Source organism: Mytilus trossulus, chromosome 1 (assembly GCF_036588685.1).
Source record: "Mytilus trossulus isolate FHL-02 chromosome 1, PNRI_Mtr1.1.1.hap1, whole genome shotgun sequence".
In the NCBI taxonomy this organism is placed as follows: Eukaryota; Metazoa; Mollusca; class Bivalvia; order Mytilida; family Mytilidae; genus Mytilus; species Mytilus trossulus.
The window spans coordinates 52810445-52882533 of NC_086373.1; the positions used below are offsets into that span (position 1 = coordinate 52810445).

At 31.6% G+C, this 72089-nt stretch overlaps 3 protein-coding genes and 2 long non-coding RNA genes across 5 annotated transcripts in view; 4 read left to right on the forward strand and 1 right to left on the reverse strand.

Moving 5' to 3' along the window:
• LOC134708552 (uncharacterized) overlaps positions 1-1967 on the forward strand; it is a 2893-nt gene extending 926 nt beyond the window's left edge. Inside the window, exon 3 of the long non-coding RNA XR_010105855.1 lies at positions 1862-1967. This is a non-coding gene — a long non-coding RNA (uncharacterized LOC134708552). The remainder of the gene's footprint in view (positions 1-1861) is intronic.
• Positions 1968-12283: 10316 nt separating this feature from the next.
• LOC134708558 (uncharacterized) lies at positions 12284-18667 on the forward strand. Its single transcript, XR_010105856.1, has 4 exons — positions 12284-12373; positions 12843-13006; positions 14554-14696; positions 18566-18667. It is a non-coding gene; the product is annotated as an uncharacterized LOC134708558 (long non-coding RNA).
• A 1003-nt stretch (positions 18668-19670) lies between these two features.
• On the forward strand, positions 19671-28872 carry LOC134708563 (plexin-B3-like). The gene is made up of 8 exons (XM_063569211.1): positions 19671-19793; positions 20455-20643; positions 20994-21063; positions 21699-21923; positions 22471-22635; positions 26358-26595; positions 27680-27707; positions 28435-28872. Exons 2-8 carry the CDS (start codon positions 20495-20497, stop codon positions 28712-28714), a joined length of 1155 nt encoding a protein of 384 aa, XP_063425281.1. The 5' UTR covers positions 19671-19793; positions 20455-20494; the 3' UTR covers positions 28715-28872.
• Positions 28873-29997: 1125 nt separating this feature from the next.
• Positions 29998-35422, forward strand: LOC134726373 (uncharacterized). Its single transcript, XM_063590803.1, has 4 exons — positions 29998-31056; positions 31777-31959; positions 33983-34102; positions 35300-35422. Exons 1-4 carry the CDS (start codon positions 30079-30081, stop codon positions 35420-35422), a joined length of 1404 nt encoding a protein of 467 aa, XP_063446873.1. The 5' UTR covers positions 29998-30078.
• Positions 35423-37553: 2131 nt separating this feature from the next.
• LOC134727136 (putative inhibitor of apoptosis) lies at positions 37554-49943 on the reverse strand. Its single transcript, XM_063591521.1, has 6 exons — positions 49898-49943; positions 43188-44402; positions 42503-42678; positions 41906-42071; positions 38205-38396; positions 37554-37827 (listed from the first exon to the last, which is right to left on the reverse strand). Exons 2-6 carry the CDS (start codon positions 44395-44397, stop codon positions 37628-37630), a joined length of 1944 nt encoding a protein of 647 aa, XP_063447591.1. The 5' UTR covers positions 44398-44402; positions 49898-49943; the 3' UTR covers positions 37554-37627.
• Positions 49944-72089: the final 22146 nt, after the last annotated feature.

The window sequence follows — 72089 nt, forward strand, 5'->3', positions numbered from 1 at the left end:
AAACGTATGAACTTCAACTGGCAAACATGTAATTCGTCGACAATGTATGCGTTTTCTAAAGAAAAAAAATAAAGAACAACAACAACAATTTAGATTGCTGTTGGTTACCAGCTGTTGTTCAATTGAACTGCATGTAAGATTACTGGCATACACATGTACTCTACGACAAATTAGACCATTCGTCCTAGAGTGAAATTTGTACCTGGGTTTTTTAAAAAGGTAGATTTTTATGATTAATATAACCAAGTGAACGAACTTGACGTAGATGAACATAGTTAACTGAAACAAATGAGATAAAATCATCTTATATAAAATTGAGAATGGAATTTAATATTTAACACAATGTTCCCAAACAGCTAAACGTATCATGTTTTGTATTTTTGGACAGGTTAACGATGATAGGTGTGTAACGTTACCTAATAAACATGGCGTAAACTAAACGTAATGCTATAAATATTGTTTCGTGTCAATTTCAATTTCACCGATAGTTTCAAATGTTGATTGATATATAGGACTTAAAATTAAATTAAAAATGCAATCGATAAAGTATACATGTGTAGTAAAGGGTTATGTGTTATGATTGCCAATAAAGCAACAACCCATAAAAAACACGTTACAAAAGTATAAATAAACTCAAAATAGATACTAGGACTACATTTTCTATTTACGCCAGACGCGCGTTTAGTCTACAAAAGACTCATCAGTGACGCTCGATCCCAAAAAGTTATAAAAAAGTCAAAAAAGATACGAAGTTGAAGAGCATTGATGAACAATTTAAACTATTCCTTGTAGCTAAATTTTTCGAAGCGCGGTATGTTTTAAAAAAAACAATCGCGTAAATATTCATAAAAAAGCGTCTCAAAAAAAGTCAATACAAGTTATACATGTGTACGATTTTTTCAGACAATTGAATTTTAGAATAGATTTGTCGATCAAAATAAAAACGGAAACGGAAAAACATCAAGATCAGATTGATTTTTGGAGACACTTTTCTTCTTCCGACGAACGAAAGGGGAAGAATTTTTGGGCATTCAAACAGGCTTTTTCTTTTTAAATACGAGTAAAAAGTGTTCACAAAGCACGATTGAACCTTTTGTTGATGGATTGTCGATAAATAGATGTCCACTGACACACATGTATTTAGGACAGGAATATATATACCGTGAAAAACAATACTCAGTCGCCCAAGAGGGCTGAATATCTAAACTACAAATGGAATATTGGCGTAAAAAAGGCAGAAAGAGGAAAATGTTTGCCAACTTAAGCCCACTTTCAAATACATGTACTTGTTATTGTTCTTTAAAATGTAGAAAACTTGACATAAATCCTAAAACACCGAATTACACTATCCCATGATGAAAGTGTTTTTGCATATTAAAATATGTATATCCGAGGCCAGCGAATCAACAACAAATACTTGTCAATTTAAAGTTATTGGTTTACCAGCTATCTGAAGGCCTGGGATATTGACCACCGCTGTAAAAATTAGGTAGTTTGAATAATAGGTTGAATAATAGCTATAACACCCACAGACCCCTTCTTGTGATATTTTAGGACTGTTTAACGTTGAAATCTAGCACTATTTAGTCAAAGTCGTTATCCAGTCTTCTGTCGAATTGTAAATTGACGACCAAAGTTCAATTCACTTTGCAACCTTTTGTCTAACAAGGCAAAGGACCTTGTATGTTTCAATTCTTAAAAACAAAATTCAGTAATATACATTCAATACAGCAAAATGAAATCACTCTTTAATTGAGTTTACCCTATGTGTATTTGTTGTCTATGTCAAATGTACAAATGCATCTTTTTCACAACACTAATGTTTTGTATTTTGAATAATATAGAATGTTCTGCATTATAGTTGTACTGTTAATCCTGATAACTCTACTTGGTGGCTGCCATCTGTTGGAGGGCAATGTCTTAAAGTCAATGCAAAAGAATTGGTGATTGATGAAACAACAGATAATGTCAGTATCATTATTTTATTTTATTTTTTTGTATATAACTGGCTGAGGTTAAATATCGAAATCATACTTAATTTTTCAACATTTGACACATATTCTTATATTACGTGCGTCTTTCGCTTTGTGAATAAAACCATGCTCTAAATCCAAAATAATTTGATTCCGCATGCGTATATTGACTACTGTAGTATAATGAGTTTTATCAAATTGGCATGCATTTAATATATTTCATTAACATTCAAACTCTCAAATGGTGCACATGTTACTTATTCATTTTTTACGACTTTAATGTGTTGCAATTCACAATTAACATATTTGACCTAGAAACGACGCCATTCATGCTGACTGTTCTAAAATCCTCCCTCAGTAAAATCACATTGCCAGTCGTTTGCTTGTTTACAAACAAAAAAGAAGGTTCATGGAAGAGCATACTCAACAATATACACTTATACAAATCGTACATATATATTCCCTTAATTGTCATTATCAGAATCGAAATAATTGATGCAAGCTATAATTTATTGTAGTTCTAACCTGGGTAGCTATTATATTATATATATCACTCGCACAAACAATTGTTATTTCCCTGCTGGAAACGGTTTAATCATTTCTATTATTTTACCTTTTCTGAATATTGATGTTTGAACCGTAAACAAAATATTTTGGTGATCAAAGTGTTGGTCCTAGACATGTTATATAATTATCACGAATGAACAACAGAGAAAACTAAACAAAAAGTATCGGCAAAATACTAGGTGTCACTTATGAGTGTTGTTGACCATATGGTAACATATTTAAGACATTTTGGCTTATATTTTGAAGACTAAAAGACGTTGCGAGACAATTTATGATAGGCAAAAAATAACGATATGAATACATAAGTATAATGATATTATCATGGACAGGAGTTGGTCGATATTTAAATGCTTGCGTGAGGGATAATCTGCCTTGTACTCAATAAAAACAACTTTAAAATCAAAATGTGGTCAACGTGAAAGCTTCCTATAATAAATACGTCATACTCAGGCAAAAGTTATCAAATATCAACCTTTACATCACACTTATATGAAAACGGAGCTGTGACTTGATTTTCAATGACACAGTTGTTCACTAGAGACCAAATTGCCTGTAACTTAAAAATATCTAATAGGAAAAAACTCTTCCAACAAACATAATCATCAAACATTGTTTTTACACCACACAGTATCCACTTATTATGTTCTAGTCCAAATACCATTTTTGCATGGAACGAAATGCATGCAAAACTGCCAAATGACCTGTACAATTTTCAAATGGACTTCAGCTGTAAAGAAAAAAAACCGGTTACATGAGATAAAGTACTCTTTTTTTTAAATTGGGTAAGACGAATAGATGTCTTCAGTGTGGGCAATTTAAAAATGTAATTGTACTACACACAATGTAATAAAATCAAAAGATACCACGGGACATTTAGATGTCTATCTGAAGATACCAAGACCTTTTTGATAAATACTTTGCACCAACTTCGCAAAAAATACACGATAATATTGAAGTTTAAATTCGAGGTACTGACGTTATTTATCATCCTAATTACATGTTTAAGTGTCTTTTATTTTGTCTGTGTACAATTATAACCTTAAATATTTATTCTATTTCGGTAATGTTCATTTGAAGTGGCCTGCAGGTACTTATATATCAAATAGTTACCTTTAACTTATTAATTTTATTAATGTGATCATTGCGGAGACCAACTTTCCGGTAATTATAAATCGCCTTTGTCTTTGATGTTTCCACCAATACAAAGCATGAATTCTACAAGCAAATCATGCATGCAAAATTCTATGTTTGTACTTAAATGTGTACTTGTTGCAATCGGCATAATCGTGTAGTATGACAATCTGTTTGAAAATAAACTGAAACCAAAGTCAGCGGAAAACTCCATGTTTGTGACATTTTAATTATTTGCAGAAACACCCAGAAGTTTTGTCAGTTCAGCTATTGTTTGATCCAGATGTTAACTTTTATGGAGGAATTTGTCTGAATGAATTAAGTAATGGTCAGATGATGGAGTTAAATGGATATTATAAATGCTCATTGTCTGTTGGCGATGGTAACTAAAGATTAAGTAATAAAAACCCTATTCACCAAATATTATTAGTTACATAGTGTGTTAGAGACCTAGTATGATATATACAGGGTAAGTAAATTCCATATGGGGTTCGAGCGACCTAATATAATATAAACAGTATCAGCAAATTCCATATGGGGTCACTACCACACTATGTTACGAATTTATCTTCCGACTATCTTTATTTGTTGAATTTAGACTAAAGTTGTCTTATTTGCTTTCATGACATATCTTCTTTTTTCTGAATTAAAGTGTTCAAGTGTTCAATTTTACGAACTTTCTTCAATTGGTCTGCACTAAACGACTAATGTAAACGATACATATGTATTATCAACATTCTTCATTGTTCTTGATATCAACAATATTAAACAGAACTTTAATAGTTTTAAATAATCAAACAGTACCCAAGTCGTAAATCCACAACTAACCGAGTATTGAAATCAGCCCCGCATCCCTACTATCCTAATATTGAATATACACGGTCTCCACGAGGTCGCTTTTAACCAATCATATTCCTAGAAATGTAAAGGAGGTAAGATAAATATGCATCTGTGCATTCAGATGAGCACAACACGATTTGCAAAGACTAACACATAAACAATAAAACAAAAGCTATCGTAAAACAAAAGATCTTAGTTTATCTTGTTATTCTTTTTTATATAATACTTTCCTGATACAATACTACGTAAATAAAGCATACATGTTCTTTGGCATTTACTTTATAATATTTTCAGAAGAAAAAAAAACCACAATTACCACACCAAAATCAATACTGATATTTGGTGAAACATGTACTAATAAAAAAAAAAGTAAGCAGATATGATCGAGAATATTTGCCCTGTAGGTAAACTTTCTCTCTTAGTTATTTAAGATTAAGTATCTTTGATTTTTTTAATCTTTGTTAAACAAAAACACATAAAGAGACGGTTTGACAGAATCAAGTATTGCAGAACAAACAATGATAAAATAACTTTAAAAAAACATTTTACAAAACATATCACAGAAAAACAGATATTTAGCAAGTCACTAATCGAAGTAAATGTCCTCCGTGAGAGACAATTGGTATATTATTTTTTTTAAACCAAATGATAAATTATATAATGGGTATTATCACTGAACTAGTTTACATATTTTTAAGGAGCCAGCTGAAGGACGCCTCCGGGTGCGGGAATTTCTCGCTACATTGAAGACTCATTGGTGGCCTTCGGCTGTTGTCTGATCTATGGTCAGGTTGTTGTTGCTTTGACACATTCCCCATTTCCTTTCCTAATTTTTTTAGATATTTACATGTTGTATACTGTCTCTTCAAACTGCGATAGTTTTACTTCCTTTCAGAACCATTCCAGTTGTATGTGATATCAAACTCTACGCTAATAGACATGGAGGAAGTCATTATAGCGTCAACAACTGTCAATGTATTTAAATGCTCTGCGTTCAACAGGTATATATCATGCCTCTTTTTCACAAATTATCAAAATCATAGAACTAAAAAAGATAACATGTGTTAAAGTTGCTACATTAGATACTTTTGAAGATAGAAAAATGGCTAGTGCACAACAAAATTAATATATTACGTCAATTCTACCTCAGGAATAGATTACCTTAGCTGTATTTAGCAAAACCTTTAGGAAATAGGATGATTTTATCGCAAACGTTTATTCGGAAAATGGATTCTTTCACAATACCCTGTTATTTACGATACTTACCCACTCAATATAAATTATACATGTTCGGACTTTTAAATGCTAGGATTAACAAAAATTTAAAAATATCGAAAATCGATTAAATAAGTTAAGAGATTTAACTGTGTACAGTAGAAATATATATCACTATTTATAAATTAATTATCTAATTGATATGATTATTACGATGTCCCGATATGATATTGCTGGAAAGTAAGACGAGACAAATTCAATACACTTGTGGTTTTTGAAAATTATAAAACTGGACAGACCAGATGTCTGTTTTCTCTATTCATATATTTTTGCGATCTTAGGTCTTTAAATACATATAAAGGTTTCCGATCTGAAAGTTAATATACTTTTTTTCTATTCCCGATGTAGCTGTTATGTCTGAGTATATGTTCGCATGGTATGCGATGTAGCATTACAGAAGACGCTAAAAGAGGGCGAAAGATTAATTAACATGCAAACTCATAGATCAAAAATAAACTGACAATGCTATGGCTACAAACAAAATATAAAAAGATAAACAAAAGTACAAAAAACACAGTTATGTCAACTGATATTTATCAGATCATTACTGAAGAGAGAAGTTTATGGTCAAAACGCGAATCTTGCGAAGAACATTTAATGCAGTTAATGGTAATTCTTTAACCGGTGTCTTCCTTATCAAACAAAACAGATTACAACATCGATATACTAATGTTGCATTTCTTTAGAGATTCATATTCTCTGACTGTGTTTTATATTTCTTGCGGCGATAGGCGAAAGAGATACAGGGGACTAACAGGAAGTATAGTTAATGTACCGTGTAAAGCCTTCATACTAATTATATTTTGCGGGATTGTCCTGATTTCATCATTTATAACACTTTGATTCTGATATTTGATTTCTTCACATGATACAGGAGGTTTTTGGCTCTTTTCATATCGTCTACTACAATATATAATATAAATTTCCTTTACATGGTTTTTAATAAATGTCTTATTATAAATGAATTTTTAGCTGCGGTGCATGTGCAAATACAACTGGTTGCTTTTGGTGCCTGGAAACCGTATCATGCGTTAGACCAACCTCAGCCTGTGCTACCTCAGTAACCATTTCGGTAGGTTATTCAGCATAATGATGTACGGGATTGATGAGCAAGTTATATTGCAATATCAGTATATCTGCAATGTTCCATTTTTATATTTTTCGACAAGCAACAGTCACATTACAGGTTTATTCCTTAACACTCTATTTTTTTTTGTTATACATTAAATACATGTATACAAATTAATTCAGAACAAATAACTATACATATACCATTTCTAATTGATATATTAGTGTGCTGTTGACGGGGATATTCTCATTTTAGACATGAATACTCTTTTTACTAGACGTACCATATTAAAACCCTAAATTTATAAATTCACTATTGTCAAGGTACCTGAAAATGTTCTATAAAAAAGAAAAATATTCAAAGAATGGCACAATATTATATAAGAATAACCTGTTGAAAGACTGATACTTTGTTTAAATTTGCTTCTCTGATAAACGTGTTTTTTATACCCTCGGCAGGGTTTCAACAAAAAATAATTTAAACATTAGTACCCTTATCAGGAACTTACTTAATCAAAATCAAAAAGCAAAAAATACTGTATTGTGACAAAACATTACAGCAATTGTATGTTATTGCCTGTGAAAGTGTGAACCGTAGTTTCTGAAGGAAAGAACTTATGTCAAGTTATCAACAGATAATTTAAAGAGATGGTTTTAGGTCCATTTATTTCATGTTTTTCAACATGAATGTTTGAGGTGAGTTAAAATCTTGAATACGCGCTTAGAACGACTAATGGGCTGATATCGTCGGATAATATTTAACAGTAACTCAGTAGTGGTGTCATCTTCTCGCTATTCAATAAAACAAAATGTGCCTGTAGCCCTATTGCTAGTAGATTTCATTTTTTTCCAACAATTGAGACATCTTCATTTTGTTCATTACCAGCACAGATAGAACCTCTAATAGAAGAGCACATAACTACACTTCTAGAGGACCTGAGTTCACATATATACAACAAAGTGTTTGTTTTGAATATTTGGACTCTTGTTTGGTTTACACGAATATTTAATTTGTGTACGCCCCGTCGCATACAGTCATAGCTAAGTCATTAACTGTTATGTCTTATTTTGAATTGTAAAATATCTATGAACGTGAAAAATAACCGATAATCATGAACGTGTCCACCAAATCACACGTCAAGTATTTGACGATTTGAAATAAAAACATATTTTCTCAAAACATATGCAGCTCGGCGAAAATCAGTTACCCCTTAAAAATTCCAACCTGTTGTTAGCTGTTTCGCTTTGGTCGCTCTCTGTCAAACTGATATAAATTGTTTTAAAGTAAATAAAAAATTGTTTCGACATCACACTGCTAGCCTTCTTTTACATGCGCGTCAAGAATGCGAAAAGGTGTAGGTACAATCCAAGGTAAACTCAAAAGTTGGTACTTGATACTATTCCGCAAAAAATACGGCGTTTATGAGTTAGAGAAAATTTCGATCTGCTCAGAATGATATGTCAAGGAAAGATTACATCTTCTTGAAACCATCACTTATTACTTTATGAACTAGCACGTAAAACATTAAACTCAGCGTGTCGGTTAAGCACACATCAGGAATTATATTCATATATCATTATGATATTCTCGTTCTGAATATGCCCTAATTACACCACTGTCCAAGGTGAGGGGGAGGAATAGGATCCCGCTAACATTTTTAACCCCGCCGCATTTTGTATGTGTGTGCCTTTCCCAAGTCAGGAGCCTGTAATTCACTGCTTGTCGGTTGTTTATTTGTTACATATTTGTTTTTTTTGTTTTATTGATTTTTAACATAAATTAGGCCGTTAGTTTTTCTCGTTTGTATTGACTTACATTGTCATTTCGGGGCCTTTTATAGCTGACTATGCGATATGGGTTTTGATCATTGTTTTAGACAATACGGTGACATATAGTTGTTAATTTATGTGTCATATGGTCTCTTGTAGAAAGTTGTCTCAATAGCAATCCTACCAAATCTTCTTTTTCATAATCTTGACATTGAACGTTAAACAGCCTATCATTCAATCACCGTAACAGGTCAGAATATAGCTTGAGCATTCTTCTTGTTGAAAAATTCAACATTCGGTATCTGCCTGTACCAAGTGTAGAGCCTATCATGCAGTTGCTTTGATGAGTTATTTTATATCATATAATTGTTTAAGATTACCTATTTTAGCGTATAAGGTCAATGAGGTTTCATGTTTGGCATTGTTTCACTTTTGCCATGTCAGGACGTTCAGATCTTTTGGTGTGTGCTTGTATTTTGATCATACATGAAGACCGTTAAGTTACTTATCCACCTCCTATTGTCACTTGAATGATACATGAAGTAGTATCACTGGGTAGACTTATACGTGTTGACCTTATAAAAAACCAGTTGTGTTTCGGAGCATTAGATGTTGTACATATTCTTTTTTGCACAACTGTATAGGAATACGGTATAAAAACCAAATTGGTTGATTTTTTATAATGTTTAATTCGTTTAGTGTTTGTTTAGTCTGTTATGTTTTTATTTTGGTTAAAGATGACCAGAGACCAATGTCCCAGATTAACAAGTACTACAGTATTCATACAGGGTAGCGACACAACAGTTCTAACTGAAAATTTGATGATACATGTCATTAATTTATATAAATATGTAAGTAAATAATTTATATTTATTATATCAATCAATTTTACAAATGCTAATATTTGAAGAAAAACTTCCAGGATACCTATTCAACACTGCAATAAGATCATTGAATATCGTTTTTATTGGTATGAATATTGATTTTGTTATCAATAAATTAGAAGCTAACTAAATATTACTAGTATGTTATATACATATACATATTCATGGATCTACAATCTGTCGATACCTGTAACTTGGCATTGCACAAGGCCATGTTTTTTTCTCTGGCTGTTTATGACGTCTTTACACTTAATCCATTGGATGTTGGATGTGTACAGATTGATAGTTTAGTCTTAGATGCATGTTTTTTTTTTATTAGTTGTTAGTGGCTTTGAACTCGCTATCAGATAACTGCGAGTACTCTCAGATCTGTTCATTGTGTCTTTTTGTGTCGGGATGTATAAGTACCTTGCCACGTCCACTAGTATTTTTGTCCATCTGATGAATTAAGCCTTTTTCAACTGGTTTTTATTGTTCATTCTTATGGTGTACTGTTGTACCACTGTCCCAGGTAAGGGGGATGGGGTTGGGATCCCGCTAACATGTTAAACCCCGCCACATTTTTTATGTATGTGCCTCTCCCAAGTCAGGAGCCTGTAAATTAGTGGTTGTCGTTTGTTTATGTGTTACATATTTGTTTTTCGTTAATTATTTACGTAAATAAGGCCGTTAGTTTTCTCGTTTGAATTGTTTTACATTGTCTTATCGTGGCCTTTTATAGCTCATTTTGCGGTATGGGATTTGCTCATTGTTGAAGGCCGTACGGTGACCAATAGTTGTTAATATCTGTGTCATTTTGGTCTTTTGTGGATAGTTGTCTACATCTTCTTTTTTATATTCCATGTGTATCATTTGGAAGCCTCTTACAGCAATTTCATTTAGCTTCCTCCTCAATGCAATATTACACTATACATGACGTCGTATAATATCATTGCAATTGAAATTAAGTATAAATTATGCCGTGAAACAAGAGGCATGCATTGATATTTGTTTCAATAATAGCAATCCTAGACAAGCATTAGATATCAATGGCAATCACATCGGTATATACCTGAAAACAAGTATTGCAACACTTCCATTGAAAGCAATGTAAAATGACACGATCTTCGGTCTATTCACATAATGAAGCAAGTGTTAACAAAAATATAAAAAAAAAGTTAAGTCCTAATTATTTTTCTTTTTATAGAAACAAAGCACGGGTAAACTGTTTTGCGTTGTTGGTAATGAAGGGTACGCAGCTGTTTTAGATGACTCATATACTTATGTTGTATGTCAGGATGTAAAGGTATATAAACGTGCTAAACATTGTGCACGACATATGATTTTAAGGCAGCAGTAGTTGACCGATAATCCTATTTCATATTTTTGTTTATTACATTCCAAAAAACTATTCATGATTCCATAATGAGGAGTACCCAAATTGCATCTATGCGTAAATTCACATCATTAAAAACCAAATAACAGATGTTTTGGTGTTTTTTTTCAAATATTTCGAAGAAATTGACTCTACTGCATGCTCACTATTTTTTTATTTTTAAATTGATGCTTGAAACAATTTTTTTGCCTGGTTATTTTTTTACAAAATGTCTTTTTGTGAACGTCGCATGGCGGCGTTTCGTACATTTTGTTTGTATATTCGAATACATTCACCTATTTCATTAGACGTGTATAATATCAAATAATCAAACTAAAAATTGTTTAGTCTCAAAAGAAAACGTTTGAAAATTGCTAAGCTGTTTATGTTGAATAGGTGTAATTTGGGCACTCAGTGCAATTCAGGTACCCTGACGTTATATATATAGTGTTACATTGTATCAGATCTAACCTGGAGTGTAATAACTTGTAAAATGTTTCACATGGCTTACTGCAGTAGGAATTATTCTTGCTTCTTGGGTAAACTATTAACTAAATATCCGGGTACAAATCATGAAAGCCTTGACGTCTGCAAACATTGAACTTGGTCATAGATGCATACTTCTTTCATGTAATTTGCTTGTTCTAACAGCAATAATGATAAAGTTCAAACAAAATTACGGAAAACTTTCTAACTTTGTATTTATCACATATCACTTCTGTAGAATGCTTTCCATCAAATTGCATGCAGTTTAGACACAAGCACACTCTTGTTTGGGTAAATTTAACGAAAACGAATTTAGAGGTCGTCAAAGGGTCTTATTTTGACATGTCTCTTATAGTCTATCTGACATTGTTATTATTATTATTGGTATTTGTACATGTTTACTTGTAATGGGATAATTTATGTCGTCAATCAATGTCCAGGACCACACTGTTTTGAATATGATTATATTTTCCATTAAATGACTGTGAGCATATTCTTTATGACAAGAGAGCTTACAAGTTCGACACATAGGATCACTGCCCATTTGTATAAACAGCTAATCCGATTGGTATCTTTTCTTAATTATTTTTAAATTGCTTAATTACTGAATCTTCACTTTTATGTGTGTTTAAAATTATTATAACAACCTTAAAAAACAAAAGTATTTTTTTTGTAATTCAGCAGTGTTTTTTTGTTTTCATTAGTTTGAGATCATTAACAAAACTAACGTCTCTGATTAAGTTAATGTCAAATGAACGTCGGTTTTGAATAGACAAAGCAAAATTGACATTATCAAATAGTTTTTCATTGGTATCAATTCTTCATCAATTAAACAACAAAAAATATTCTATAAGAGAGGAATCGATTCGCAATTATCGAATACGAAATATGAGTGTTCGTGTTTTATAGCAAGTGAAATGCATACTCATACTTGTAGGCTCCAAGATTAGACAATACGAAACTGTATCTAGAATGGTGGAACAGTGGTGTTAGTTCAAGATTAGATAACACTGCCGATGTAGAAGGTAAGGTTATTTCGCGGTAAGAAACGTCCTACCTTACAATGGGACGGTGTTAAAGAATATTTACTAGATATAAAGGTACACTCCCTAGTTGTCTATTTAAATATATTAAATTCAAAAATAGTGTTTCAGGCAGTTATACCTACCTTTTTATATATAATTTATATAAAATTGTCATGAAAGTTGTATAAAAAAAGAAATATTTCCATTATTGACTGCAGGCAATACCCAACAATTCGTTTTTTTTTTAAATATGTTAAGTTCTTTGTTGATAATGAAGATTATATGTGTATGCACATTTATGCAAATTGATATTTTTAGTAAATAAACTCATCAAAGAAACCAAGATTGTAACTGTGTATATACTCCACACCTTCATGTTGTCTATATAATACTCATCATTGACGCTCGAACTGAAAACGGGTTATAAAGAAACAAAAAGTAAATTGCTGTATGGCTATTCTTATTTTAGTATATCTGTGTAACGACTATAGTAGCAGTTGTGGAGTTTGTAAATACCACAAAAACAAGGGATACAAATGTGATTGGTGTGGCTCATGCAAAACTACTATTGATGGTGCACCAGAGACATGTGAACAAGAAATACTTGATCAATGTCAGCCGTCTGTATCAGGGGTAATTATCTAAAGAAATTATGTTGATTAACTATCTTTGCGCGTTTTGGGTATGAAAAGTTTAAGAATATTATTTATTAGAAAAAAGTTAAATCACAAATAACTGAAAATCAAATCGGAAAATCCATAATCACATGGCAATAACAAAAATAACAAAACGCATCAAAAACGAATGGACAAGAACTGTCATATTTCTGACTTGGTACAGGCATTTTCAAATGTAGAAAATGGTGGATTAAACTTGGTTCTATAGCGCTAACCCTCTCACTTTAATGAAAGTCTCATCAAATTCCGTTATATTTACATTGATGCGTAAAATAAACAACCACAGAAAAAAAAATAGTCAAAATATGGGTACATCAGTCATCATCGTATAACAATTTTAAAAGGAACAATTAAACAGAACACAAAAACATCTACTATCTACGAACACCTTGATTGATTAAAGTGTCTGCCGTCAGAAAAATTATATACGTCACATAAATTTGTCGTGCAATGTGAATACAAACAATTTTTAAATTTACATAGGTAATGTTAGAATACAGGGTAAAAAATCAAAAGTATGTAAGAATAAATATCAGAAATAGACCCGAGATTTCAACTAGTCCAAAAGATTTTATAAGAATCCAAAAAAACTACGCGATTGAATGATTTTGACGTTTGTGGTTCAACGTATATATTAATTCATAATAGAAATATATCATAATGACATATAATGTAATAATATCATACTGAAAGGATATATTAAAGAACAGAGTCACGTAATATAAACAAAAGAAATACAAAAAGTCGCATATACAAAACAAACCACCAACAAATGAAAGCCAATACATACACATTGACGAGATGTAATTAGCCACGTCAAACGGATATTACATAAAACCATATAACAGTAAAAGTAATAATTAATAATAGAACAAAGACAAATGAAAGAACAATACACGTTGTTAAGATGATAAACAACATCAGTATGCAGAACCTATACATCAAGACCATCTTGTATTATTTGAGAAGTTGATACGGAATATTTATCAACAATGTCTTGGTACCTTCCGATGAACTTTTTTTAGAAAAAGGACGCGACGTTCTTTGGTATACCCCTGGTTCATCAACTTTCGACTCAGACACAAATGACATTTTACAAAGTCTAAGTAGGAGCTGCAAGCTCTTGAATATCGAATAAGTTGTGAAATATATATCCCATATGCAGGTGAAGTTGGTTTATTGCTACTAAGGTGAAATGTACAATGTCGAGCAAATATCAGCTGTTTATTCATGGTAAGTTTGATACCTTGATTTCCCCATGGTAAATACACTATTAGATTACATTTAATGTGGAAACTCGTTTTTGATTCGCAAGCCCGATCTTGCGGTCGAAATAATTAGGAGTACGATTATCACATTCCGACTCTAAATTCAACAAAAAAAATGTTTCATTTTGTTATTCGGGCACAATGTATGTTCTATAGTGCACTTCTTAAATTTGTATTAACGTAGTCCTTGTTGTTTCTTTTTCGTGCAACTCAAAAAATTTAATGGAAATTACAGGTGTATCCATCTGCAGGGCCTGAATTTGGCGGAACGTTTGTTAACATTACTGGAACTAATATTGGTAACAGAGGAGATAATATTTCAGTTACCATAAATGGTGTAAAGTGCGAAAATGTGACAGTCATACAACCATCTTCTGTGTAAGTGAATTTATGATGTGTAAACTCAGGCATCTGTAATTATTTATATGATTCTTCATTTCAAGCAACCCAATAATATATCTATTCTACACCCTATCGACTTATTAGAAAAATATCCGATAAAAATAGCAATCATCAATAATGCCTTTCTGTACACAAACATATACTACAAGGGCAACGTCAACACCTCGTGGTTGTTATGGTTGTAAAGTTGGATTATCGAGCCTTTACTGATAACGTTGTAATTTAAAAAAACAGATATGGAATGTTTATCCACTTTTTAGCTCAACTGGCCCTTAAGGAGTTATTGTCCTTTAAACAATTGTCATTACTTTTGATAAATTTTTGCCAAGAAAATTATAGATAGAGAAAATTGTAAGTAGCAAGAATGCTTAGTAAAGTAAGATCTACAAACACATCACCATCATCAAAACACAATTTTGTCATGATTCCATCTGTGTCCTTTCTTTAATACGCACATAGACCAAGGTAAGCGACACAGGCTCTTAAAAGCATCTATTTTGATATTGCGAGTCATTTGTTTCCTATTTGTAAATTTTGCAGGGGACAGTAAGTTTCCAAGAACCTTTCAACATAGTTTTTTTTTATTGAAATTTGATAAGAAACAATGTGTACAATTTTCTCCAATGTCAGCAGATGTTTTGAACTTAAAACCTTAATCAAGCAATCGGTGACAACATCATATGTATACCACACTGTCAAAACTTTGTGCTGGCGATTCATATATCCCTGTGAAATTGAATTAAGGATACTACCGAAATTGTAAGGCCTTCCTTGATTTTTACATCGATGAAATAATAATATATTAAAAGATGGGCTATAACAACGAACTGTCAAAGCGATATAAGAATTCTCAATATACAGCCATCACGATTTCGTGTTTAAGATTAAAAAAAAATGGTCGTTTGATTTGTAAACTTTGCTCATTTTTAAGGTAGATTTCCGTTTTGCCATATAGACTGCAAGCATAAAGAGACACGTTCTCTGCAGCCATAACTTATCTCGATTCTTTTGGACCTAGTACCATTGATGCAGTCTTTAGTTTTAGTATTTTCTCCTCACCTGTTTCAGTTCTTATTCTAGCAATTCTACCTAAAATTACTGGGAAATGGGTACTTAAAAAAATCTTAACCTGAAGTTTAGATATTATAGGACCGGCACGGATAAAAATAATAGTCAATGTCAAAATGTTCAGGCTTTGGTTTAATCTTTACTTCGATCGTTGTTGTTTATTTACGATTGGTTTATGTGTCTTAGAAAACTTAGGAGCTAATTAGGGTCAGTCAAACTCATAGATAGAAAATAAACTGACAACGTCATGGCTAAAAAAGACAAACAGACAAATAACGAGCCCCGCAAAAATGATGTTGATCTCAGATGCTCCGGGAGGGTAAACAGATTCTAATCCATATGTGGCACCCAGGTAGATAGTCTAATTTGGTAGGTCGTATTCATGAAAAGCAAAGGAAATTGTAGTTTCGACCTAAGGAACATTGTCGATATCATCTGTGAATGATCATTCCATAACTGTCAACCAACTAGTAATGGCGTCCGTAAAATTTACGGAGCGGTGATTTAAACTTCACAATTTGGAACCCTTGGTTTAATAGCTTCTAGGTGAGCAGCAACCCTCTATCAAGGAAATCATGATAGGACATACAAGCCCAAGACTATCGTGCCAATTGGGAAATATATACTCCTTATGCAGGCGCTGCTGGAATGTTGCAACATATAAATTCAAAGTTCACAATTGGACAGATGACAATATCTCTCTTTTCGTAAAGTTGTGTTTTAAGGGGGTAGACCTGGTATATTGTAGACAACTCTTACACGTGTATTGAAAATCATTATTGCGTTTTAACATACCAGTAAATTAAACACTGATCAAGCATTTATGCTGTTAAAATTTGGCTGTGAGAATGTTGCAGACAGACGATTCCAGTGATCTGTTCATGTTTGACACCACCAAGCATTCAACTAAAGAACATTTTCCTTTAATGATATGAATGAAAAGGTAGAAAATTACCATTCATACATGAACTGTTTCAAAAACACCAATGAACTGAGTCTGAGAAGTTCTGGAGCAACTCTGCTGACAAAAGGACCTTGTAGCATCATTTAGAAAAAAAATGTCTTGGAAGTTTTTGAATATTTTGTTTGAACATATGAATTAAAAGATGAAGTAATATGACTTTATTGCAAAGTCATTGATACTTACTGTTTGTGTTATTTTCCAATATAAAAGGTAAAATTCTAGAAGATATGATCTAAACATCAATCCTAGTACAAGCATATGCTAATAGATAATCTAAATTAACACAACTATAGTACTTAGATAGTGACAGACTGTCAAAAACGATGAATTCTGATAGCGTCTGCAATTGATGACAGGGGGATTTTGAAGTCTGGGGAGATAAACCAATAAATAGTTGTAATAAAATTTATGTCAACTCGTTCCAAGGATACTTGTCCCATACTGAATATTACTGTTTTTACTTATAAAATCAATTAGAATTATTATTTGAACAGTACACATTTGACTATTACACATTTAAAGAATGCAAAGACAGTCTGTAGTAGTTTTGTAAGGAAAAAATGAATTTTCTCCCAACAATTAACTTTTTTCGTGTGCCTTGTTAGCCAACTTCTTGAAAAATTTTGAAAATTTCAAACGGTTATATTTGATAAAATTTTGTGATTTAAAGATTAATTACAAAAAAATGTTGAAACAATTTTTGCAGGAATTAAACGATAAAATTTGTTTCTGGTTAATTTGAAAAAAGGTGTAATCTGACCTGGCCAGACTTTTTCGCCTTATCAATTATCAAAAGCCGGTTTTGTTTTACATTCAGGCTATTTTTATTATCATTTTGTTTCAGGTTTACTTTAAAAAAATGTTTTTCTATGCAATTTATTAGTAATAGGTATTTCTAATGACAACATTAACACGTGCAGAAACACTCAATGATTTTTACCTATTAGTGTTTTCGACCGTTTTTTAGGGTACCCAAAAACTGGTCATATCCAATATACCTTACACATAAAATGAAATGGAAAATCTCTTAAATACTTCGCCAGATGATGCATGGACCCCTACCTTTACAATGATGTAAATATAAGAAAAAATAAACTAGCGTAAAATTTTGGTGATACCAAGGCCAACCCCTTAAATCGACCCTCACGTTCAATTTCTAGATGTAAGTCAAGATATGAGGCCCACTTAACTTTAATAACCTTCTGTGAAGCAAAGATTTGTGCAAGATATGACCACCGAGTAGTTCGTGTATTTTTGTGTGTAGATTTTAACACATTTCAAATAAATTATCTTTTCTGTGGACTGCATTCGTTAGCAGTCATATGTCTGTACATAAAAGACTGTTGGTTATATTTATAATTTAGGAAGTGCATAAAACCACGAGCTTGAATTCAGTTTTAAATAGTTCTGTATTCAAATTCTGTATCTATTTTGTAAAAGATTTAGATTCGAATTTTTCCGTTCACACATTTGATTTAGTCACGTTATATAACATGCATTTTCATACTTGATTAGATTGTCTGCAGATAAATAAGACCCTTCTTGGGGTAGCCTTCACAGTTCTTTCCTGTGATCTGATATTCAAAAATACTAGTACACTGACAGGGGAGATGGCATAAGAATCCCTTGATAAGTAATCAAAAAGTGGACTGACATCCAAAAAAATAATTATCAACATTCCCAGCGTATTTCTTTGTGCTAGTGGATAAAGGAAATGTATTTTCAAGCATTCTTTTTTAATCTAGGTTGTAAATGTTGATGAATTGTAAAATCCTATCTTTTTCAAAGCTCAATGAATTTTTTTTTTTTTCAGTATCAGTTGTATAACTTGCAATGGATCTACAAGCACACAAGATCTAGATGGAATAGAAGTTTCGGTGAATCGAGTCATAAGCCTTTTAGCAAGACACATGTACACATTTCGGGTAAGCTACATACATTATATCTTACTGAAAAAGTGAAATAGAAAGTATTGTATCATACAACATTTATTTATTAGTCAATATGTCTACTTATCTATTATACTAACAAGATTACAAAATATTATATTATTAACTTAAATGTTTTACTACCTCCGGGTGCGGGAATTTCTGGCTGCATTGAAGACCTGTTGGTGACCTTCTGCTGTTGTTTTTTCTATGGTCGGGTTGCTGTCTCTTTGAGACATTTCCCATTTTCATTCTCAATTTTTTAAAACAAATATTTATTCTTTTTAATTTAAATAAAACAAATAGTTGATTTCTTCAACCATTATCGTGCCTTACGTATCATAAATATAAATAAAATAAGTGTCGGTGAAAACCTCAAAGCTCAAACACTTGAAACGGAAAACGAGTGTCATATTGCTAATAAATATGAACATCCGTCTCGTTTTCAATGAGTGTCCCCCAAAAAACGTAAAATCACATAAATACTGAGCTCCAAGAACATTCAAACTGGAAAGTCTCTAAATCAAATGACAAAATAAAACCTCAAATACATCAAACAAATGGACAATAACTGTCTTATTCCTGACATAATATAGGCATTTCTTATGTAGAAAAATGGTGTCTTGGACCAAGTGTTATAGTTAGCTAAACCTCTCAATTGTTTGACAGTCGCATCACAATTCCAATATATTGACAACGATGCGCTAACAAAACAATCAGACATGATAGGTATAACCTTCGTTAAATATATTATAATCAAAAGATTTAAATATACTATTGTATAGTCATTAAGTAATGGAAAAAAAATACACGCTGTGACAATATGAAAAAAATAACAGCACTTGAAATTACATATTAGGTGGTATTAATAAATTCGATGTCCAAAACCACACATAGTTTCTATTTGACGTGTTGCTTTTATTAAACATTAAGATGCCACGATTAGTATTAGATTATTTTTTTAAAGATTCAGCTTGAATTGTAAACCTTTTCGCCGAGCAGCAGCATTGTGTCTGGAGGAAGAAAGATATCAATACAAGGAACAAATATTGGTTTTACTGGAAGTCGTTACAGCGTGTTATTTTGTAATAACATCAAATGTCTACATTGCAGGTAATTTTAAATATGTCTGAATACTTTTGTTTCTAATCATCTTTTCGATCCTTTTTAATTGTTTTATGTGCCTACTTCTAAACTAGCTTATCATACAACTTCAGATGATAAATGGTAATCTATTTTCTTTTTATATACATAATGGCAGATGGTTTTTAATTTGATGCGGAACTGTTCAATCTGAATTCGAGGAAATTATATCTAACACTTAAAAAAAATTACATTCTATATATATATGTAAAAAGTAGTATAACAAAAATACCGACTCCAAGGAAAATTCACAGCTCCTTTATCAAAAGGCAAAATTAAAAGCTAAAAACAACGGCTTAACTATTTGTCAATATACCCAAGTTGATACTGTTGTATTTCATGCAAACGCTGATACCAACAGCTTAGTAGACAAGTAAACCAAGGAAAAAGATAAAAATGTTCTAACAAATCGTTTTACGTTTCGTGTCAACATAAACAGAAAATCATTAATTTTTTTTAGCTAGTAACATTAAAACATTATGATTATTCATACAGATCATCGTCTCTTCTTCATTAACAATTCATTGGATTTGAAGAATACTAGCAAGATAAAATGCCATTTGTGTACTACTCTACCGCTACATATTTCCAAACAAAATGAAACATCTTTCAATATTTTATTTGTATCTAGATTTATTCAAATTGAAGACGACCATACTTTGACATGCAATATGGAAGGATCAGAGAGTGTCATAACTTTAACATATCTGATTGTAACTATAGATGGAAATACACATCTACGTCTCAACAGCGAATTTATTATTGTTGCTGATCCATTAGTTGTCCCCCTGTCTGTAGACAGTTCTACTGTATTTAGAAGGTAATTGTAATATCAGTTTTCGATTTTAGCAGAAATAATGTACCTCATGGTGTAGTTTTTGCTTATAAGAAATTCCCATGCAATGACTTTCAATTTTATGTCTATATCTTTTGTCTCGTTTTTGGCAGAAATGTTTGAATTTGCTACCTACAAACAATTCCACATTGTCATAAATTATTTAAATAAAGCAAAAAGAATGGTTATTTGGTACTTCGCTACAAATAAGTTTAAACCAAATGCAATGGAATTGAAACGATGATTTGTTCATTAACATAGTTACTATATGATATTATAGGTTACTTATATGTCAACTCGGTATAGTGATATTTTAAAACGCAATTTGTTTTCAGTGGAGGACAAAAACTCACTATAACAGGAACTGGCTTTTTAAATGTAGGGATTGTTATTGTAGACACTCCAGTAAGTATGATATTAGTAGAATTAGTTCAGTTATGAAAATACCCAGATTAAGGTAGTTCGGGGGTTTAAATTTTCGCGCCGTCTGCGCATAAAGTTGCGCATTGATATCGTAAGTGATGTACATCGTCGTAATTTTCCGTAACAGTAAAATATGATCATTTAAATAATCTTTTTTATTCAAATGCATTGAGAAAGAAGTTAGCCTTATGATGCAGTACATGGTTGTATATTATGTGAGCTAAAAGATAACAATGATCAACAATAAGAAACCCCACGGCTTTATTAAACTACAAGAGAGTCAGACATGAAACATGTGAAACAATTCTCAAACGTTACAATTGATGACTTTATTTATAACCAACACAATTTACGAAAAAACTAAAAGGACAGACATGAACCAACGACAATACCTCAATTGCATGCACCTTACTTAGGACAGGAGTAAGTCTTAAAACTGATATAAACAATGACAACATAACAGGTCAGCCTCCTCAAACCAAATCTCGTACAATCACCAGGGATTTATCATGCATTGCTACAGTGGTAATTGGAAAGGTTGTTTATTTATCTGAATTTATTTTTAGACAAATTTAAACATTGATAGATTGTTTCTATTATGCTGTAATCAATTATAGGATGCTGTCCCATGTACAATAATATCTGATAGCAGTGTGATTTGTAAATCTCCTCCGTATGTGAAATCAGATTTCGAAAGAAGGAAAAGAGCAGCTGTACAAAATATCTATGTGAAATTTGATGATTACAGAGTATCCTTGGGAGTATTTTATGTGAATGATCCTCTATTCGAGAAACTATCGAAAGATTTTGTATATATTAGTAATGCAGTCATAGAAATCAAGGTAACATAAACTCAGGATTAAAATTTAGCAATTGCGCCATATGCGCGTTTCGTCTATAAACATGATAAAAGACTCATTAGTGACGCTTGAATAAAAAAAAACAAAGTTGAAAAGTAAAAAGTTAAAGAGCATTGAGGACCATAAAATCCTAAATGTTTTGCAAAAGACAGATACAAAGATCTTTTTCTTAGGTAGAAAAGCCTTAGTATTTCAAATATTCAACAGATAATTTATAATTAAAATCATGTCAACACAGAAGTTCTGACTACTGGGTTTGGGATACATTATTGTTGTCAATATTTAGTTATTTGGGGTTTATTTGCCAGTTTTTTGTCTATACAATCGGTCACAAAACACAGTTTCCTGGTATATTTGTAATTCTTTCTATTAACAAGCTTTTGTACATTAACATAAAGTATAATTATATCATCATTACCTAAAAACTAAATAGAGTTTCGTTAAATCACATTAATTTTTTTTTTAAAATAAGTCAAATAAATGATGTGCATTTGTACATGTATGACTTAATAATGCCTCTTAATTTCAGGGCAGTGGGTTACTACAAGGTGCTAGAGCTGATGACTATTTAATCCGTGTAGGCCTAGATGGTTTATGTCTTATTACAGATATAAACAATGACAACATCACATGTCTACCACCCCAAACCAAACCTCGTAGTACTACAAACACTGGAGATTTAGTGTTTATTGTGGTAAGAAAACCTTTCGTTTTTGGTTTACTAATAAATGTTTTAGTGTTGTACTGAATGGTTCATTAATTCTTCAAAATTCAACCTAGACCCAGCTACCAAAAAGTGTAAGTACTCTTCTTTCAATAGTTTTGTCTATTTTTGACCACTTTAATTGTGTTTTGACCTTTTTGTTTCGGATTACAGCTGATATGATTTTCATAGTCCGTTATGTTGTAATGTTTCACTACCGTTTCATGTTAAGGGGGAGATTAAGATACTCATAAATATGCGTAAACCCGTATCATTGTATATGTTCCAATCCAAACAATAAACTATGTCATTTATTTATAGCTGCCTGTCATAATGGCTATTCGTAATTAATGTGTTGCGTAAGGATAGATCGGTCTATTTGTCTTCTCTTTTAAACGCTTCACATAACGATAGTTAGAACCTCCTTGTTCACATACAATATAACGTGTATAAATAAATCTGTGATTTTAAAATAAACTGTAAAAAAATTATAAAAAAAAATCTGAAACCAAAAGAATTTCCTTACTGCGATGTACAGTTGTCATAAGACAAAATTAACTTTTAACTGATTCGGCCCCGAACCGGTTGATAACTCTTATGTAGTTGACATGCATTTCTGGCGTATTAATGATTAACCTGAAATCTTTTATTGGTTTCACTCTTGGGGCGGGGGGCAACTTCAAACTTTTTTTGGTAGGGGTGGGCAAGTACCCCACCCTTTTCATATATGTGTTAATCAAAAATCTATACCTTGTCATATATTAATTAACAAAAACAGACCTATAGATATATTTCAATAATTTTCTCGCTCATCATCACGTTCTTGTTAAGAAGCAAAATAGTCGCAGTAATATCATTTTCTTTTGCAATAAATTTGTCACATCTTAAACACTTTTTCTTATTGCCCATTTTACATCTTTCATTATAAAGATATTTCAATTCCAATATACAATACATATAAAAGACGTTTGGTCAGATCATAGAGGTTATTACATCTATGGTCAAATAAATGTAATATCACCCCAGAGTGTAACACCTTCACTGATTTTAACATGTTTAAATATTAATTAAAAACTGATAAAATGTTTCATTTTCGTTCCCTCCTAAAGGATGATGTCACAATAGAATTTCTTTAAATACTTGTTATCATATTTTAAGTATACAAACCCTTGAATGATAATTAGGGGCAATTGTCAAAATAGTTGGATTTATTGCATCTATCACTGGCATCAGTGGAAATACCACGTCAGAATAAATAGATTTTAATTGGTTTGACAAATAACTGATGCATTTACGACTGTGGTTTAACCGCATCAAGAATAAATACGGACAATTGATTAGTTTCAGATACTTATGATATAATCAAGCAAGTGATAATATCAACCTATTGATATATTTAATCTGAATTTCTCACCCTTTTCATATATCATAGAGCATGAAAACGTGACCTATTCCAGCGGCTTATCCCTACCACTGATTTTATAGCAAGTGCCCCCCCCCCCCCCCCCGAGTTAACTCTTTTTTCATATCGTGAGTTGTTATCTAAATCCTGTGTAGCATGGACACACTAAAAGTAAGTTTTACAGCATTAATAAGCCAGGAAAACACAATTAATGTTTTTTTAAGTATTCAATACAGTCCAATTATAATGATATTTTACGTTGAAAGAAAAGTTATTTTGTAATTAAAAATGTGTTTAAAACAGAGAAGTGGCTTTTATATACTATAAAAATAAAGAAAAAGTTGTGACATGGTATTATAAAATTAAGAAGCATATTCATTTTGCACTATATAATTTCAAGATATGTAGAAAGTCCATTGAATTATTTTTGCTTTACACTTACATGGTGAATAATATTTTCTGCAAAAGATTGCAATTGTAAGTTTCTATTATGGAAGTACTAATTATAACTACATATAAGATAGTTGGAACAAAATTTGCAATAACCCATTGATCATGTTGATATAATTCAAATGTATTATTATAATGAAAAATGTTTAAGTGAATGAGTAATTTCAATGTTTTGACTTCTATGTGGAGAGTATTAAATAGAAGTTGTTGAATGACTTTTCAAGATGCAAGTACCCCACAGTGTCAAAATGACGCCGATTATGGCAACTATGTAACCACACGGCCTCCAACAGTATACAAAATCTTTACATTAAAGTCAGCATTTAACTGTGTAAACATGACAAATATGAAACAATTTAAACCAAAAAAAATGTCATGAATTTTGAAAAGAATAAGCGAAAATCAAATGATTTAAAGATCGTAAAGCAGGATCAGACAATGTCAGAGCCATTCATAACTTGTTAGAAATAAATAGTTCATATGAGACTAAAGTATCGATTAGTGTACGTCCAAATTATATAGTGTAAAGACAACATTAATAGTCTGTATAGCTAGGAAAACATGATTATGTTCAAAACCAAATTATAAGGAAATAATATAGATAGAATATTGGACCATAAGTTTCATCAGTTATAATTCAATTTATAATATGAACAATATTATAAGTTCATTGTAAAACAATATTCAAAGATATCATTAGTGCTAGATAAGTTTATTGAAAAAATCAATGTGTTAACATAATGTTTAGCAGGCAAGAAAATGTGTAAATTACGATAATTTGACTTATCTATGAACGTTCTGAACATTATAAAGTTATGTGCTATATTTGCAGTACAATAGGCAGATAAATACTAACGCAAGAATAATCCTAACCAACTTAACATTGTAGTGGCAAACATACAGTAGATTTCAAAACAGATTTGCACAACAGTCTTTTGTATTATATATATATATATAATTGAGAATGGAAAAGAGGAATGTATCAAAGAGACAACAACCCGGCCATAGAAAAAACAACAGCAGAAGGTCGCCAACAGGTCTTCAATGTAACGAGAAATTCCCGCACCCGGAGGCGTCCTTCTGGTGGCCCCTAAACAAATATATACTAGTTCAGTGATAATGAACGTTATACTAATTTCCAAATTGTACACAAGAAACTAAAATTAAGATAATACAAGACTAACAAATACCGGAGGCTCCTGACTTTGAACAGGCGCAAAATGCGGCGGGGTTAAACATGCTTATGAGATCTCAACCTTCCCCTATACCTCCAGCCAATGTAGAAAAGTAAACGCATAACAATACTTACATTTAAAATTCAATTCAAGAGAAGTCCGAGTCTGATGTCAGAAGATGTAACCAAAGAAAATTAACAAAATGACAATTATACATAAATAACAACAGACTACTAGCAGTTAACTGACATGCCAGCTCCATACTTCAATGAAACTGATTGAAATATTATGAATATCATGCACAATCCTTCCCGTTAGAGGTTTAGTATCATACCATCAAAACATATACGAGAAGAACATAACCCGTGTCATGCCAACAGTCTATATATATATTTTTGTTATATTTTATGAGAATGGGAAACAGAACCATCATTTATCGAGGTTAATATTTACTATTTCAATTTGTTATATACATTGAAAATCGTGGTATTGAGTTATCAACGGTTGAAGTTTCAAATACCTATTTCAGATTGCAAGGCTTTATAATTAATTATTTCGGTCATTTGATAGTAACAACTGACATGTTTAAAATACTAAACTATATCAAGGGAACTCAGTTTCTAATGAGATCTGGTATAAAGCAAATCATTGAATAAAGTTTTTAAACATTTTTTTATCATATACAGGTTATCGTTGGGAACATCAATGAACCTGTTGGATATTTGCGATATGAACCTTCTGTCATTGGAAATAGTAATATAGTTCTATATGGAGTAGCTGGAGGTGTTACTATAGGAGTTTTGGTTATCATAGCATTTGTCGTTATAATGATGCGGCGTTCAATGAAAAGGAAAATAGATAAGACAAAGACTGAAATGAAGGAAATGAAAGAAGAAATTAGCAAGATTGTAGTTAAAGCCGATGGTATGTTTAATAACCACGTGGTATCCTATTGAGATGGCTGCCATAAAAAAAATACTTACTCTGTCGACCATTGAGAACTTCCATCACAACTCTCTTATCAAATCTCGGCCAAACAACAATCTAGATTTAAATTTTAAACTCTGGAACATGTAAAATGTATCTCCTTCAAGCAAATCTCACAGTCCTTGTCAGGGTTTGGCGTTACTTGTGGTCCTTTCCGAATTTATCAACTCTTCATCGTGTGTACTAAGATTTTTTACTTTCAATTTTTTTTTATATTGCATCCAATGCGAGTTATTTATGTTTCATTAGTCTGAGTAGTTCGCATGTGATGCAATTTGCTTGTACCATTATTGTTATTCTTTCATTTTGTTAGCTAGATACTATTGGGGTTTTCTTTTTCATTACAATAAATAATGTGCGGCCATTTTTCTTGTGTTACAAATTGTAATGTCTTTAAAAAAATTCCTTCAGTTTGTTTTTATAATAGGTTTTTGCTTTTAGTTTTTTTTATCAACCTTTGGATAATAGACCTCTGGAAAAATGTAGAATAACAAAAGTACTCCTATGAAAATTTTAAAAGAATAGATAACAACTGGCATATCTGACTTGGAACAAGCATTTTCATATTTAGGAAGTGATGGATTAAACTCGATTATCAGCTAGCTAAACCTCTAATTTAGATAACAGTGGCATAAATTCCATGATTTGACAACGATATATTCTTAGTGGGGGTGTTAAACGACCTTGATTGGCTGGTTAGCCTTTGCATTGTCAGATTGGTCGTTTTGCAAGCATTTTAAAAATGTTTTTGTTGTCAAGTATGAAAAAGGCGATCATCTTGATTTTGCTAATCTATTTGTTGGTTTACTAATTATTGTTGGTTTGCAGCTTACCTCCTTCACAATGGCTTCTAACAAAGAAACACTTACTGCCTTTCTTTTCGAACTAAACATACATATTCAAATGATTGAGTTGACTATGATTGGTCATTATATTAAGTTTTATGTTGCTACATTGCTAGAACTAGATTGATTACTTGCATTCAACATAAAATCTGCAATTCACTTTCTGTCTTTTGTAGAATTGTCTGCAGGAATAGCAAACTCCAGGTATGGACGTGTTTAAATAATAATTTCTTCGTGTCTTCGTGCATTTTATTGCATTTCTCAGCCATCAACGCTGACACAAATGTCCTTATTATTCTAATACAACTGTTGTTCAAATTTCGATTGAGACGTCAAATACGTATCGCATGGTCTATACTTATAAGGACATGATTTCGTTTACAAAACGAAAGAATATCTTCATACTTTATAGAACAAAATTACCGTGTGATGATCTTTAAAGTTTAGAAAAATGAAGTAAACAGGAATATAATATGTAAAATGTAAAATGCAATTCGGTGATTTAGTATATTTTTATTTACACTGTTTCTGTAAATGTTTTCTACGATCGCACTACTCGTCGTATTGTTGTACACGTAAAATTACAAACATATCATACAATTTAAGTTCAGACTTTGGAATATACCGCAATACATGAAATTATCAGAAGTGGTATCCACATTTACCGTGACAAAAGACAAGAATGTCTGTAAGAGTTAAGAAAAAAAGGGAAATGTACGCCCAGGCCTGCAATCTAGGTGAAAAGCATGAATATACGCTTTCCGGTATCTAACTGATTTTCTAATATTATTGTTAAAGGGTTTTCTTGTTTTTGTTTCAAAAAAAATAGTCTGTTTATAAATGAAGCCGATTTCAAGATAGAACAAGATTTTATTATAACTTTGTTTTCATCTAACTTTATCTAACAAATCGTTTCATTTCTTTATGCAAGGATGCAATTTGATGAGCCTTATGACGAAGTTTATGATGAAATAAATTCAGAGGAAGAATCATTTAGCAAATCACATAGAAACACATACTTAGATGTAACTTCTGGATATGAGGATCTTGGACAAATGACAGCAACCAACCCGTATAATGATCTTCAACAACATACTGAAGATCAAGAAGCGGCGACTACTGGTTATCTTACAAATACACAGCTATTTTCTAATGACTTGAGCCAATCCGAGGATTATATAGAACCGGTAGATAGTAATACAACAAATTAAAGCAACAACTCAAATCATGTGTATGTTAACTGCAGATGATATGAAAACTAGCGGATTGAAATAAACATTCAACAGATAATGAACTTAAACAAAAATACTTGAGTATATCAATTTCAAATATGAAATGTATTTGTTTTAATAAAAAATTGATATACAAAGAAAGAACTATTGATTTTTTTTTTCTCCACCTTTTTTTTATTTTGTTTTTACGCTGTATTGTTGTTTCAAATGATTTCGATTAGATTGTTTTGTATTTGATATCATACAGTCTATACGTTTTTTTATCCTTTTTGTCCAAACACTTTGCTTTGTAAGAGTTATCTCCCCGAACACTCTTATTATAACATCTACTTCGCAACTAAAAAGAAAGGAACAAATTATTTTCTTTCAAATTGCTTGTTATATTCTCAGAATATAACGTTTTATTTTGACCGGAGCGTTAAAATGACTCTATATGAAATATTCAACTGATGTATTTGAAATTAATGATATGTGTTTGTAACCTTTAAACCAGAAGTGATAGTAACCTAGGGTGCTTTAGTGAAGGTCATTGTTCCAATAAAAGATAAATGAGGTCAACTTTCTGTTCTAAATTTTGATTTTTGCTTGTTATTTCTTACTATCAGAGGCCGTATAAGATATCGACAAAATACGTTTACCAAATTGTTATTTCGAGATATCGTAACACACATATTTTGTTTGAACTGGTACGTTCACATAACGTGGGAGATTTAAAACCAGCTGTATACACCGTGACTCATTAATCATATACAGTAGAGACCTATGCTCTTTTGATTTGAGGTCCTTGTTTTTATACCTTGCCATGGTTATACACTTTTTATGTCACACGTCCGTATTTCATTTGAAAAATTAAAGGTTACATTATTCTTTTTTGTTTGTAAGCTGTGGAGAACAGTTCTATTCATTAATATATAACGCAAACATATTTCTTTAGTAAGTGGTGGAAAATTTGCTTGCAAAAATATTGCACTGATGGATTAAAATCTTCCAATTGGTGACGTCTTCCGTGACAAAATTGTGCTGCGGAAATTGACAAGCGAAAGGTAAAGGTAATTGAATTATTTTATTTTTTTAAAGTACCATTGTAGAATATTTTCTGCTACCATGTCAGCGATGCGACAGCACAGTTATAAAAAGAAAATGTGTTGCGTTTTGTCAAATCAAGGAAATAGAAAGCAATACTGGTTTTTATTAAGAATAAATTTCCATGTTTCATGAAATACATGTATATTTAAATTAATAATTTTAAAAGTGATTCAGATAAGGACGGAAATGTTACGAATTCGATTTGGTATGTGTTAAAGTGTCTTCAGATTAATTTTCATTCAGGTCAAAAGATAACCATGAAATCAGAGATTTATATATTCGCTTGGCTGTTTATTTCAATTACTTTCTCTCGTAATGTATATGATATACATAAAGTTGGCCATCGACCTGTTCTGTCGGTAGAGGGAGATAATGTGTATGTAGGTGGAGAATTAGGTCTGGTTAAACTAGACAAAAAATCGTTTGAAGAACTGAAATTCATTTCGGTACAAAATGTATGGGCAGTACTTGTTGATGATGACGCAAATTTGCTGATTGTATGTTCCTCTCTTGGAGACGGAAAAAGTCAATGTCATAAAATGACCCTGAATCTCAAAGAAAAAGACATAACATCTGAGCAATTTATGATCGATCTTAACACACCTCCGTTAAGCATAAAATGTAGATTATCAGACGAAATAGGAATCGTGATTGCAGCACCATACATAAAGTCGTTCACTAATCGCAAAGATTCCAAAACTATATACAGCTTACAAATTAGAAGTCTGGATGAGTTTATGTATTCTAGCAATACTGTATACCAATTGGGTTATAATGAAAACTTAAACCGCTCACAGATGACGTATATTGCGGGTTTCGAGCATGAACAATTTGTTTATTTTTTATATAATGTTTATTTGAACGATAAATTTATTGAAGCAAAGCTAGGTAAAATGTGTGCATCCCATCATACATACTCAAGTACTGGTTTTCGTACTTCTTATGAAGATATTCCTCTTGTGTGTTACCATGAACACGTAAACTACACTAAGATCGAAGATGGATTGGTACTGAATGGCAAAATGGTTGCAGCTTTCAGTAATATGGAATCAAGCGTTATCTGTTCTTTTAGCATTAAAGAACTAGCGAAACGTTTCCTAGATTCGAGGATAAATATTTTACGTTGTAATCAGAAAACAGGATGGAAAAATCGTAGCTTCAAACCGGATCCCTTTTCAGCCTGGCAACCAAAAACGTGTATTCATTTGAACAACAATACCTGTGCTGAATCGATGGTAAGTCTGTGTTAGACATGACAAATGAAAGAATCTACCTGTTAATTCAGCACTATAGATAATGATTTTGTATCAATTTATTTTCAAATGTTTGGTCTCTGTCTTCAGAATACACCATTCCAAAGCCGCATTGCTTAAAAGTATTTTCTAGAATCAACAGTATTCTTTAAATCAAACTTTATTACATTGTATTACAAACTATAATAAATAGACTTATAGGGTCTTTGGTCCATCTTTCAAATAAATTTCCATCTTTGAAATATAACGACGACATAAAATTTTGCTTCTAAAATTGAAATAAAAACACTTTGTTCTCACGTCAAAAGTACAAGACTTTGGCTCCAGGAATGAATATTCATGTCTGCATTGTATATTATGTTAGCTAGCATGTTTTTTTTACCATTTTCATTTGCAGTAATGCCCTTCATTTCATCGTCACATGGATCCAACCCCTAGCTCATACCGGATTTGTCTTACTACTGCTCGTCATCTGAACAGGTCCAAGTTAACATTAAGGCTATCAATAATCTTACTTTTATGTTCATAGTCATATATAAAAACAAGCAGATATGGTATGATTGTCAATGACCCAACTATCATTTACGCATTAGAAATGAGACCCACACATTCTTATAATTAGGCTGTACGCTGTTTCGCTTCAAACACACTCATTTGTGTTGACACAATTGAAGTAAAAAATGCATGTGTCGCATATTTTAGGTTTGTAATGTGATCAAAGGAGATTTCTGCAACACTGTTCTATACTATACAATTGAGGGAGTCGATCCTATTGTCTCAAGTGCAGTTTACAAAACAACAAGGAGAGTTCTACGGCATCTCACTAAAGTTGATTCAAATGACAGGGTGCTGATTGCAGCAACAAATTCTGGACATATTATTAAGGTAACACTTTTTTTTTATATCTTTTATTTATATTTCGTCTGAGTAGTTTAAGTTAAAGTAGTTCAGCACAACTTAGTTGGGACTATTTTACAAATCTTTTTATAATTCCTATTTGTTGGTCACTTCATGCTTGAAAAAAATATAGGGAAATATTAAGTACAAACAAACTCTTAACATCTGTTTAAATTGCAATACATAGATACAGAAATTTAAAGGAATAATGTTTTGAAAAAAGTAAAATCACAAAAATACTTAACTCTGAGGAAAATCTAATCGGAAAGTCCATACTCACATGGAAAAATCAAATAACAAAACACATCAAAAAGTGATTCATCTAGTTATGTATTCAATGTGTTAAACTTAATAAAAAAAAAACAAGAATACAAAGAGAAGAACAAATATAAGTCATTTTCATTTAACTTGTATTTGACAGGTATCGATTTACAAATTTATTTTTATTTTCTTCATACTCCCAAAAATCATTTTTAGAAAATGTGTCATGGACAAAATGATCTAGGTTTTTCCTTGTATAAACAATTGATGTTAATTGCCTCATTACAGCTATCATTATTGTTGTCGTCTTTTTATAGAATGGACTTTCTTCAAATTACTTCCCATTTCAGACAAACAAAGAATGTATATCAATTAGTCTTTCAAGTGTCTTATAAGTGTATACTATGTACATATCTAGAATTTGAATTGTTCAATCGATATATGGTGTTTTGAACTTCATTATGCTTATTACATGACGTACAGTTTAGTTTCCTTTTCATTTAATCAAAGTACCTTTGATTTTCTTGTTGAAAATAATAAATATTTGACAAAATAATAGACCAATTGAAAGCAGTTGGATTTCCTCTTATTAACAGTCTTGATAAAAATATATAATTAAAAATCTAAACTTCATTCCAACATTTACCTAATATATATGTAAAACTAAAAATATTTATATTTTTACTATATATTATATCAACATTTATTCACAACTAGAAAAAAAAATAACTCTGCTCCTTCACCTTTGACGATTTGTTACACATGTTACATGTATATAATCAGTTATTTTCTTTATTATTATGTATACGTTCCAGACCGTATGAGTATTTGGACCGTACGCGTACGGTCTGGACCGTATGCGTACTTTTTCAATACTCATACGGTCGGACCGTACGCGTACGGTCTGACTAATATTAAAACGTTGGTCAAGTTTATGAGATACAAATGCATATAGCAGATCAAGATTACTTAACTATCAAATTAATATAAGAAAGTTCAATTGTAATTGAAACAAAAACTTTATATTTTAACTTTTTTTAATATACGCTAATTAAATATGTTAATCTCTTGTAATAAGCATGTCGATCAGTACTACATTAATTGTATTATGAACACTGAAATTGAAGATATCGGAAGTAAATATAATGTGGGAGTTCAATTGTTTTAGCATATTTAGCAACTTTACCTAAAAAATGCAAATGCAAAAGAACAAGCATGAGCTGCATACATGAAAATGCTAAAAATATTACGTTACTTGAATTGTGTCACCTTGGGCGAGAGTACCAAAATAGGATTCAGATATACAATTAAACAAATATCTAATTTCAATTGTTCGTTTGTTCATTTTATCTATCTTATTGTATATCAATAACAATTTGTAAAACTAAAAATAAAGATTGTTTCAATTTAACCCATATGATAAAATAACATGTATGGTCAGCTCGTACTGGACCGTACGCGTATATACTCGTACGGTCCGACCGTACGCGTACTGTCCAAATACTCATATGGTCTGGAACATATACATGTTTCTATCATCAGGAGTCATAATTATAAGCTCAATCTGTACATGTTAATTTAAAAACAAATCGGTATTTCATTTTCCAAAGGAAACAAACACAACAAACAATTTATTTCTATATTTTCTTGCATTTTTCAAAGTTTTACATTTCATCTATAATAAATGTTAATCGAATTTCCATTAATTTATGAAAACATGTTTGTTTTAAACATGCACATTTTTTTACAGTTGAACATTAGTTCCTCTTATTCCTATACAGTAGACGTAGAATATGAAATAACAGGATCGCACAACATTGTGGACTTACAGACTCGAAATAGAACAATCTACATTTTAACAGATACAGAGGTATATGATGCAACAATAAACCCATTAAAAAGACCATAAATGAGTACAGGCATTTAGTTCTGATATATATGAATAATAAAAAATATGTGTTACAGTCTTATTAGAAGAAATTATCTTTAAAAAAAAAAGAGGCAAACATCCTTAAGGGTGTACTTAACACTACAGGGAGAAAACTCTGTAAAGTCAGCTGAACGTTTTAACTACGTTATGTTGTAAAAGGAATATTAAGCTCCTCAATGATCAAAATTGGCACTTGTTTAACTTTTCTGACAAAACGGTTGGTTCAATTAAATTTTTATATTTGTATTACAGTCTCAAGGTAAATACTTTGACAAAATTTTATGAAAATTAAACGAGCCAAATTAATTTTAGTGAAAGTGTTAGGTACCACCTTAAAGTAGTTTAATACCCAAAGGTTATTACAAAAGATGAATTTATTAATTGATTTATGTTTACAATTTTTTCACCACTCTGAGAACTGACAATCCTAGTCGATAAAGATAGATGTCAAGCGCACAAGCAAACATTAACATAATTTTTGTCAACACAGGCTTGCTCTGTTTGATGGGATGAATGAATGACAAGTAAACAAATAATTAAGAATTGAAAACTGTCATTTATTATTAAAATGACGAAGAAGCAATGCAACACAATGAAAAACATGTATAATGAAATCAATAAATCATATTTATAAACAACATATATGGTTATAATGACAAAACCTTATTGACCCATCCCATCAAGGATGGGGTTACATTCGCCCATCAGAGATGGTGTTACATTGGAAAATAAACACTAACATATATAGTTTATCCAAATAAAACATGAATACACAATACCCATTGTTAAACAAAATTAAAATATTTCAATTTCAATTGGTTCAAACATAATGAAAAAATCTGAATTAGCTATCCAGGGAGGGATGGTGGGTATAACTTTTAGTTCCAAAATTTCCTGCCACTTCTAACTACAGCTGAAGCGCCTTCTGAGATCATATAATATGATCAGGGGAAGGAATAATTTGATATTTGCGTTTCTACCCAAAAAGGACAAAGAGTTATGCCGCTTTCCATAGTACCGCCTAGTTTGCCAAAAAATCATTTTTAATAAAAATTAGCATATTGCGTATAGGTCGACCGAAACATAAATGTATTGGGTGATGGTTTTAGTATCATTTATTCTCCTTTTTCTTTTTAGTTACAGAGACTAGATGTTGATGACTGGTTCTTTGACAACGATTGCAGCATTCCAGAACCTTCGATATATATATGTACAATAGCTTTACTATACATAAGAAGTGTCCTTGGGGAATTTGTTTGAGCGGGTTTGTTGCAGTTTGCTTAGTAAAACAAGCTTCTAATGAAGATACTTGTTGATGTTTCTATTGAAATGTCCCTGTTATTATAGATAAGTTTATAACACTTGCACTACGGCTATCACTTGTTGTGGTATTATTAAAAAAAAATATGGAAATTTCAAGATAAGAATAACCAAATACAGTGTTCAATATTCATACGGTAAAAAGCGAATACAATCCAGTGGTTTTTTTATCTGTTCCTATTAGCCAAATATATGTGTGTGTGCTATGTTTATCTAATTACTCTTAATAGAATTCTTCGTAAAAGTAGTTTGTTTATAAAAATCGTCAGAGTATATTACCTGGACTGGATTCCTGGACTCAACTAATCTGAATAGTTGGTTGGACTAAACTGGACTTGCATGGTTTTTATAAATGATAAATATTCACTTACTTTTGTAATTGTTTATATATTATCTTCTTGCTTATTTACAATTTTATTTTTTAATATTATCATTTTAGTTTATAATCATGCGAAATTATAAATTGTATTAATTAACAATGAATAGAACCATACTTGTAAATATTTACACTAATACAAAAATAACTTGGTGATTAAAAAAACTCAAATGAAGTGTGATATTTGATGTCAGGGATGTTGTGGTCTTCCTTTTAAATACACCAAGTGCTGTAAATAACCTTTTATATTCACAGATCAAATTACACCCTTTCATTTATTTTAAATCAGTTTCTCTCACTTAATCCATCATCATATCTAAAAATATTAGATTTCGTATGCTTGTTTCATATTATATTCACCGTTTACGTGATATCGCATAGCTTGCTCGCCAGGACATTGTGCCCGAAAGTGGGAAATGTATTCAGTGGACTTTTATAAACTATTACATGTACATTTGAAACCAGCTAAGCTTGTCCATCTAGTTCAAGATGATTTTATTTCTCTTTGGTTCGTCCAAATTTAGCGATCTTACAACACGAAATGGAAATTAAAAAAAAAATTAATACCAATGCAGAAACAACATTCATTCAGTTCATACTTCATTGTACTAGAACGAAATGCTTACTTGATCTATAACTTATCATGTTGTAAAGTTATCAAAGGTACCAGGATTATAATTTAATACGTTAGACGTGACGCTCAGATCAAAATAAAGCCAAACAAATTTGAAGAGCATTGAGGACCCAAAATTCCAACAAAAGTTGTGCCAAAAACGGCTAATAAGGTAATGTATTCCTGAGATAAGAAAAAAGGAGGAACGAAAGATATCAGAGGAACAGTTAAACTCATAAATCAAAATAAACTGACAACGCCATGGCTAAAAATTAAAAGGACAAACAGACAAACAATAGTACACATGACACAACATAGAAAACTAAAGAATAAACAACAAGAACCCCACCAAAAACTAGGGGTTATCTCATGTGCTCTGGAAGGGTAAGCATATCCTTCTCCACATGTGGCACCCGTCGTGTTGCTTATGAGATAACAAATCTGCTAAATGGTCTAACTCGGTAGGTGAAATTAATGAAAGGAAGGGGATTGTAGTTACGACGTTAGGAACATATCCGATATCATTTGTGAAACGGTTATTCCATATCGGTCAATCAACTTGTGATGGCGTCCGTAAAATTTGCCAAGAGATGATTTCAACTTCACCATTTGGAAACTCTTGGTTTAATAGCTTCCTTGTGAGCAACAACCCTGTATCAAGATAATCATGATAGGAAATGCAAGCACGGGAATATCGTACAATTGGGAGATACACCGTATGCATGTGCTGTTGAAGTGTTGCTACTTAGAAATGGAGAGTTAGATTGTATGTACTCTAAAAGATCTTTAACATTTTTAAGTATACGAAAAAAGCTATAACAAATATCAAGTCACCATCATCAATTACAAACCTTCTATTTGGGTGAATTTTCTTAGATCAAGGGCCATAACTCTGCAAAAAATAATTAATAGGGAACAAAATTCGAACTTGATCTGTAATTTGTCATAATAAAACTATATATAATCGTGCAAGCACGAAGAAAAAAGGTGTAGCAACTGATTTAACAGACTAACGGACGGAGTACAAACCTACAGTCCTCTTCGACGACCTCGGTAGGGGACTAAAAACAACAAGCTAAGAATATCATTTGATTCTTCTTTATTATGAAGTACATATTAAATTTCATGAATAAAACATTCAATTATAACACATTTTTTAACTCAAAATAGCCTTTACGGTTCCTTTTATGAACGCTCTACAAATTGGACATCTCCTTAGCGCAGGCGCACAGTTTGTGCAGGCAGCTAGATGACCACATGGAAGAAAAACTATGGCTATTTGTTCGTCTAGACATATTTTACATGTCTGTTGATCTTTCAGGTTTTGATTTTCTTCTTCTAAGCTTCTTATCGACACTGAAATATAATTTGAAATGAGATTATTGAAAATTTCATCAAAGTCAATATTATATTATAAAACATGACTATAGTAAGATTATTTATTAATCCCTTTCACAAAATTCACTTCCAGTTTCAATTGAAATCCATCAAAAGAGTTTAGCTCAGATTCTTTTGACCTTGCTGTATAAAACCATACTAACAAATCTTATGTCTTAACCTGATTGTACCATGCGTAGCTGATTACTGATACATTGTCATCTGGCATCAGAAACACTTTTATTGGCATCATACTTTAATGGTCTCATTTGTGTTCTAATGAAACAAAAACGCGAATAAAATAATTCATATCTCCGACAGAAAGGTATAAGTTAATCTGATATTTGTATATTTACGTTCAAGATCAGGATTACATGTCGTTTCTTCAGTAGATTTATTTTTATTGACCTCTTTTGAGTTTTCTTGTTTTTCCTTTTGTGTATCATTGGAAGGTTGTTGTCCAGCTTCTGTTGAATTTGTTGACTCGTTATGTCTGCCATTTTCTTCAAGTTGGAAAATGGCTTCAAGCAGACGTGTTCCAGTAATCTCTGAAATATAAACTGGGTTTTGTAAAATTTATAGTCGACGGGTTTCAGGCAAAACATATTTAGTCATAACAAATTCAAAGTAGTTCCCTTTATAACATATAAAAGAAGATGTGAATTCTCACTGAACATTCTAAATAAGGATAGTCGTTTCAAGACTTTCAAGTTAAGGTTAAAATAATACTTTTCAAATTTCGAACGTCCGGATTGTTTTTCTAAATTGACCTTCACTAATAACGCACAACATACGCAACTATTATCAGCACCCGCAGTGCGCATGCGCCAAATTTGATCGCAATCGATATCGATAAATTTACTATAGATTGTTAAAGGAAATATTGAATTTTGGTTAGCTGAAAGTAAACAAAAATAAATATCTTTTTCATTGGCATCACATTAGAAAATATATTTTCTTAGCTTTCTAATGACATAATTTATAATTGAATCGGGATTGCAGAAGTTACGGCCATTTTCATTTAAAAAAAAGTGGTTCATTCCCTATTACTTCATACAATTCGAAACCAAAAACGTATGCAAATGAGTTTTCATTTATGAATACATCTTTCGCTATTCTTAGAAATAAATTCATTGGCATAAATATATGTTCTTTGCTTTATAATCTTTCCAATGGTATATATTTGGTATTTTAGAAAATTTAATGAATCGGGGCCTTTTTTATCCAAAACTGGAGTTGTTGTCATTATTTGAAGATTGCGAGAAAAATTCTAAGTCCATGGAAGTATTATATTGATATATATATAGTTCTTCCATGGTCCTACCAAGTAAATCGCTCACAGGTCACAAAACAAAGTTAAATCTATTGGTACATAAAATATTTATACATTTAATCAAATGTTTTACATCATGAGTTTAAAAATTCAGTAAAGTAAAAGAAGTGGAACTTTTCATTTAAAATAATATTTTTGTCCAGCTGTCATTTTTCATTATTTTTGATAATATAAAATCTTTCACTATTACATTAACTCAGACTTTTGGATGTTTTTCGTGAAGCGTATTAAAAAAATTCACGGAAATCCCATCTAAAATGGATTTTTTTTTTGCAATTTTCTTACATATATTTTAAAAAGTTTTTTTTTTAATAATAAGGCGACCGTAACTAAACAATTTTGATAACATGTTCATCTGATTTACATAGAAGTAATAGATACATATTTTATAAATATTATTCTCATGTTTTAAAAAGACCAATAAGTTTTGATGAAACAGGAAAAGTGTCATTATCTTAAATTTTCCAGATGCAGAAGATCTTTTGTAGTAGATGGATTTGGAATGAAATCTTATACGTCATATTTTCTTTCATCAATTTGATACCTTTTCACTGCTTTTGATTGGCAATATGAATCGCTGTACTATCTTACATGTACATGTGATATATACTAGTCTATTGCTTGTTTGATGCACATTCTCCTTTTATCCACTTAACTTTTAGAAAAATAAATCGCGTAGAACAAAATAAATATTATTTTTTATTTGTCTCCGTCCTTTCAGAAGTTTTTATCTTGAAATATATTTATTTTTTTATACTTGTACATTCAGGTAAAATTTGTATTAAAAAGGAAACTTATTTTAATTATTGTTCTGTTAATGTAAAGTTTACGGAGAGCTGTCTCATTGGCACTTATACCAAATCTTCTTGCATTTATATTGTACATGTATTTGCAGAATTTTTATTTATCGAATGAATGAGATAATTTGAATCGTTAAAACATGAAAACAGATGCCTGCGACCCCTGTTGTTTCAATTAGCATGTTCTAAAGATATCTGCGTGAAGTTCACAAATTTCATCAAGTATTTGATCACCTGTTGTGAATGTCAGATAACACTGTATCCGTGATTAAGACTTTCCTTTACATATCAGTAATATATTTCCCCCTTTTTTATATAATATTCGGAACATTATTGTATACACTTTTCTGTGGGACTTTCTTTACGGTTTTAGGCGGCATGCAATTAAATTTTGGGAAAATTTGCTGATTAGTTTGAGAATATCAGTACATAAATTCATTAGTATCAGAAGTATGTGCTTCGATTGGCTTATATCTATAAAAAATAAAACAAGTAATCTAAGACTATATCATTTTTGTTAGTGAGAGACCTATCCTTCCATCAACGAACATGTGAAGCGTGTATAAATATTGTTGAAAATGAGAAACATGTATCGATAGAGTGTCCATTATAAGATGACCTGCAAACTGATCTTTTTTAGAAAAAACTTTGTCACTTCGGAACATCCAAACTTAAAAAAAACCCAAACTAATTTGAGAAATTGTCTATTGTTCTATAGGTAGCCAGTGAATGTGATAGAAATGTCAAAATTTGCAAATTTATTTTACGTAGAAGACGCTTTTCACGTCGTTAACTTTTTGCTTAACTGAAAGCATTTTAAAGAAATTTGGATTTTTTTTAGCTCTGCATTTATACTTATTCACTATTAATATGACATTTGTCTTTTTTTGCACATAGCAAAATTAAAGCTATTTAAAGGACAATACGTGTATGTACTGTAGCGTGTTTTCCATTGTGATTTATTAACAAACTGCATCATCGCGGGCAAAAGTACTATAAAAGCATTTAGTGTTGAAGGCCAATTTTGAAATATCTCTCAGAAATCATGGCTGAAAAGTTAGAGAAAATATTAATAAACATACAATTCTGGGAGGTAAAACAAGAGTAAAAGCAGAGACTAAATTTATTCTTTTAATAAAAAATCAAAATGTTGCAATGAGTTTGTGTATGTGTATTCAAACTCTACGTTGTCTCATATTCGTATATGTTTTGTAATCATGATCTCATATTTGTCCCTTTTCGACTTTTTATTTTGTATGTGCGGTTTGATATTCGATAAAATCGAATTTTATCTTTTGGAAATAAAGTCAGTTTATACAACTCGTATTCATGCGGAACCTAGCATGCTACAATGTCATATATATAATATTGTTTACTTAGGGTTGTCAAATTATATACGAGTGTCAACATTGTCTTTACAAACTCAGCATGTTGTCTTGATAAGATATCACACACAGAAAAGACTGATCAGAAGGATAAGAAATCAAAATCATGCGCGATAACTCGTACTGGCTTACACTGAGGAAAATAGTTGGCCATGACAAACTTGTTTAAGTGCGAGACATGTATACATGATAATGAGTTGAAACGCTATGATCTGTATTCCAAAAAGAACTTTTATAAAAATATACAATTCATAAAAGTCAATGCTTTAAGTGTACTCATTCATCTTACAAACAAGATAGGTTTATTCATAAAAGAAATATATTGTGACGCTTAAAAAGGATATACCGAGTCAAATCAAACTTTTGGATTTGCTTGTCTGAATTGTTTCTACGGACTGTCTTATAGATAAAACAATACATGTGTCCTTTTCGTGATTAACCTTTACCAGGAATGGTTCTAAAAATGGTTCGTACTCGTAGTCATAATTTCAAAATAAAAACATGTTCGAAAACTTTAAATTGACAGTACTTTTATATACCTGTGGATGCTGAATTCTGTAGCGATTCATACGCCTTCTTTACCACGCGTTCATCATATCCAAAATCTGCCACCGCCATTACAGCAGGATGATTACTGTATTCAACAGGCTTTGTAACCGGCATTCTTGTTTCTCCTGACGAATTTGGATGCCAATTATTTTCCTTCTATAAGACAAAGTGTATTTTAAGATACTGGTATACTTTTCGAAACTACCGTTCGAAATTAATGCCAGTAGATATAGTAGTGCCCATTATGTTTAATACACTTAAAGTTCCAACCGAGAGTTTTGATTGGTTGTATAAATGCTAATAAGAGCGACAAATGACAATTATTAAACTATTGAATGATTGGCAGCTTTCAATTCATTGAATGCATATGGAGATATTGCAATTGATAAAACAAAGATATAAATACGCCTACATTTTGCAAATTTAACTTTGAAAACAAATAAACGAAATTCAATTTTAAACATACATCTGTGAATCACCAACCTAATGGGGATATGTTGCAAAATCTGAATATTATGACCTTAGTTCATTTGTAATTTATGCAAAATTTACTTTACCTTTTAAATGCAACAAAATAACCAATATACCTCATTTGGTGAAATTCTATTCATTTGAACATCTTCTATGAATTTGTCTCCTTTACACTGCCGTAAAAAGGTACACTTCTGGTACCAGCGTGCATGTTCTATCCATGGCTGATCACCTGGTTCCCAGCTTCTTAAACCACCACCACAGAAAAAGCATCGACAATGATCGTCTGTTCCTTTAGTAAATAAAACAAAACCTTTTGTCATTCAATTTACTCATTTAATAATTTTTTCGATCAGTTTTCCTTTTAAGATGATACTCAATTCAAATAAATATATTTTTTTCTCAGACTTGTACATGTAAATTAGACTAAGTCATGATTTTCATATAACTGAATTTTTCTTGATATTCAGAAGCAAAGAAAAGGAGGAGATTTGAACATTTTCTGTTACTTGAAAGAAGGAAAGAATGCAAAATATAGCCTTTTGATTTTACAACATTTGACATTTTAGAATATGTGGTATTGTCATGTTCCGCTACACATGTATCTCATAATAAGAGATGAAATATGTGCTTTCACTACATTTGGTGTGATGTGTATAAGTATGAATTAATAACAAAAGACATGTGTCGTGTGTCTACATTGTATTTTGTCAGCTGTTTGGGATTTAAAAATATGACAGAATTAAAATTCATTTAAAATTGTTTATATCTCATTCTTGTCCACAAAAGATAAAATTTTACCTGTGAAAAAGAATCCAGCTGTAACCATTTCTTCTGGAGACTGTGTCAAATGCTGCGGCCAATGATTAAAAGAATCAAGTCTTATTGATCTTATAGCGTATTTCGGATACTTCGGTTTATCAAGACATACTCCTAACGCTGTTGATTCTCTTTGATTGTTTTGCGATGTATATGTTGCACATACATCGTGCATAATACTTCCAGTAGCATTTAGTATTCCATGTTGAGCATGTTGATTGTGAGTATTGAATTCGGGAATTCTTATTAAACTTTGTGTGTCATTTGTTGAATAACTGGAGGCGATAGGAGTACCTTCCGTTCTGTTGTTTACGATGACAGAACTTATTTGATTTGAACACGTTGAATTATACTCTTTGTTCTCACGTTTTTCATCCTTCGATTTAAAAGAATTATGAGAACTTTCATCGTATGCCAAAAATTCCTTGTTATCTGGTTCAATTTCATTATGCCCACAAGCACCTGGCATATAAGGAGCTTCATCTCGCATTGGTTTTATATTTAATATAAAAGAGCAATTTGGAGATTTTTGTTTATGAATCTCCAATGGTGAATCGTAACGTTTCCAGTTTTTATGCTTTACTCCGCAACTGTGACAAATAACTTCATCATCATACCCGGAATAAAAGAATCCAGCTTCCGCTAACCTTGTTGCATATATTCCTGGTATATCAGGAAATGTTGAAAATGTGGAGAACCTTGCACCTTCAAATTGCATACTCTGTGATTTCTTTTCGTCTTTTAAGAATGTTCGGAAATCTTGCGGCAGGAATGGCATAGTTTGAATAATAGACTTTGGTATATTTCGAATGGGCATAATAATGTTATCGAGCAGCGATTTGTGTCCAAAATATGGTTCTTTCAACTTGTGGGATGTCTTCCATTTTACTTTTACTTTCACCGTATAAGCACATTTTCTAATCATGGTTTTATGAATAGAAGCCTGGAGCACACATTTTACAAAGAGAATAATGAACAATGCCAAAAGATATATATTCATTGGACTATTCTTGGATTTTTCGTATGAATGCATTGAAGAATCAATATCTATATTAGTATATAAAGCACATGCGATGGGTTGATGGTCAGAGCTAGATGAACAGTGTGATTCATAATCAGTATGTTCGTTATACTTTGGAACTATGTTGTCGTTGTGATTTGGTGTCTCGTCTTCTGTGAATGGGATAGTCATTGCAACTGCAAAACAAAATCACAATGAGATGTATATTCAATATATTCAGTATGCAAATTTTTGCAATACTGTAAAAGATTTTAATGAACGAAATATTTTTGCTACTGAAAAGGCCTCTTTCTACCGGATAAAGATTTCATAAAATTGCGGAAAGCTTTAATGATTATTTTTGACTTTCGCGATTATCTTATTTATATAATTGACAGTTTAGACTTCCAAATTTGTGTATATGCTTGTCTCAACAAACTTATTGCTTAATATTCTAAACAAAATCTGTTTCTATATATTATCATCTGGTATTTTTCGGTCTGATATCCTAAATATCCTATTCATAGTTAAAACAAGACTGTCCTGGTTTGGTTTTATTCTGCAATGATATTATCTGAAAATTTCCATTAGGCATTGCTCAATACTGTGTAATCTTTAACTATTTATGACGTTTCTAATGTGTAATGTATACAAGTACAGGCACCAATATTACAGTGTATGATTGCATGATTAATTATATCAGTAGTTGATGTACTGTGAGTCTAATTTAGGTACATGTAGCGGCAATTATTCACAAATACGATATTATTAAACTAAACAATTGTTTTTGTCCTGCTTAGTTTTTCTTACTATTTATATTGCTATAGAGTTTTTTGTACTCTTTATTATTATTGAACGTTCTTATGTGTTCCATTTTTTATTAAATTGATTGACTTTTCAAGAGAGTGGACATATACTATATCTTCTTGTAATCCAACCAATGATAAGGGGTCTAATACAAGTCAAGAGCCTCAAAAATGGTTCTAATTAATGATAACGTAATGTTTTAGGGATTTTCCATTGACTTATTTAAATCTATCTAGAACCATTTTAATAGATTTAATAGAGATTGACATTTTGAAAAGATTATCAATTGGTTAGATGTCTCAATCATTTTTCTCAAAATATTATTCATACTAAGCAGTGATTATCCTAATAAATTCAAAAGTATTTCTTGGATAATCAACATAGGTTCAAGTAGCGTAAATTCAATATGAACGACCTTTTTTCTGGGATTTTTTATATATCAGTATCCGGTCCTGGTAAGAGGTGAAAATTAGTATCATGCATGAGACATCATAAAAATGAATATCTTTTAACTCAAAAAGGTAAAGAAAAATGTTCGTGTGACGAAACTGCGAGATGAAGCGAGCATGTGTAGCAACAGATAAAAATGATAAGTGAATTAGCAAAAAAAAATCCTGCTCCCCCCTTTTTTCCCTAAAGATCTAATAGTCGTCAAATTAGAGTTGATATTTATAATGTGACTAAGATTAGAAGCTTGTAGAAAATAAGCCATTATTAAACCAAGGCCATTACAAAAGCTGTACAATCGTTTATCTCGGAAACATAAAAAATGATGACATAAACAAAAAACTGATAGGAATTGTATTCAAGAAACACATGAACTTCCTGCTCAAAATGAAGATAGATTTCGCGTGTTAATTAATGGTAGCTGAACTATTATGTACAGAAACATAAATTGAATACCGAAGCTTTATAAAAAAAAACGTACATAATACGAAGGTAAGATATTCAATATGAAGTAAGTTTTGAAAGAAAGATCAAGTGAAAACAAATATACTATTAAGGATACTGATAAGTCTGTTAAATTTAAATATATAAAAACATGAAAGATTCTCATTATTTGATATGTTTGTGAACTTTGTTTTTCTATAAAAAAAGAAATACCTTCTTCAAACTACTGTTGAATCCCGCAAATGGTTTCCAGAATTTCATAACACATTTATTTATAATAAAAAATCATGTCTATTTTAAACCTAGTATTTCCATTTAAAGAGAGACAACTCTGATCTGACAGTTAGTATATATACATTATATCGGTTTTTATATCTATGGTAGTCACGAATGATTGATTGCCTTTTGTAAGTGTAAACGTTATTGCTCTAAATGTAATTATGCTTATGCAATTTATACTTTATTTGTATTTATTTCTGAAATAACATTCATCTGATACGCTGGAAAGCTGAAGCAAAGGGAGATCAAAGACAAACAACATTTTGGAGCATAAAAAAACATAAAAGCTAGAAGAGAGATATACGTTTAGGTCAGGATTAATCTGAAGGAGTTAGATTCCTTAAAATACAAAAGTATATAATAAAATTAAAATCAAATCTAGAAATTGACCATTATTTTATTAAAATATTTTAAACAGTTATGACGTAGAAAAGCGTCAAAAATAGTTTTTATACGACCGCAAATTTTAAAAAAATTTTCGTCGTATATTGCTATCACGTTGGCGTCGTCGTCGTCGTCGTCGTCCGAATACTTTTAGTTTTCGCACTCTAACTTTAGTAAAAGTGAATAGAAATCTATGAAATTTTAACACAAGGTTTATGACCATAAAAGGAAGGCTGGTATTGATTTTGGGAGTTTTGGTTCCAACATTTTAGGAATTAGGGGCCAAAAAGGGCCCAAATAAGCATTTTCCCGGTTTTCGCACTATAACTTTAGTTTAAGTTAATAGAAATCTATGAAATTTTGACACAAGGTTTATGACCACAAAAGAAAGGTTGGGATTGATTTTGGGAGTTTTGGTTTCAACAGTTTAGGAATTAGGGGCCAAAAAAGGGCCCAAATAAGCATTATTCTTGGTTTTCGCACAATAACTTTAGTTAAAGTAAATAGAAATCAATGAAATTTACACACAATGTTTATGACCACAAAAGGAAGGTTGGTATTGATTTTGGGAGTTTCGGTCACAACAGTTTAGGAATTAGAGGCCAAAAAGGGACCCAAATAAGCATTTTTCTTGGTTTTCGCACCATAGCGTTAGTATAAGTAAATAGAAATCTATGAAATTTAAACACAAGGTTTATGACTATTAAAGGAAGGTTGGTATTGATTTTGGGAGTTTTGGTCCCAACAGTTAAGGAAAAAGGGGCCCAAAGGGTCCAAAATTAAATTTTGTTTGATTTCATCAAAATTGAATAATTGGAGTTCTTTAATATGCCGAATCTAACTGTGTATGTAGATTCTTAATTTTTGGTCCCGTTTTCAAATTGGTCTACATTAAGGTCCAAAGGGTCCAAAATTAAACTTAGTTTGATTTTAACAAAAATTGAAACCTTTGGGTTCTTTGATATGCTGAATCTAAAAATGTACTTAGATTTTTGATTATTGGCCCAGTTTTCAAGTTGGCCCAAATCGAGGTCCAAAATTAAACATTGTTTGATTTCATCAAAAATTGAATAATTGGGGTTCTTTGATATGCCAAATCTAACTGTGTATGTAGATTCTTAATTTTTGGTCCAGTTTTAAAATTGGTCTAAATTAAAGTGCAAAGGGTCCAAAATTAAACTAAGTTTGATTTTAACAAAAATTAAATTCTTGGGCCTCTTTGATAATATGCTGAATCTAAACATGTACTTAGATTTTTGATTATGGGCCCTGTTTTCAAGTTGGTCCAAATCAGGATCTAAAATTATTATATTAAGTATTGTGCAATAGCAGGTCTTTTCAATTGCACAGTATTGTGCAATGGCAAGAAATATCTAATTTCACAATATTGTGAAATAGCAAATTTTTTTTTTAATTAAGAGTTATCTTTCTTTGTCCAGTATAGTCAGCAAGAAATATCTGCAAGAATTTTTTTAATTGGAGTTATCTTTCTTTGTCCAGAATCAACTTAAATCTTTGTTATATACAATATACAATGTATATTCACTTTTTACTACCAACTGATAAATTTAAATAATCTTTACCATTCAGTGATAACAAGCAGTTTTTTTACATCTTAATATTTTATGATGTATTTAAATGAGTAGTAATTGTTGCAAACTCCATTAGAATATTTTAATTGAAATTAGTTTTGGAATAAAGGAAAGGGGGATGTGATTAAAAAATTGGGTTCAATTTTTCTCATTTGAAATTTCATAAATAAAAAGAAAATTTCTTCAAACATTTTTTTGAGAGGATTAATATTCAACAGCATAGTGAATTGCTCTAAGAGAAAACAAAAATTTTAAGTTCATTTGAATACATTCATTCTGTGTCAGAAACCTATGCTGTGTCAACTATTTAATCACAATCCAAATTTAGAGCGGAATCCAGCTTGAATGTTGTGTCCATACTTGCCCCAACCGTTCAGGGTTCAACCTCTGCGGTCGTATAAAGCTACGCCCTGCGGAGCATCTGGTCTACCATTTATACAGGTAAAAGATAATAAAAAAAATAAGTTGATTATAATAAGTTATTTTTATTTTTATTTTATTCGTTTAACTTATCGTCGAGTATGTACATTGTATGAAGTTGGTGGTCTGAAATTATTTATCAAATCTAATTGCCCGTGGGGGGGGGGGTTACGATCAAGCCACGAATTAATCCAAGTAATCTTAAAATTGTTTATCCAACTGCATGTCAAAGCAACAGCTCTTATTCCAGAACCGTTTATTACACAGAGGTATGTTAAGGGACCAACTGGCATAGAAATTAACAAGCAAAGGTCACTGTACGGCCTTCAACAATGAACAAAGCCCATACCGCATTGTCAGCTATAAAAGGCCTTGAAATGACAAATGTAAAACAATTCAAACGAGAAAACTAACGGCCTTATTTATGTACAAAAAAGAACGAAAACAAATATGTAACACATTTACAAACGACAACAAGTGAATTACAGGCACTTGACTTGGTACAGGCACATACATACAGAACGTGGCAGGGTTAAACATGTTAGCAGTATCCCTACCCTTTCCCTAAGATGGTACAATGGTGTAACAGCACATTATAAGGGTAATTGATCGGATATCTATAATTTTACCAAATTAAATAAATGGACTATATATATATATATATATATATAGGTTTAGGCTGTATTAAATGGTGGAAAGATTGCCAAAGCAAGAGTAGTTGAGAAAGGCTTTACAAAGACATGTCTAACTTTATAACATTTTATAATATTTCGAAAATGGATCTTGCAAGTAATCCGCGAATTCAGTGGAGGGAAATGTCACGGCTTTTGGAATGTGAGATATTAGGGGGGGGGGTACAAAAGTTGGGATTTTATACCGACAGTGCAAGGGCTGTAAAGCCAGTCAATGTCGTTAAAAACTTCCATTTGTTTAGGATTTAAAAATGTATATACAGTCATATGAAATATATGGGACAATAAAGTGGGTTCTGGGGGAAAAGAAAAGAGGGATGTTGGAAAAGGAGCATCCTGTGTCACCCCGACCCTCCACATAAATAAAGTAACAATCCCATCCAGAATTTCTTAATTTTTTGTTTACAGTTTTGTATTCTTTTTGAGCGGAAACATTATAGATTTATTATTTATAGTTTGCGACCCCCTACTAGTGCTGCCTAAGATAATATTACTAGTAAACACAAATAGTGACATTCGCAGTATATTGGCCGGACAAATAGTCCTGATACTATTCGTTCGGCAAGCCGGACAAATAGCAACTGCCTTAATTGTAATAGTGCTTATGTATAAAATAGAATTGTTTACCTTTCTGATTCAATAAAATTATGCTACAATGAATACACACTACGTGTTAAAGGATGTAGCATAAGGAAAACCATTACGAGCTAAAACGGATTACCGCGGTAAACATAAACAAATAAGTACATGCATAAAAACATGTAAATAAATGAATAAATGTGTTCATGATGAATATCTTAAAAAATACATGTACAACAAACAACTACGTTAAATAAATAAGGATAAACCGTTTAAAAAATTCTAACTTCCGGTTCTGCATCGTCTTATAATATTCCTTAATGACTCTTAAAATTACAAAAAAAATGCTAAAAATAATAATAATTAGCGTTTAATAACAATAAAATAAGTAATGTATGATATATCCGGATATATATCCTTGATGATCAATAAATAAATATTAATTAAAATGAATGAAGGAAGGAAATGACAAAATGTATCAAAACAGGATACTGTAACAGTTTAATTTTAATCGTTATATTTTACATGTGACTGAACAAACGTAAACGTAATAACTATGTTAACATCTTCTGTTAAAATTGAAAGTGCGTAATCATGATTGTTTTGTTTTTTTGCAACACTGGAATGATTTTGTCCTTTACTTTTTGCGATATCTTTTGCAGACTTGTAAGGCTTAGATTTCGAATTTCCTTAACTGGTTAGGAAAACTAATCCATTTAACCAATATCAAATATTTGGCCTGTTTTTTATTTAAACAACATATTTAAATATAATTATATTAGTAAGGTTTCAGAGAAGCATGGATTCACATTCCACTTAGAAAAGAACAAAAAGAGGTAGGGTTAAATGCAATTTATTTGTATGTGTATCGCTCACAGCATCAAATTAAAGCTTAAAATTTTCAAAGGACGATTCTGCAATTGTGATATCAAAGAGTCTAATACGCCCTTTGCTGTCCTTTATAAACTTTTAAGGGCGTATTAACGAGGTGGTGGACTATTATAAAATATCTCTTTTACAGATGCCGATGTATATAATCCAATTGTGGTAACCAAAGTCCTGTTTTCTTTTCCGCGAATGTGATTTACCAAAAAAGACCACCAACAAAGACTGATCAATAGCTGACAATGAAAAACAATTCAAACGAGAAAACTAACGGCCATTTTGAACGAAAAACAAATATGTAACACATAAACAAACGATAACCACTGAATTACAGGCTCCTGACTTGGGACAGGCATATAAATACATATGTGGCGGGCTTTCTTAAAGTGCCATAGCGTTTTCATTTTTCGTCAAAATTCCATATACGAAACTATGGAGTTCTGCTTAACAATTTATACATGTCACTACTACAGCACTAAAATTGGAATTGTTTATTAAAAAAAAATTGAGTGTCAACTTATTCCTTAGTTAACATATAATAGCTGTACAATAAAGCCAATTGGAAAGCAACCCGAATATAAATTTGTTTTCGAAAATTATACATTAGTTATCTTTGGTAAAGTTTTCAGAATTATTCGAAATAAAATAAAAACCAATAAATAAGCAAAACAACAGAATCGTCACGGAGTAACAAAGCTAGACTGGCATTATTACGTGTCGATGCGTACGCATGTTTATTTTCTTCTACATATAATTAAACCACGTGTTTCTATATTTCCCGCCAATTGTTTAAATATTTTGTCAGTCTAAAAGCAAGATAAACAGACAACAGAAGAAATTGACAAATTATAAGTTTTTGTTACACATTTTAATTCAATAAATCGTTTTCAAATCCTATCCCAGCACTCCAACTTTATTTATCACAAGGTGTTTCGAACATCTATTTAGACTAATTAGAATACACTGATTGACCATGTCCATGTCAATTGCCAGACGACCAAGCCAATGTATCATGACACTTATTTTAAATATACTGTAAATCTATAAGCAACTCGACACCTCGTGATTTGCTTGACTAATACTTTTTTATACTTTTCTTTCTGTTTTTCATGCTTATCAATAAATTATTCAATGTTGATAAACACAGCATAGGGTAAGTTTTCATAGTTTGCAACATGTTAATTGCCCAGAGTTGCAGATAATATTGTGTCTTTCAAATTGTTAAGCCTGGTGAAAGCGAAAAGAGGTCTTTTATCGAATAAAAGGTTTGGCTCTTCGGTATCGTTAAATGTATCCCAGTGTTTGTAAAAGTTTGTTATTTATGTGGGTTTTTTTTCTATCTTGATTAATATATTGTGGGGAATCGACGTAAATGTGTCATTTCTTTGTTGTGTAGTAACTTCTTGCATAACAATTTAAATTTCAATATTTTTAATAACCCTTTTATCAAGGCATTTAAAAAAACGCATATTGTGTTTGCAAATATTTTTTCAGAATGTCTCGAGTTCTGTTTTCTCAAAACTTGGGCCTTTGAGTAGCAACACATTTAAAAACTGCATTTTGGTTTGTGATGTCTCGTATGTAAATTTTAGTAGTGCTTGGTGTCTGTTAGCATATTCAAACCATTGTGCTTTTTCATCATCTGTACCTTCTCTGTAAATAAAAAAGCAATCCTCCCTAAACATATAGGCGCTAGATTGTCTTTAAATATAGGAAGATGTGGTGTGAGTGCCAATGAGACAAGGTTTGTATGTTGGAAAATCCTTAAAATACTAATTAAATAGTTATCAAAAGTACCAGGATTATAATTTAGTACGCCAGACGCGCGTTTCGTCTACATAAAACTCATCAGTGACGCACAAATCGAAATGTTCATAAAGCAAAACAAGTACAAGGCTTAAGAGCATTGAGGATCCAAAATTCCAAAAAGTTGTGCCAAATTTGGCTATGGTAATCCATGCCTGGAATAAAAAAATCCTTAGTTTTTCGAAAAAAAGAAATTTATAAAATTGACCACATGATCGATATTTAATCAACACCGAAATGTTGACTACTGGGCTGGTGATACCCCTGGGGACGAAACGTCGACCAGCAGTGGCATCGACCCAGTGGTCTAAATCGTTATCAAACGTACCAGGATTATAATTTAGTACGCCAGACGCGCGTTTCGTCTACATAAGTCTCATCGATGACGCTTCATAAACTCTCAGATCGCTTAGTTTAGGTGGTAAAATATTTCCTATTGGAACTCCATTTAAAGTTATCAGGCAACAGTCTAATTTTACAGCCTCTACCATGCTTCTCCACAACCCCTACTTTGCCTATGGTCCTCACCAGAACGGTCTGATTTGAAACACACTGAAAACATAAATCAAATACCGGTAAGATGAAAAAGCTCCAAATTATCTCCCTTTGGTGAAAAAAATGCCAATTTTTGGCATTAAAATTGAAATATCTTTTTTAACGTATTGGTGACATATATTTTTTATTGTTGTTTTCAAATAAGCTATTATACATAAACTAAATAATTGTAAAATTTAAGCGATTTCTGTAATTTAGTTCTTTTTTATTTTCGATATTACCGCTTTTTTCCCTATTAGTTCAACAGAAAAAAATGACATTAACAAAAATGTATGCTTCTTTCGATGGCAGATTGTGAGCGTAAATGAACGGTGACGCCTTTTTTTTTTATTTCATTTTTCTACTAAGTATTAGATAAATTTCATTTATAGAAAAATATAGCGAATTCCTAAAATAAATTATAAAAAAATGATTTAGACCCGCGAGCCCCCTTGAAACGACAATGTGCAACGTTAAACATTTCAAAAGAGCAAAAAAGGTAAAGTTTTTGATGATTCATGTATCCACTCAACAAAAATATTATCAATAATTTGAAGTACAAAAAAAAAATCTAAAATTTAAGACCATCGAAAAGGAACCAAATAATCTAATTGAAGTGACAAATGTATTGCTCGTAATATTGATAAAGTACCTCTGTTGAATTCTCGTGGTTGTCTGAAGTTACTTTGCTCCCTCTCTGTATCTCTGTCATTTCTGAATTTTATTTATTAATAATGCCGTTTCATAAGTCAATGATCACAGCGTAGCGACACGTGATACTGCGTAGAATAAAAGTTCAAAACTGTAAGAAAACTTGCGAAAACGTACTTCAATCGTAGTGAACCGAAATAGAAACGTACTGACCTGTTGTAATACGTACTGTAACGTAGTAAAACGTTGTTTATACGTGATGAAACGTATTGAAACTTGCCCCTTGAATTTATCGAAAAACCTAACAAAACGCAAAAGAACGTATCAAAACGTGACATAAACCTAGAAAACAAACGGATCGTTACAAAATGACAATAAATACATAAAACGTATCAATTATAAACGTGCTTAAACATAGCTGTCAAAACGTGACAGTCTCACACTGTCACGTTTCGACTTTCACGTTTTGCTGGGTTTTCAAAACGTAACGAAACGTCAATATACGTAGCGAATCGTATCGATCCGTACTCAACACGGCTATATACGTAGATTGTTACGTGATCAGCCCTGTTTGTATTGGTATGCACAATACAAACGTGACTGAAAATGAAAACATATACAATTCTCATCTCTTGATGTTATAACGTTTTATTACGTAAGTGCCACGTTTCGTTAGTTTTTTATACGGTATATTACGCTTCATGGTACGCATTACTAGGGTTTGATACGTTATTCTAGTCATTTGTACGTGTCGATGCGTACTACTACGTATGTTTACCTTCTACTTCGTATAATCAAACCACGTGTTTCCATATTTCCCGCCAATAGCTTAAACATTTTGTCAGTTTAAGAGCAAGATAGACAGACAACTGATGGAACTGATAAACTCCGGATGTATGTTACACACACACACACACGCGCATTAATTTAGGTAAATAGATGCAGACATATACAAATGGGTCGCAAAGGGCGAACGATATGAGTAAGGGATTGGATAGGTAGAAGATCTCAATTTGGTGTTTGTGCATAGTTAACGTTGTTGGACGAATTCCGAACTCTTCTTCTTTCAAAAACATTATAAGAATTGATCCAACAATATTTCAGGAAATTGTTTATATTAAACATTATTTTTCGTCACCTGCAGGAAAAGTTCCATGACAAGAAAGGACGATTCAATAACGATTTTTTCAACTGTTTTATTTTAGTTTCTTTTGATGATACATGTAAGTATATGCTTTGGACTTTTGTTTATTTAACTTTAAATGAAACAAAACAATATTATGATACATGTTATTAAAATGTTACTACCATTTTACTGATCTTTTGAAAAAATGGCAGATATAGGTCAACATAATATAATGTATTAGAATTCTGAATTTATCAATAATAATTCAATATTTTCGATAAATAGAAAATTTCGGTATAACACTAAAATAATACAACACGACAGACCAATCAAAGTGAAAACAAAACAACTCGTACAGCAAAACAAGCATTTTGACAATTGGACATGCTTTGATACTATATAAATAAAGGTAGCAGTGGTATATCGCTGTTCTAAATCCAGAAATCGATTGAGAAAAAAACAAATCCGGGTTACAAACTAAAACCGAGGGAAAAACATCAAATATAAGAGGAGAACTACGACACAACAGAAACACATCATTAAAATGTAACACACATAAACGAACTATAATATAACAATGGCCATAATGGCATTTCTATGACTTGGTACAGGTCATTTTAAAAAAAAATTAAATAGTGGGTTAAACCTGGTTTTGTGGCATGCCAAACCTCCCGATTTTATGGCAAGGTAAAATAAAATTTGATCAGGGACTTTCCGTTTTGAATTTTCCTCGGAGTTCAGTATTTTTGTAATTTTACTTTTTATTGCGGACCTGTTACTGTTTTGTTATGAAATAAAAATGTATGACTAAAATCAGTAAAGACCAATCGAAACAACATATGAAACAAAACATACTTTTATATATTTGGATGATATATTGGCTCTCAATTATTTAGTTTGACGATTTCAGTATGTACATGTACTAAAGACATTTATACTGTTGAGCTAACTTTAAATAAAGCTAATACTAACAATGAACACTACCGTTTCCTCCTTCTTGCTATATATATCATTAACGGGAAGCGTTATGCCAAACTGTATGATAGAAGAGATTATTTTTCATTTCCTATCGTTAGTTATCCATTTTTAGATGGTGACGTTCCCTTGTTTATATATCTATATATGTACGATTTGCTTGTGTATGTAACAACGTATTAGATTTTAGAGACAGAAACTTATGTATTTCTGAAAAAAATCTTACACCAGGGTTTTCGGTATCACAAACTAGTAAAAACATATACTTAATTCATCATCGGTAAAAGGACATCATTCGTAAATATAATTCAACATGCAGACATCTCATACGTTCAGGTTTTTCATGTCCATTTTTTTATGGTAATATTCTTTACAAAGCACAAAAATGTCGGCATTCACCTCAAAAGCTAACAAAATATTTTAAAAAACTTATTAAGAAGGGATATAGTTACAATACTGTTGTCATCATTAAAGATTTTGATTTAATAATGATTCAGTTATAGAGTCTTTGCATCGTAAATAAACACATTTATTCTATAACCAGAATGTTGATTCGCTTGGTAGAAGTAGCACCTTTATCAGTTTGTTTTATTAGCTTTATTTTTCATGTTAATCGATGTTATGGGCACTGCACATTGTTGGCATGATACGAGTTATGTTATTCTCGTATATTTTATGAGGGTAGAATACTAAATTCCTATCGGGGGGGGGGGGGGGTAGTGTGCTTGATATTCATAGGATGAAAATAATCTCTCAATCAGTTTAATTGAGGCCTGGAGCTAAGTGTCAGTTACTGCTAGTAGTCCTTTGTTAATTAGTGTATCATTGTCATTTTGTTTACTTTCTTTACTTACCTATTCTGACATCGGACTCGGACATCTTTTTAACTGGTTTTTACTGTGTGTATTGTTGTGTCTTTTTTTCTATATTGTCTAGAGTTATGGGGAGGGTTGATATCTCTTAAAACGTGTTTAACCCCGCCGCATTCTTTTAAGCCTGTCCCCAGTCAGGAGCATATGACCTTTGTTAGTGTTGTATGATTTTTATTTTTTTTTATATATATATATTTCGGAGTTCAGTATGAAGTTCATTATCAATGAACTAGTATACATATGTGTTTAGGGTTCAGACGAAGCACGCCTGCGGGGCAGGATTTTCTCGCTGCATTGAAGAACCATAGGTGGACTTCAGCTGTTATTTGCTCTTTGATCGGGTCATTGCCTTTTTTGATAAATTCCCGTTTTCCATTCTCAATTTTTTTTATGCACCTCTACCACGCTCTCCACGACCCCGTCTTCTGTCTCTGATTACCATCAGAACAGTCTGGTTTGAAACGCAATAAAAACGATCCATCAAATACCGGTAGGAGGGAAATTTGAATGAAAATATTTAACGTACAACATTTTAAAAGAGCAACTTAGATAAAATGGAAAGCATTGAAAAAAAAACATTCATGATTCATGTATATGTATCCACTCAACAAAAAAATGTATCTAGAAAAATAATCTGGCTTTTAAAGAACAATAATAACTTAACTTCTTTACCATAAAATAAAAACAAAATAATCTGACTGAAATGACAGATGTACTTATATTGATATAAAGTGCACCTGTGTTAAAGCCCCAGTCACAATGTCACGTTTCGACATCTAGGTTTTAGTACGTTTAGGAATTCTACGTTTCATAATGTTTTTGTCATTTTGTCACGGTCCGTACGTATTACTAAGATTTGCCACGTTTTGATAGTTCTTTTACGTATGGTTACGTTTTTTTTTTTTTTTTATAAATACACGGGGCACGTCACGTTTTAAATTGCATTACGTATTAACTACGTTTTACTACGTTGCAGTTCATATTTCATGGGATCAGTACGTTTATTATTCGGTTCACTACCCTTAAAGTACGTTTTCTCACGTTTTTCTACGGTTTGATATAATTCTACGCAGTATCACGTGGTACTCAACTGTGATCGAGACCTATGAAACGACGTCATTAATTGATAAAATTAAGAAAAGACAGAGATGCAGAAAGGTAGCAAGGTAAATCCAGAAAATCAAGAGAATTCAACAAAGTAAAATTGAAAATGGAAATAGGGGAATATGTCAAAGAAACAATAACCCGACCAAAGAGCAGACAACAGCCGAAGGTCATCGATAGGCTTTCAACGCAGCAAGAAAATTCCGAACCCGGAGCTGGTCCTCAGCTTGCTTCTAAATAAAATTGTGTACTAGTTCATTAAAAATGAACATAACAATAAAACTCCAAAACATATTAACAGAACATATTTCGCCTCTTTATGTTTAGGGACGATTGCTTTTTATTTACAATGAAGTTACAGATGATGAACTGCACAATATTTCAACATACTAACAGACACTAAGCACTATTAAAATTTACATACGAGAAATCAAATGACTAAAACGCAGTTTTTAAATGTGTTGGTATTCATTGAAACATAAACTTAGACCTCACGTCATTCTGGAGGGAAAATGCACATTATCAGAACTTTATAGAGAGGTCCTCGTTACACCCATTCTCAACTTAGAGGCAAAATTAACAGAGAAATGCTTCGCTTTGAGACATGTGCAAACGATCAAGTAGATTTGTCAACACAACATGCGTTATTTCCATAACGCCTTATTAAAAAATATTAAAACGTGTGATACAAGTAAAATCACAAAAATACTGAACTCAGAGGAAAATCAATTTGGAAAGTCCATAATCACATGGCAAAATCAAAAAACAAAACGCATCAAAAACGAATGGACAAGAACTGTCATATTCCTGACTTGGTACAGGCATTTTCAAATGTAGAAAATGGTGGATTAAACCTGGTTCTATAGCGCTAACCCTCTCACTTTAATAACAGTCTCATCAAATTCCGTTACATTTACATGATGTGTTAAATAAAGTCACAATCAATAAAATAGTCAAAAGAATTGACTGCACAACAATGAAAGAGTGTTCTCTCCACCGTTTTCAAGAGAGAAAACATAAAAGAACAATGTTTAAAAACACAGGGATGACGGAGAGGCAAAACTTAAATTTTACAATAGTTTCGTTTAAGTACAGCATATTTGAAAAAAATAATAAAAAATAATTCACCGTTGAGTTTAAAAGATATTTCAATTTTAATGCCCAAAAAAACATTTGTTCACCAAAGGGAGATAATTTAGAGCTTTATCAATGACATAAAATATTTTAAAAGTCATCTGGGGCCAAAACGAATTATTGTTTTGGTTTGATTTTTTTACCATATCATAAAGTAACAATTAATAGTGTAATAAAGAAAACTTGTAATAAAGAAAAAAATTGAAACTTTTGCTGCATTTTTTTACCCTCGAGCCTCCTTAAGTACGGATCAATACGATTCTCTACGTACATTGTCGTTTTTCTAAGTTTTAGCCGAAACGTGACAGTGTGACTGAGGCCTATATATAATGATCAATTATCGCAGCATGATGACACGTGATACTGCGTAAAATAAACGTGCAAAACCATAGAAATACGTACACTACTTCAATCGTAGTAAAACGTAGTTAAACGTAGTTTATACGTAATGAAACGTATTAAAACTAGTAAAACATTCTACGTTCATTTCTCGATAAATCTAACAAAACGTACCAAGTAATACTCCAATACGTAGAAGAACGTCACAAAACGTGGCAAAACCTAGTTAAATGTACGAACCGTTTAAAAATGACAATAAAATACATGAAACGTAGCATTTCTAAACGTACTAAATTCTAGCTGTCGAAACATGACAGTGTGACTGGGGATTTAGGTCATGGCAAGGTTGCAAAGCGTATCGAATGCGCGATTTTAGTAGTAGTGACTGCATTACAATATCACAGGGTCGTTACTATGCCTTCCTTATACCACAGTCCCACTAGGCTACGATCGCACTACGATCTGTGAAAAAGGCAAATTTTGATGATCTTAGTACGATCGTAGATCGTAGTAAGGTCGTTTCACGGTCGTGGTGAGGTCTTCAAGACCGTGATGAGCGTGGCCAACTTTGAACATGTTCAAAATAATCTCATGTTGTAGTAGAAGCGTAGTGAGAGAGCACTAAGGTCGTAGTAACACAAAGGTTGCTGTACCATCGTAGCGAGAGCGTAGCGAAAGCGTGATTCTTTTCGGAGAGACTGCGCTACGATCTCACAGCGCTGTGATTACGACCTCACAACGACCATCATGTTCTCCCCGCGACCCAAATACGATTCCACAACGACTATACCACGTTTACACCAGGCTGTTCAAGGCCATCGTACGATTCTATCACACGTCCTTGCCGTCCTCATCACGCTCTTCTTACGACCTCACTACGTTCATACTGCGACCATAATTCTCATTGTCATTTTCACATAAATTGTTTATTATAAACTCTATCCAGGTTTTGTTTGTCTGTATGTAATAAGGACTTTTTGTCCATTTTCTCTATCGGCTCAACCATGCTTCTCGTGTTTATATAGATAAGACCGTTGGTTTACCGTTCATACTACGACCATAATTCTCATTGTCATTTTCACATAAATTGTATATTAACTCTATCCAGGTTTTGTTTGTCTGTATGTAACAAGGACTTCTTGTCCATTTTCTCTAACGGTTCAACCATGCTTCTCGTGTTTATATAGATAAGACCGTTGGTTTACCGTTTGAATGGTTTAACAATACTAACTTTTAGGCCCTTTATATCTTGCTGTTCGGTGTGAGGCAATGCTCCATGTTCAAGGATGTACCTTGTGCTTTAATGGTTTACATTTATAAATTGTCTCGTTGGCACTCATACCACACAATCCTGGACAAGCGATAGGTTGTAATTTAGGTGGGATTGGTCGGTCCCACATATCTTGATATATAATAGAGAGGCGGAAGATACCACATTCAAACTTATAGTCGAAAGTAAACTTTAAATGCCATGGCAAAAAAAAGAAAAACGATAGAAGACAGATAAGCATATGTTTGAATGTTAAGCAAGATTAAAACTGAAGGAAAAGTTATCAGATCGATAAACATAAACCAACAGAATAAGATGCAAAAAGAACATCTTTTGTAGATAGTTGTCTCATTGGCAATCATTCCACATCTTCTTTTTTATAAATGTTAAAACACATCAACCAACAACACAAATAAGAACTGCTGATTAGTTAACGGGAGTTTATTTTTACCGGTTAAGACCCTTTCGCGTTTCCGCGTTTCGCCTTTCATATTCTTTAGCGCAAAAACGCGAAATTGCGAAGTCGAAAACGCGAAACCAATTTTGCGTTTTCTCGTTTTCGACTTCGACTTTTAGCGTTTTTGCGTTGACGACTTCGCCTTTTCGCATTTTCGACTTCGCCATTTCGCGTTTTTGCTCTATAGAATATGAAAGGCGAAAACGCGAAATGGCCTTAATCGGCCACCACAGGAATTCGCATAAGATCCATGTTTGTTACAAATTTTAAGGACAAATAACTCTTTCATATTTCATTACTATGCAATACAAAGTAAGGATACTGACTTCTGAAATTAATTGTCCATGTCTAAACTTCATTTCGATTCTGCAGTATTAATAATTAGGTATAAATAAAATACTAAAACAATAATTACATACCTTATTATTTATATAAAAAAAGTCATCACTGTCATTGAAATGAATATTGGTAAGATTAGATTAATTCGTTCAATAAATCGTCATTCTTCTACTGTGACTTTACTTTTAATGTTTGTGTTTGTTTCTAAGAAAAATATGGAACTCGCGATAAATGTATATCTTGACATGTCATTTAGAATTATATTGATATACGATGTCAGTTTGTTTCTTAGATTTCTAAATCAAATTTCCCGGAATAGTTTTAAAAAACCGACTTATATAACCGTTAAATTATATATTTACATACATCTTTAAAAGACAATAAAAACGTCTTGCATGTTTTGTCAACAAATCCATGATTATTGCTTTCCAATTATCTTTTTTTTTTAATAAAGTTGATTTATATATATAATTCATATATGAAGAAAGATTTAAGGAACTTATTATATTTAAAACGAAATATTAAGTATACACGTATGGCTTATAAGACCTTTTCATCAATTCTGAATATTATTTGCTTTTTTTGTCATTAAAGAGCAAAATTGTTTTGTGTATGAAACTTTTTGAGTTACCTCTTTATTTGATATTTGCATAAGCTGGTGATTTAGAAATCCCCTAAACAAGATGTAAAATAGATCAGATGATAACTAACTAAAACTATTTATATCTACTTTTTTTAAGATACTTCTAAAATGTTCGAGTTTCTGATTCCGTAGTGGTATTTCTTGTTTTCTGAGAACGAAACGTGATGGCGACAATACAAAAACGATAAGGGATAGTAGTGGATCATAGTCGTCATTGAACGCGACGTCATACAGGATTTTTCAGTATACGGATAAGGATAGTAAACTGCACATTGCTAGTAAACAACGAATTCATCAAATATTGATCCATCTTTTTTTCTCGGTACGGAACAATTCAAATTTAAAGACACTCACATACAATGAGTCTATACACATAAGTCACAACATTTGTTATAAATAAATACAATATTCTATATTCAGACTTCGTAGAAAAGTTTAAAGTCTTAACCTAGTTTAAACAACACTTTATAAAGACGAAATGAATTGAACTGTAATATGCAACAGGCCAAGTTTAAATAAGTCCTTTCCACAATCTTAAAGTAAATCTAACATTTGTATGAAATATAAAAATTTTCTAAGAAAAGTATCTTGAAGTTAAATTGATAACAAATATTATATTACTTAAATTACAACCCTTAAATTTAATACCTATGGTATGTGACATCTATACACACATATATGTTATATTCAAATAGAAAGATTTGATTTCTTTACTATATTGTATGAATGGATAAAAAGTTATAAAGGTAAACGTCTAGTAATCATAAAGTAATTGATCTGTTTTTAATAGAAAAAACATTTTATGAATGAGTAGAATGTTTTGATTTTAATCACAAAGTATTTAACCGACATTCACAAGAACAAAACAAAAGAAAGATTAGATATGTACACACCTTCAAACTTTAAAAATAAGTATAAATGAAAATTTTCTTTCGATAAGAAATTTTTAAGGTTTGTCAAATAAAAATAGTATTATGAAATTTCTCACATATGCAACGTGCAATTGATAATTGTGACAGAGGTATATTGTATAAGCAAAAAACAGAAAAAAAAAATGTATTATGGCAGTAAATAAACAATTTCCGACGATTTAAAAAAGAAAACAATATGCCTCCCCCGCATTTCGCTATGATAGAGTAATTTGAAGATCATATAGTAGTGTACAAAATTAATCAATGGTATAAATAACACATCTTAAGATTAGGGGAAAATAATGTATACACATGGAAAAAAGTATTGCAACACCAAATTGAAATTGAAATAAAAAAAAACACTGTTTATTTTTTTGTGATATAATTTGTTAAAATAGAACTAGTTAAACATTATTTAAATATTACCTGAGTTTAATCAATAAATATCGACTCGATTAGTTCTTATCTGCACATGCAGCTACTGTACCCGTAAACAGCAAAACAGATGTTATTATCCTCATTCCTTTCAACACTTTAAATAACCAAGTTTATAATGTTATGGGATTGAGATCTTGAAAAGGGTCCTCGATAACTCTTAACTGCAGCAAGATGGCAGATTATCAGCATGAGAAAGCCGGTATGTCGCTGTGACAACCGCACGTATTGGTGGTCATCACCATTCCACTATAATTCGTTTTGAGAATACGATATTAAAGACCTTCAAAGATCAAGAAAACCCCCTATACCATCTGCTTGGGAAAATCAAGCATAATGAAGGTTCGTCAGAAGGAAACCCATTGCATACAATGCAATTCTAAAAAGTGAACGGCGGGCATTCAGGAGCCTTTTAACAAGAACTGTTCGAGATCGACTCATCGCTACTGGTTATCGTGCGATAAGACCATTTCGTGGACCTTTGGTTACGAACAGACACACTGTTGCCCGTATCCAATGTAGTGCAGAGCTCGCCAAAGTTGAAAATAATCATAGTGGAGGAAAATCCATTGTTCCAATGGAATTATGTTCATCTTCCTTGGCCCGATCGTAGCCCGGATTTGAACCATATCGAGCATATATGGGACAGTGTTGGGCATAAAGTGCTCGAGAGGACATCCCAGTTAAACACGTCATGACATAATCAATGCCCTTCATCAGAAATGGTTGCTGCTACCTTAGCAACAAATTATTCAATTTAAGGCAGGACTCAGAAGACGTTAAAAGGCGGTTATCCGTTTGAATGGAGGCTGCGATCAAAGTGCTAATTCTGTTGCGTATAACGATCAACCATGATGTGAAAAATCATCTTAAGATTAATTTTGAAATTTCTGACATTGTTAAGTTCGACTACAGTAAAATTTGTAACATGCATTTTTTGGTACAAAAAACACTTCATTTTGTTATTAAAATTGTGGTTAGACAAATCATTTTTTTTTATACATTTTTTGTTTGTTTAATATCCAATGTTATCATAAACTATGTTTCAATATTATTTTACAAATAATTTATCATATTCCATCAAAAAAGAGGCTTATTTTTCAAGTTTTAAAAAATCAAGGTGTTGCAATACTTTTTTCCATGTGTATATTTAAATCTATTCTTCGAAAAAATTGACATTTTATTTATTAAAGAACATTTTCCTTTTTATTATAAAAGACATTTTATTGGGGATGACGAAATTGATACTAATCTTAACGATATTTATAAAATAGAGTGCGAAAGGGGCTAAAATAGAAGTTTGCAGTGTTGTTCTGGTGAATTGAATATATTTCGTAATAATTTCTTTATTAAACTTGTTTAATTAACATAATATATAAAATCGCAAACTTTGCATGTGTACGCCAAAGTTTCCTAGAGATGTTTTTTTCTTGTGTTTACAATAAATGATTATCTATTTACAGATTACTGATATAAATGATTATTTGTTGATAATATCGCGGAACAACGAAACCTCAAATCCACAAAGTAGCGTACATGACGTTTAGCAAATTTCCGCTTCAATCGGTAATATGAAACTTTTTTGAGTTTGAGGTAAAAGTCATTTTCTACACCTTGCCCAGTGATTATACTTGAGATTAAATGAAACAGCAATATATGTACTTTTATATGTTTCTAATGGTATTCATGCGCGGGTAATGAATATATATCAATTCATGAATAAACACCATCTTTTTTCTTTTCTATTATATTTGCACTAAAAAGTATCATATCCATTCATAAACTCATCATATATACCAGGATTACATTTTATATTTACGACAGACGCGCGTGTCGTCTACAAAAGACTCATCAGTGACGCTCGAATCCAAAATAGTTAAAAAGGCCAAATAAAGTACGAAGTTGAAGAGCATTGAGTACCAAAGTTCCTACATGTTTTGCCTAATACAGCTAAGGTAACTTATTCCTGAATTATAATTAGAAAAGCCTTAGTATTTCAAAAATTCTAAAGTTTTGTAAACAGAAGTGCTGACTGCTGGGCTGGTGATACCCTCGGGGAATTAAAACTCCACCAGCAGTTGCATCGACCCAGTGGTTGTTAATAAACTCATCATAGATACCAGGATACTATTTTGTATTTACGCCAGATGCTTATACGAAGTTGAAGAGCATTGAGGACCAAAATTCCTAAAAGTTTTGCCTAATACAGCTAAGGTAATATATTCCTGAGTTAGAAAAGCCACTAAGTATTTCAAGTTTTCAAGTTTTGTAAACATTTAATTCATGTCAGCACATAAGTGCTGACTACTGGGCTGGTGATACCCTAAACTAGTGTTTGATTACCATTTAGATAACTCTCCATAGAGTCCAAATGACATACATAGAAACTATTGGTAATATACGAATTTCAACAATGAGACCACATAGCAGTCAGTATGAGGCACCGAAATGATAATTAAATCGTGGACAAACAGCCTTAATTGTTTATGTGCAAAACAATAAACGAAAAACAAATATGATATACAGCAATAAACGACAACTATCGAATCATAGGCTTCTGACATTGGACAGGCACATACAGAAAATAGCAAGTAAAAAAACGTTTGCGAGCGCCCAAACCTCCCTCTTTACATGTGCCTGCATTTCTAGGGCAAAACAGTGATTTTAAATATCTCTCGTAGTATTACCCATGTAGAAACAACAGTTTTTACGAAAAATAATCCCTTAACAAGATCATAATATTTAAGTATGAATCCACTGAACTGCTGAAATGATCCTAATTTTATTCGACAAATAACGATTGTTCTGAGTTGATCAGGAATCTGAAAATCGATGGGAGAATATATTTTTAGAACGCATTTTTTTTTAGAAGTGACCATAGTTTTACTTGATATAACATTAGAATAATAGCTTTATATATATGTTATTTTTAAGGTTATATGTAAGATGTACATATTTTTTATTTATTATAAGGTTATACATTAAATATAGGAGCAATGCGAGATTAAAAAAACAAATGCCTACCGTTATACTTGTAATCCTTACTTGTAAGAGTGGGTTGCACTTTTGTCACTTCCACTTTTTCAAGCGTAATTACATACCTTTATTTAAATAAACTTTGTTTAATCACATTTTTGCTTTTCATTATGTTGAATTTAATTATTCAAAATATTACATACTAATTATATACATGTATAATACCAAGATTTTTTTAAAAATCTACAAGTAGTGTTTGTTCCGTTTCTTAAGTATTATATATACCACGCTATTTACGAGTTAACATATTTAAACGACGAATCCGCAGGATGAGTTCGTTTAAATATGTTAACGAGTAAGGCGTGGTGTATATGTTTTGTAATATCATTCAAAAGTGACCTGGTGATTTTTTATCCAATAAAAAAATCAGTGAGAGTGTCGTGCTAGCCCGCTGCTTATCACGCGCACGAGAAAACCGATCCAATCGGGAAAACGGCACATCGGATATGACAAAAAGTTATTTATTTCTGAATTGAGCGACTCGGGTTCCTCTAAAGGACATACCATTTGATTTGATTTTGGGGGCCTGTGTATTTTAAGAACAAATTATTCCGGCTCTGATTTGTCATAAAAAAATCTTTAAAAAAAAGATTTTCACTAACAAAATTTTATTGGCTTTAAGCAACAAAATTTAATTGCATTTATTAAAATTTATTAAATATTCCGGCTCCGGTATTAACAGCCCCCCCCCCCCTTCCCGAGTCGTAAGAGGTGTGTCTAAAATGTTGAAATTATTAAGTTAGTGACGGATGGTAGAAATCCTATTTGTAAAACAATCGAAATCCTTGTCTTCATGCATTTACTAAACTGTCAATCACATGGAGACGTAACAAAAAGGCGGAGTTTAAATCATGGTTTGACATAACACAGTCCAAGCTCCGCCTATCTTCATGAAGTTGCATGGACAAAGTACGTCATAATTCTTTTAAATGGAATAATATATCAATCTTTATATTAAACCATGGTTTTTCAAAAACCGAACTATTAAGCAGATTATCACGTAAAAACTTCAAAGGAAAAATGCCGTATTATGTTACAAAATTAATAGACCATACGTCAATTACCAAAACAATATGCAAGTACAAGACCTACTACTTTTTAAAATCAATCAGATGAACGGGTGACGGGTACACCTTTTCGTTGAAAATCGCATGTACATGTAGGTACCATCAAAATCATATTCAATCAATTAACAACAAACTGTGTTTAAAAAATGCATGATCTTTTGCCAGGAACTCTCCGAATCGCAGCTTCGTGTAAGTATTCTAATATCATTATTTTCAAGTTCAAATGATTTGATATTCTTTTTTTCGATAGCTAATAATTGAGCTTTATATAGATGTTGACGTATTGAGTATTTACCTCATAGAGGTAAATAGTAAATATTCAATACGCCAACATACTAGTATATCAAAATTTCAAAATTGGCTGTTTAGACTTTAACCATGATAAATGAAGTGCAATAAAATACAAGGAGTACATTATAATTCCGTAGTTACATGCTATATTCCTAGTTTACTGAGCAATAACATATTGTATTTGGTTTCATTAACTCTACAGTGTATCATGAGTGTATCACCATATTATTGTGAATCTGCAAATCACTTTTAGTCGCGAGCTCAAAATATGCAGTTCCCTTTTTTAAAAATGAAAAGACCTTATTGAAATTCTTTTGATCATTGATTATTCAGCCTAACTTTGCTAAAATTTTACAAAATTTACCTCTGTAACCGTAAACATGGTTCGCACTTTGCATCGGATCCGGAACTCAACAGAGTTGTAAATTATGTCGGTCCGGAGTTATCTGACCAACACCTTAGCCGTAATAGGTAAACAAAAACATGGGATTTGTTAAGATCTATACCCTTGTTCTTTATAATATAGCAAAGTACTCTCGACCAATGAAAGTGTAGAATTTGGTGTTCCTTTATTTTGAAGAATGATATAAATAAATATCTTAAACGTTTAACTTATTATCTTTTGTTTATTAACTTATTATTATTATTATTAACTTATTATTTGTTTGTATTAACACCACTGGGTCGATGCCACTGCTTGTGGACGTTTCGTCCCCGAGGGTATCACCAGCCCAGTAGTCAACACTTCGGTTTTGACATGAATATCAATAGTGTGGTCATTTTAATAAAATTCCTGTTTACAAAACTTTGAATTTTTCGAAAAACTAAGGATTTTCTTATCCTAGGCATAGATTACATTAGCCGTATTTGGCACAACTTTTTGGAATTTTGGATCCTCATTGCTCTTCAACTTATTACAAGTTTGGTTATATAAATATTTTGATATGAGCGTCACTGATGAGTCGTATGTAGACGAAACGCGCGTCTAGCGTACTAAATTATAATCCTGGTACCTTTGATAACTATTATGCCAATTTAAAATTAAAAACTAAGAATTCATAGAAATAAAGCAATCAAAAATTATCAAAATAACTTTGCAGCACAATTGATACTACTGTTTGTGTTATTCTGAAAATGTTATGGGCAATCGAATTACAAAACAAAATATCAATATCATAGCAATGGCAAAAAGAAGCAGAATTTTTTTTTTAATTTAAAAAATAAATCGTTGTCCATTTAGTTTATCAAAACTCTGATTCGAAGTAACATTTAGTAAGAATAGTCTTTTTAAATCTTAGTTTTTTTCTCGCTAAAACATAATTTACAGACATGCTCACAAGCATGAAACTTGCAATTTCTACAATTTCAATGTAACGTTGCGTCTAAAACACAATTTATTAATATTTCCTAAATTAAAAGCAAGTCCTGACATCACTAAGACCAACACATAAATGAAATATCTAAAAGCGAAGTCATCCATTTAAAAATTATAAACATTGCCCTGACAATGAAACAAATTCATGAATAAAACAAACCAAGTCAGCGATTATTGGAACCTTGAACGTTTCACCATATTCTAAGTTTGTAAGAGAAGTGCAATCCCTTTCATTATGATATGTACCCGCAAACACTAGTACTTGTACTTATATGTAATCATGAAGAAAGGGATTATCATTCTCTTATATATACTTGTTACATTTGAACCGAAACAATTCAAAGACTCCTTGGCAGAGTTATGCCCAATGCCGGTTGGAATCTAAAACTCAAAAACCGTACAGAAGCACTCTACAGTTAAAAATTACAATTCAAATTGAACCAGAAAATGTATAGTTATTTTTTTCCGATGCTTTCTAATACAGTAAGCCAACTGTTTGTGTTATACATGTGTATATGTTTGTAATCAGTATCTTACAAGTGAGAATGGTTAAATATAATTCCTATTTTGTGTATCCATGGTAACATTCTGCATTTATTCACCAAAAAAATATGCAAAATGATGCATGAAAATGTCACCTATTCCTCCAAATTTGGTTCAAACTTGAATTTCAATGCCTTTGAGTGAAACCTGTTCTGAAGCTGACGGTTTACATTTATATACCAAAATTATCAAATAAAAAAATGGGTATCTTTTGCCTCTTTTTTCGTATAATTTAACCACAAGTTCCGTTTTACAAACCAATGTAATAATTGCCGGACCAATTTTTGGTATGTACATGAGAATACGAACAGTCATACAGTAAACAGTCCATAATACATACATCACACAGTATTGATGTTCCTATAAACCCACTTTGAAGGTTATTTTAATCTTCATCTATCTAAAAATAAATTGTATTGCACCTGAGCTCTCATGTTCGAAAAATCCACAGGGGCTAAAGTACGAAACTACACACCAAATGGTTGTGTGCTACCGTAGTTGTAGTTGTAGATATCTATGATTTTCACCAATGACGAGGATAGGGCGCAATATTATTACCAAACACGTACAAGTCCAATAGTCAGGGTCGTTCATTGCACAATTTTTATATACTAGTCGACAAAAAAGATACAAAACAATGTATTTTCAATATATATAATGCAGTTGGATATGCTGTACCAAAGTTAATAATTGCTCAATTGGTCTAATATTTACAGAGTGTTATTTTCTTATCAAAACCCTTTTTTCAAAGCAAATACACCAATATTTTTCTGTTTATTAAATTTTATGATAATAGTTCAAATGTGTGTATCGTTACTTTTGTTGATTAGTATAAATCTACTTAATTGTTGTATTACCCGTGATTTTTTTTTTATTTCATGTGACAATTATTACCAGAGATTAAATGACGAAGAAGTGAGCAGCTAAATATCACAGTGCAGCCATCAACAATGAGCAAACCCCATACCGCATAGCAACCTATGAAAGGCCCCAACATGATCAATGTATAACAATTCAAACGTGAAAACTAAAAGCTCGTTTTTAGTAGGAAAATATTCGGAAACAAATATGATAGTATACCTAGAAAGTTCGTGGAAACGAAGAAGATATGCTTCTCGATATTATTCTATGCCTCCTTTCGGTTTGCACATCAATATTATGTAATAAAAGTATTGGCTATAAATCAATAGTATTGCATCAGCTTATATATAATTCAGATAAATCTTATGTAAAGAATGTGCAAGGTGGCAATATGGATATTCTATTGTTTTACCACTATTGTAAATCAAACTGTTAGCCAATCATGACGTATGTAACTTGAGAAACGTACTAGTTACTGCATATATGAATTTCATATCTATTCCTTTTATACAAATATGTGAACAAAATTAATTATTATTACGTAATTAGAACAAATATTTGTCATGTTTACTTATTCTTGCCAACGAAATTCCTCATTTTATATAAGAACCTACGTAACAACTCTTAAGGGGCATTAAAACAATTAAAATACACGCACGATTATGTAAAATTCTTTGATGACAGTGAAATAGTGAAATAATTATTCATTTGCAGGTGAATAATTCGAACTAATTTAATCCGTATTCTTGTGACCTTCAATCTAACTCTAAGCAAGATATGGATTACGCATGAATAAGGCTGGTTCAGTTATTAAAAGAAAAGGGTATGTCAAAAAGTCAAATCATAAAAATACTGAACTTCGAGGAAAATCTAATCGGAAAGTCCATAATCACATGGCAAAATCAAATAACAAAACACATTAAAAACTAATGGACAAGAACTGTCATATTCCTTACTTGGTACAGGTATTTTCAAATGTAGAAATGGTAGATTAAACCTGGTTTTATAGGGCTAACTCTCTCACTTTGAAGACAGTCTCATCAAATTCCGTTATATTTACAATGATGCGTGAACTAAACAGACATAATAAATAAAATAGTCAAAATATGGGTACAGCAGTCATCACCGTGTAACAATTTTAAAAAGAACAATTTAAGCGAACACAAAAACATCTATCTACAAACACATTCATTGATTCGCGTGTCTGACGTCAGAAAATTGTATACGTCACATATATTTGTCGTTCAATGTATATACAAACAATTTAAAAATTTCACATAGGCAATGTTAGCATACAGGGTTAAAAAATCAAAAGGTATGTAAGAATTAATTTCAGAAATAGACCGAGATTTAAAATAGTCCAAAAGTTATATAGAATTTATAAGAATCCACAGATAGTTTATTCCACTACGTACGCGATTGAATAATCTAGACGTTTGTGGTTCAACGTATTTTGTAATTCATAATAGAAATATATCATAATGACATGAAATAGAACATTAAGAACAATATCATACTGACGGGATCTTTCACAGTACAGAGTCACGTTATAAGAACCAAAGAAATACAAAAATTTGCATATACAA

Excerpts from the sequence above, each read along its gene's own strand:
- LOC134708563 (XM_063569211.1), top strand. The coding sequence starts at position 20,495 with ATGGAAGGATCAGAGAGTGTCATAACTTTAACATATCTGATTGTAACT. Across the intron at positions 21,064-21,698 it reads TTGTTATTGTAGACACTCCA|GATGCTGTCCCATGTACAAT; the intron begins GTAAGTATGATA and ends AATCAATTATAG. Across the intron at positions 26,596-27,679 it reads GATTGTAGTTAAAGCCGATG|AATTGTCTGCAGGAATAGCA; the intron begins GTATGTTTAATA and ends TGTCTTTTGTAG.
- LOC134726373 (XM_063590803.1), top strand. The coding sequence starts at position 30,079 with ATGAAATCAGAGATTTATATATTCGCTTGGCTGTTTATTTCAATTACT. Across the intron at positions 31,057-31,776 it reads ATACCTGTGCTGAATCGATG|GTTTGTAATGTGATCAAAGG; the intron begins GTAAGTCTGTGT and ends CGCATATTTTAG. Across the intron at positions 31,960-33,982 it reads ATTCTGGACATATTATTAAG|TTGAACATTAGTTCCTCTTA; the intron begins GTAACACTTTTT and ends ATTTTTTTACAG.
- LOC134727136 (XM_063591521.1), bottom strand. The coding sequence starts at position 44,397 with ATGACTATCCCATTCACAGAAGACGAGACACCAAATCACAACGACAAC. Across the intron at positions 42,072-42,502 it reads ATAGAATTTCACCAAATGAG|AAGGAAAATAATTGGCATCC; the intron begins GTATATTGGTTA and ends TTTGTCTTATAG. Across the intron at positions 37,828-38,204 it reads ATGTAATCCTGATCTTGAAC|TGTCGATAAGAAGCTTAGAA; the intron begins GTAAATATACAA and ends ATTATATTTCAG.